This window comes from Nelumbo lutea, chromosome 5 (genome assembly GCF_056320005.1).
Source record: "Nelumbo lutea isolate HS-2025 chromosome 5, American lotus-T2T, whole genome shotgun sequence".
Classification (NCBI taxonomy): Eukaryota; Viridiplantae; Streptophyta; class Magnoliopsida; order Proteales; family Nelumbonaceae; genus Nelumbo; species Nelumbo lutea.
This window is the reverse complement of record NC_142688.1, coordinates 79,602,693-79,674,781: the sequence shown is the minus strand read 5'-3', so window position 1 is coordinate 79,674,781 and position 72,089 is coordinate 79,602,693. Positions and strand designations below refer to the sequence as shown.

At 38.8% G+C, this 72,089-nt stretch overlaps 2 protein-coding genes across 9 annotated transcripts; both read left to right on the top strand.

Moving 5' to 3' along the window:
- The first annotated feature begins 19,232 nt into the window (after positions 1-19,232).
- On the top strand, positions 19,233-48,737 carry LOC148853043 (leucine-rich repeat receptor protein kinase HPCA1-like). 2 transcript variants are annotated; one of them, XM_088943153.1, is made up of 17 exons: positions 19,233-19,551; positions 20,474-20,603; positions 20,825-20,896; positions 21,100-21,174; positions 21,265-21,336; positions 28,777-28,941; positions 29,038-29,112; positions 29,838-29,909; positions 30,305-30,382; positions 30,456-30,527; positions 44,955-45,092; positions 45,212-45,675; positions 45,787-45,948; positions 46,109-46,245; positions 46,717-46,927; positions 47,337-47,572; positions 47,987-48,737. In XM_088943153.1, the coding sequence occupies exons 1-17, from the start codon at positions 19,473-19,475 to the stop codon at positions 48,464-48,466; spliced, it is 2,718 nt and encodes a 905-aa protein (XP_088799279.1). In that variant the 5' UTR covers positions 19,233-19,472; the 3' UTR covers positions 48,467-48,737. The 2 variants fall into 2 exon arrangements, with proteins under 2 accessions (XP_088799279.1, XP_088799280.1); XM_088943154.1 differs by lacking the exon at positions 44,955-45,092.
- A 6,419-nt stretch (positions 48,738-55,156) lies between these two features.
- Positions 55,157-66,097, top strand: LOC148853042 (leucine-rich repeat receptor protein kinase HPCA1-like). 7 transcript variants are annotated; one of them, XM_088946721.1, is made up of 19 exons: positions 55,157-55,510; positions 55,737-55,857; positions 55,970-56,041; positions 56,179-56,256; positions 56,361-56,432; positions 60,374-60,535; positions 60,615-60,689; positions 61,383-61,454; positions 61,553-61,624; positions 61,723-61,791; positions 62,295-62,369; positions 62,441-62,512; positions 62,636-62,767; positions 62,954-63,441; positions 63,560-63,721; positions 63,821-63,954; positions 64,702-64,921; positions 65,045-65,280; positions 65,448-66,097. In XM_088946721.1, exons 1-19 carry the CDS (start codon positions 55,408-55,410, stop codon positions 65,910-65,912), a joined length of 2,880 nt encoding a protein of 959 aa, XP_088802847.1. In that variant the 5' UTR covers positions 55,157-55,407; the 3' UTR covers positions 65,913-66,097. The 7 variants fall into 7 exon arrangements, with proteins under 7 accessions (XP_088802847.1, XP_088802851.1, XP_088802848.1 ...); XM_088946725.1 differs by lacking the exon at positions 60,374-60,535; XM_088946722.1 differs by lacking the exon at positions 61,723-61,791.
- The last annotated feature ends 5,992 nt before the right edge of the window (positions 66,098-72,089 follow it).

Sequence of the window (72,089 nt, the reverse complement as noted above, 5' to 3'; positions counted from 1 at the left end):
AAATATTCCAATCTATAACTATGATCAAAGATCCATCACTACCATTAGATTTAAGACATTCAAAAGTGCCTACCCACCAAATTTCATCCCAAAATTCCCCCGCTTAACCCTTCATCAAGAAAAGATTTTATTTTAACAAATCACATTGATCCGAACTTATCAGCTATTGATCTCCATCATCTTGACCCTATTTGGACAATCAAACCTCACCACTATGTTCAGAGACCCAAAAAACCCTATCACATCAAATTTCACATCTTAATTCACTCATTTGATCGTTAAACTAGGAAGACACAATTTCAATGTACTAGATTAAATCGCCACATTAGCTGTCCCAACCTGGGATCTCAAGAGGGTGGGGACTGCCAGCTCCTTACTTGACCCCATTAAAACAATTGGACCAATGAATTTGATCTTAATAGGCTTAAAATGTTCAAAATACCAAACAAACCCCACTTGAAATTAAGAAAGGACAAAACCACATTAAAAATTTCATCAAATTTATATTTTATGCCACTGTTAGCACCAAATACGGGGCTGCAAGCCCTCATTGGAAAAATGAAATCCATAAAAAGCCTTCCAAACTCGAGAAAATTTATTGCACAAATAAGGAAGGGTCAATTAAAGGTCATTTCTTCTAAAAAACCTTACCTATTTCGGTAAAAGAGTTATACTGAAACCCAAGCAGTGTAGTTGGACGAATTTCAGACCCATTTCCCTCATTTTTCCTCTATAAATTGAGGCCTAACTCAAGCTTGAGGGTGGAAGAGGAAAAAAGAAGAGAAGAGTGTTGCCCCAGCCTTTGTGATGCACCCATTTCACTTGAAATCCCAAAGTCCTTGAAATTCAAGCTCCAAATCTACTTCTCTTATTTTCCAAATTGAAGATTTAAAGCTATAAACAGTCATCCCAACTCGATATCTCGCCCAAAGTTCATTTGAAGTTTTTCTAGTTGTTGGAAAACCTTCCTCAAGGTTGCACACGAGAGGTAAGTCTCTCATTCTATCATCTTTTTTTCTATGTTTAAAGTCATAAAATCTCTATTTTCAGTGTTCAGGGTTACTTGAGGTCCCGAAACCATGGGAAACTTGCCTTCCTGATTTTATCCAAATTGAGAAAAAGAGGTAGAGAGGCGATGGTCTTAGGGAAATCATTATCTAAGACCTGATAACATCACCTCAAATCAACTTTGGGTAAAGTTGGAAGCGTTTTCACCTGATTTATAGAGTACTAAGCAACTCTTTTCATTGGTGTTTTGTTATAACTTGAAACTAAACTACACCCATTTTGGGCTGCTACAACAGCTTGGAGAGAGGGGTGCCTAACACCTTCCCTCTCCCAATTCTTCCGAATTTAGAATCTCTTGGTTGTGTTCTTTTTCCAGGGAGAACGAAGTCACTATCAAAGCTAGTAAATTGAATTTTCAAATCTAAAACGAGGGCCCATTTCCTCTAAGAAAATGGGTGGCAACTCCATTTGTTTGAACTGGCCATGAGCTTTTCACAGTTCACACCAAGTTTTGTTTTTTGAATGTTATTTATTTTTTTGGTTGTTGAAAACTTCATTTATCCGAATTACTTAGATTAGTTTCTTATGTGTGTTTGCATTTACATAAATACATTATAACCTGAAAATGTTAGATATTTTTGTTACTAAGAAAGCTAAAAAGCTTTTTCATGGCCTAAAAAAATGGTTGGCACCAAGCACACTGAAGTTTATCTATTCAATGCTATAGTGGATTGTGGATGAGCCCAAAGTCAACTTTCTCATGCTACCCTCAACTTTTACCAAATCAAAATGACTCCTTTCTTGCTTAGCCTTTAGGTATTTTGCTACACATTAAGTTGATTTTGTTGAGAATAATTCATTCTTAATTAACTTCCAACACAACTTATCTTTCCAGTTTCCTGAGGCCAAATGGATATTTAACATATTTTGAGGAATAAATATCTAAGTAGGTGTTTGGCATCAACGCCGTTTTCCTTAGAAAATACTGCCACATTAGAGCCACATCAGAAGTCTATCTTTTAGGAAAATGTTTTCTGTTTGGTTAGTCATTTTTTAGAAAAACATTTTCTTAGACCATACCTTGGAAATCGGGAAAGGTGTGGTATGAGAAAACACCTTTTTTGTTGTTTTCCCATTTTTTGTACTATTGCTAGATACAACATGCTGGCATGGCATTGATAAACACCTATGTGGCAGTAACAACAATGGTATGAAATAGAAAATCTGAAAACGCATTTTCTAAGAAAGCAACATGCTTATATAACACTGTTTACTGAAAAAAATGCCTCTCAAGAAATTGCATTGGTTCCAAACACCACCTAAGAAGTTTTCTTTGATTAGATTTTCATTCTACCCTCTCCTATTTCAAGGAATAAATCAGTGACCAAATTCAGATTTGTGAGATTTCGTTTTGTGCCTTGGGTTTTAAATCTTGGGATTTTTGGCAGCCAATGATCCTCCCAAATTTTATCCTCATCTCTAGAATTCACAGCCCAACAACACCCCTATTTCAAAATCTCTTGCAGCCAAATTGCTTTTCCAGCCCTATAATCCCCTCCTAGGAGATAAGGACTAAAAAAGCTTCTATTTTTTTTTTTTAATATTTATCTTTTAGGGCCTGTTCTTTTTTTTTTTTTTTTGGATTTTGAGAGGGGAAAGTTGGTCAATCGGATTTTGGTTGCCATTGATCAAGATATCCATGCTATTTTTTTAGATTTATGTGGGATCCACAGAAAATTTATTTTCCCTAGGTATCACTTACCCAGGTGAGTGATACCCATATAACTTTTCCACCTGAGGGGAAAGTTGCCAATATTTTGATGGGACAAAATTGCCCTTAATAATGGTTTTTTATGATTAAAATAGTCATTGTCTTATTTACTTGGAAAATAAAAGAACACGGGTCAATACATTTACCTAGGTAAATAACTTCCCAAAAAGCATCTGCGCTTGTCTAGCCAATAAGGCTAAGATTAAAGCAGTGAAGGGTCTCTAAACTCTAAACTACCATCCAACTTGTTCGACTAATGACTTGCCAATTAACCCAATGAATTTTCCTACCCTTTCCTAAGCTATTCCACCAAAACTTACTTTGAAGTTTGACCACGGATTCGTACACTTACAAAGGCAGAAAAAAATAAAAAGAAAATAAGACATTGCATATTTGATAGATGTACAATGATTCTCTAAAATTGAAATGTATTTATATGGTTTTAGCCTGAGCACTTATAAAACCATTTTTGACAGTTGTCAGAATATTTTTCTAGTCATTGTATGTGCTTACTGTATTATGCCTACCGGATCTGGTCCCGGTTGATTAAATACTGTTTGGCACTTGGTACATGATGATCGGCCTTCTGGATTTTTATCAAGTAAAGCTTGATATAGGTTCCAACTCGAAAAGGCACAAGACATATATGCTGCTGACTGACTGACAGATTTCACTTTCTTATCACTCTTTATCTATGAGTAGACTTGTTCATGGGCCCAACTGGGGTTTAACTTTTGTCAAAATTCTAATGGATTTAGCCCAAAGCCCGAACTTGAGACAGTGTAAAATTGGGCCCGAAGCCCGGCTGGTACACAGGTCTATCTATGAGTAAGCGTTGGGTTTCTTCAAGGAGAACCTTCATGTGCCGACTGACAACAGACCTATGAGACATATGAGTCCATCTGTGTCATGTGTCTGGACTATCCAATTGCGACTCATGGAAGGTGACATTAGCTCACAACACAACACTGCACCAATCAGCCTTAATTTTGTCAATTGTGGGATCAAAATGTCTGAAATGAGATATCAAAAGATTTAAAATTAGGGGAAATTTTATTTTTTTATTGATTAATATTTATTTTTATAGTATTTCTTATATTTATATAATTTTTTTAAGTTTTATGAAAATATAAAATTATTTTCAACACTAAATATATAATAGAAATTCCGAAAAATTCTAAAAGTTGGCTGTAAAACAAATTCATCCAAAAGATTTGAGATTTCCAGCAGAAACCAAAAGTTTGCTGTTATAGGGAATGTCTCTCCTTTGGAAATAAAATCTTATTCTTGTTGATTCTAATTTTCATTCTGATTTCTGTCTGAATTAAACAAATATGGGAATGAACCATTCTGATTCTGATTCCGAATGCAAATTAAAATGAAAACAGACCCTAAATTTAGAACAATGCATGCAACAACCAGTAAGTGAGGAGCGAGGACTCCAAATCCTTATCAGATAGTTAAATAGAAGCACGCCTTTATTGAAAACATAGAGTCTTAGAGGAATTCTACTGGAAGCATCATAGGAAGATTTGACTTTTCTTCTAGTGTGGACTTCACTAAAAGAATTTATGTCTACAGCTAGTGGTAGACTTAACGTATAGAATGTGTAATGGGTATCACAGAAGTGGCCGAAATTAGATGATTTCTTTATTTTTGTCTGGTAGAATAAACTATTGAAAATGACTGATAAAGAATATAAGAAATAAAAAGAAAAACTCAAGAAAAGTATGCATATATAGATTTACGTTCAATTTATTCCAAATCCATGGATGAAGGAGCTGAAATCCATTATGAGAATGATAGTGAAGAAATTCAGTGTCATGTAAGGTTTAATTTTCATTCTTTTTCTTCCTTATCTAAGACGAAATTTTAAAATGGACAAGAATGGAGAAAAATAGGTAGAATGAGAAAATATTGCTATGAACCAAATGTTTTTTTTTTTCTAGAAATAAATTATTTTCAGATTGACAAGCATCCTATATAAAAGTACTTTCGTAAAAATGCTTTTGTAAAGTTGCTTTTATAAAAATATTTATGTAAAGGTTCTTTTGTGTAAAAGTTCTTTTATAAAAGTATTTTCGTAAAAATGCTTTCATAAAAGTGCTCTCGTGTAAAAGTTCTTTTGTAAAAGTGTTTTCATAAAAGTGCTTTCACAAAAGTGCTTCCACGGTAGTCCGCTAGTAAACATCTATGGTAGAAGTTTTGTAGGTAGGGTTTCCTTAAAGAATGAAAGTGACCAAGATGGGGCATGATTATTTTTCATGCTAAAGGCAAAGGTTCAAAATATCGGTATAGGGTGATATTCCAGTAGGGTGTATCAGCCTGTATCGATATTGTTTTTTATATGTTTGTTTTTTTTTTTAATTTTTTTTGAAAATGGTTCGAGGGGCCGGTCTACCCTTTGAACCACTTGTCGACCCAAAACACCCTCTATAGGGGCTTATTGGGAAGGCTCTAATACAATACGCATTGGTCGATATGGACCAATACTCGATGAAATTTTGATCATTGTTGAAGGCTACCTCAATTTTTGTGCTATGGGCTGATTTTTCATTCTAAAAAGAATATGGTCCATGGCAAGAACTTTGTAACCAAACACTCTAATGTTATTCATTTTTGCTCATTCTTGCCCAGAATGATCAAGAATTAAAATAATGAAGCCTAGAGCAGTGAACCAAACATGGTCTAAACATTTTTATCCTCATAGAAACCCTAGCTAAACTCCAATACACCCAAGTTCTCACTTTCAACCATGGCTTTCGAACCACCGTTGACCCAGATGGTCGGACCATTTGGCTTGGGAACCGTCCAGACAATCGGTTCCATTTTACCCTAAACCCGGTCCCTAGCCAAAAGCTGTTAAATCGGTCAATGACCCATTGACCCAAGCAGTCAAAACACCGACTCATTCAACGGTTTTTGGTCATTTTTTATTTTTAATTTTTATTGTTAAAATGAACTATCTATTCGAACTGAACGATCAAACCGTCAATCAAAAAACTGGTGGCCAGAACGATTCCATTTCCGGAGTGTTTTCTAAAATCCTTGCTTTCAACTTGTTATCTTTCTTTTGTCGCAAGTCAAGGCTACAAAATAGGTAAAAGCCCCAATAACATATCATAATGGATTCAGGTCGGACCCATACTCTGAAAATGAATCGGGTTCCTACCACCCTAAGCCATCCTCTTTCACTATAACTTACTAAGTTACTATGGAATTTTATCTTCGAGTTTTTTTTTTTTGATATATGTTAGCCAGCACATGGATTGGGCCATAATATGAATTCAAGGCACAACACTACAGGCTTAATTTGAAAGAGTACAAATGCAAATATATAAAATACGAATAAACATTGAAGGTCTGTTTGATTTATAGTTGGAATCGGAATGAGAATTAGAATTGATTGAAATGGATTTTTATTTCTGAAGGAAGGGGAGGTAACGACCATTCTCTCATGAGAATATAGGAATGGAATTCCAATTCGATCAACCAAATAGTTTGAATCGTCATCCTATTCCAAACCCTATTCCTACAAACCAAACAGGCCCTGAAAAATACATAGTTTGTATTGACAGGAATATTAGCAATGGAAAAGGTTTGGCACAGGTGAGATTGGGATCAAGTAGTACTTGACCCAACATCCTAACACCCTTATTAGGAGCATGGCCCAGGCTCAACAGGATAAGACTGGACCAAGTCTCAGTGGATATGAAGATGCTATTAATTAATAAGGGGTGGGGAGGTTGGAATTATATCCACTCCTTTTCTTGTTTGATGGGTCCCACTTTAGAGATCTATTAGAAAATTGGTCTATCTGTTTCATGCAATTGAAAGGTGGAGAGAGGTTGTACATTAAGTGTTTTAGCACCAACTATCAGACTTGATGGCGATTTGTAAAAATTTTTCCAAACTCGAATGGAATCACTTGATCTGTTTGGATTCCCGGTCTGTTATCTAAGCTTTACAAAACACTACTGATAGCCTTCCGTATAGGGTGCATGCTGGTCGGGTTGGGCCGGGTTTAATCTCAACCCAGGCCCAGTGTAAGAATTGGGTGTAAAACCCAAGCCCAAGATTAAGCTCGAACTGTTCAATTCAGATCCAGTTTACACTGAAATTTGATGCATTTGGATTGAGTTCAGGTGGATATAAACAGATGCATTTATATCAAATTTTAGTATGCAAACCAAATGCATTCACATAGTCACCGAAGAATGAAACCAGAACCGGAATACCTAAAGGCACTTGGGCCTGGCCCAAAAAATAAAAAAAGTACGGATTTTTAGACCTAGACTCAGCCTGAGGATCAAAAATCTAAATTAAACCATATAAAATTGCGGGTTCAACCGGTCTAAGTTCAGATTTGCTCCACCCAAATTGCACCCCTACTTCCGTGTGGCAATGTTTATATCTTCTTACTCAAGTTGGGGCTTTAATATCCACAACCACAAGTGTGGGCCTTTCCATTTTTCTGTTGTTAATTGGTCTTATGCTAAACAGATGCTAGATCCTGATGTGTGGTTTGATCAGCCCCCGGACAGATCGGACGGTGTATCAAGCTCTATTTCCTTTTTTTTTGTGGCTAATAGTTTAGTTATTTTATCTATCAAAAAAAAAAAAAATAAATAGAAACACCTTAAGTCTATAGAGAAGGTCAACAAACAAAAAGAAACACCTTAAGCGAAACGACAAACAGATATTATAAGTGATTGTTTTTGAGCTAGCGTACATCCATGGGAGAGGTCAAACGCATTCATGACAAATTTTCCCATGCTCGATTTTTTTGACCCAATGGGGTCGGGGATGGGGATTATTTTGGTGGAGTGGGAACGGGGATATGGATTAATAAGAATCCTTGATCGATGATGGGGATTGAGGTCCCCGTCATGTCCTGACCCTGATTATATATATTAAATATATTATTATATTATTTCTATATATCAAAACATATTTAAAACATTATTTATAATTTAAGTTTTTTATTTATTTTAAATAAATTTATTTAAAAAAACTATTGTTATCTAAAAATATTTCGGGAATTCGGGTCCCTGTACGGAATTCATCCCCATCGGGAGTCGGGAATGAAGGACACATTTTATCCTCGATAGGGATCGAGGATGGGGTTGGAGTTAATTTCAGAATCGGCTATTAGGGATGGGGAATATGATCCCCACCCCAATCCTGCTCCATTGCCATTCCTATCCATTCTTAATTATGAAAAAGACTAAAAAGGTTGTGAAACTCCATATGATTTATACCTTAAACTAGTCCAAATTAAGCCATTCATTAATATACTAACTAGTGTTGGACTTGGAATCTGTGAAGGCAAATAATAATTTATTAAAGTTATATAGGAAAACAAGAAAGGATTAATAAGAATACAACAGCTGTTTGAATAGGCTGTGGAATCAATCGTAAAGCATCCAATCAGTAATAAAGTATATGGGAACCACAACCATTTAACTTCTCATTATGGTCAGTATATGTTTTATCACTGACATAAAAAATATCATGGGTGTTCACGTAGGCGTCATATCAGAGAAAATATTGTTTCAAATAATGTCCTCTTGTTTGGTATCGTTTTTTCAGAAAAAGTTTTGTTTCAGACCACGTCTTGGAAATTGGAAAAATGTGGTTTGGAGCAATGCTAAATTCAATATTTTCTAAGAAAACAATGTATTACTGCCAACAGTGCAATAATGTGGCATCAGCTTGGATATTGATAATGTAGATCAATGTTGAAAATGTTGCTACCAGCATTGGTACCAAACAAAACCAATGCTGTTTTCTCAAAACACGCTTATATGGAAGCATCAGTTCCAAACTAAAAATAAGTACTTACAACTCCACATACCCAACACTGATGCCTAACACCTACATCATTGAACAACTATCATTTTCATCTAATCCAATGACGCAGCGTGGAAGCAATGAGAACCGGAGCTGGATATGCAAGCACCGGGCATTCGCTAGCACCTAGCGAAAAACACTGATTTCTCTAGGAGAGAGAAAAGGTAGCGAAAATAGGAAGAAGAGAACTTGAAGAAATTCTGAAAATCTGAAGTATGAATTGATGAATAACTTTGGGAAAATAGTAGTATTTATAATACATTTGGAAATTGTAAAAGGACTAGGAAAGAACATGAATCTTGATCTTGATCTTGATCCTCTTGGGCTGTCTTGATAAGGTCGAACCCTCTTGGATTTCTTGGGCTTGATCTGAAGGGTTGAGAGATCCATCAGATGGACGCCCAAAGATTGCAGAATAAGGGGCGAAATTCAAAAATTTTTCTCTCCCTTCAACTGGGAATCACATTCCCTATTTAGAAAATCATATTTTCAAGGATAAATCTTGAACCTTAAACTGAACCAGATCTGAACCAAAAGGAATGGGAGAGAATGATACCTGATACGGAGAAGCAATATCTCCCAACGAAGGTGTTCACACCCAAGGAAGGATCCAAAGACTGCTCCCACTGAAGATGGCGCAGTGCAGGATGGAGCAGAATCAGCAGTGTTCTTCCCCAATAACTCTGTCCTTCGCAAGAAACAGTAGGATAGAACGTGAGTACAACTCCCTTTTCAATCCTTTCTCAAAGAATTGATGTCAAGATCCAATCTTGACTTCTCCCACTGCTGGAGATCGAACTGGAAAACAAGGCGGCAAGAGCAGGGAGGCGACAAGAGAGTATTCGCAGGGTGCAGAATTCTCTCTTCTTGATTTCAGCACTAAAGAGGATCTTATGTGTTTCTTGGTCTCTCTCAAGGCTGCCGCCCCCTCCTTCTTTTTGTTAACTTGAAAAGATCAGCTCCTAATTCCATTAGGAGGTGCTTATCCAAATCATATTTGGATCAGCCTTCTCTTCTAATGATAAGGATAAACCCTTATCTTATCTACAGATTAAATTAACTTTATCCTAATCTTATTAGGAGGTTTCTAGATCTGAATCACATTCAGATCTGGACTCTCAGAGTGGATAGGATCAAGACCCTATCCTAACTGCTAATCCATCTCAGAATTCGCCCCTTTAATTAATTAAATTAATAGCCCAGTTCGAAATGGGCTTTAGGCCCATTAAACTTATGTGCTCACTTAACCTTCCTAACTGCTGCCCAGTTGGGCTTCCTTGTATGGCGTGGGACCCAAGCATTGATCTACACATCAGCCACATGGATTCGGCCCAGCCTTTGTTACAAGACCTGGTCGAATACACTGTTAAAGACAATGCACCCCCTGAAACCCATCAAATGGGCTCTATGGGCCCAACACTTACCCTGAGTGGTCCCTGGGCCAAGCCACCTTGTAACACCCAGGGACTGTGGGCAGATGCAAGATTAGCCCATCAGGTATTATCCTCAATAGTCTTACACTTAACCTCTCAGCCCATAATGATCATACACTACCCGACAAGAGAGGACCTCTCCCTCGGCTGCAAGGAACAGTGTTGCACTCTCGACTTATATGGATCCCGGGAATTAAAACCCTTTTGCAAACATTTTAGAAACCATAGTATATACTTTTATATCTCATATAAAATATATTTTGCAAAACAAATTTCAACGGTTGAAATCGGCTGCCGGCAGTCTTGGTTTCCAACAGTGAGAGTGCATCCCCGATCATTACCTTTGTCCGACAAAGGGGCTGATCCTGTCACTATGATCACCCACTCAGATGAATTCTCGGATTGTCCCAACATACCCAGGTTTTGACCCCCGCTAAGGATCTCACTGATTGGTACATCAAAGACAGCCCGATCCGACACCTAGTGCAGTATCATAATCGAGTCTAGGGGTCGGGTGTAACTTTTCAGTTTTGCCCATCAATCTCCAAGGTCCAGGGCAATACTGGAAATCTGGTCCAGTTCAAAGATTTAATTAATCCCACACTGTATGTGCCTAGGGTCTCACCCCGGTAGTTGAGACAAGCCACCCCAACCGACTTGGTGGCACTACAGTGTCAGCCTTGTCAGGATAGGTCTCCCCAGACCGACCCACTGGCTGTGAACATTCAAAACTAACACGAGTCTCAATAAGTGTCCAGTTTAAGGGTAATACACAGAAACATACCAAGGGAACATGAATCAAATATGTACTTTTATTCATTTACAATAAACTCATAAAGTACATCAATTTTGATTGACGCTAAGGGCATACAAAACTGTCTAACATGATCTTCCACCGTCCGATCTCCCTGGCTCTCCTTATGCATGAATCTGGGAGTCTTAGATTTCTTGATGCTTCTTGGAGTCTTTGTTGGATCTTGATTGGAGTCTTGTGTTCTTGCTAATCTTGGAAGAGTCTTGATAATCTTGGATTCTTGATAAGTCTTGGAGTCTTGGATTAAGTCTTGATGGATCTTGAATTATCCTTTCTTGACTTATCTTGGACTCTTGACCTTATCCTAGGAGCTGCCGCCCCTAGGGGTGAGATGGGCCTTGGGATGGGCCTCCATCATTCTCCCCCACTTGGAGAGAACTCGACCCCGAGTCGTGACGAGGATAGGCAAGTGTTATCTATGGCAGGTACCGGTGAAGGTCAGCAACGTTGAAGGTCTTGGATATACCCATATGATCTGGTAGGTCCACTATATAGGCATTGTCATTAATCTTCTTCACGATCTTGTATGGACCATATTTCCGAGGCTTCAACTTGTTGTAGGTACCTACGGGAATTCTTTCCTTCCTTAAGAAGACCATAACCTCATCACCTACATCAAACACTTGAGGTCGGCGGTGTTTGTCTGCGACCATCTTGTACTTGGCGTTGGATTGCTCTAGCTTCTGCTTCACGGCGTTTTGGATGGACTGGATTTGTTCTGCCATCTACTCTACTGAGATACTGGCGCTGGGTACCTTCGGTAGTTTCACTAGATCCAGCGCATGGTTAGGGACTTTCATGTACACGATGGAGAATGGGGATCTGCCTGTAGAACTATGCACTGCATTGTTATAGGCGAACTCAGCATGGGCTATGGCGAAGTCCCACTGTTTCGGCCGTTCCCGGCATATGCTGTGAATTAAATTCCCTAAGGTTCGATTTACCACTTCTGTTTGTCCATCTGTCTGCGGATGGGCTGTACTGCTGAAATTAAGTGATGAATCAAACAACCTCCACAGGGTCATTCAAAAGTGACTGAGGAACCGTGTGTCACGATCTGAAGTGATGGTCTTGGGTACCCCATGTAAGCGAACAATCTCCCTGAAAAATAATTTGGCTGTTGCGGATGCATCTGCTGTTTTCTTGCATGGGAGGAAGTGAGCCATTTTTGAGAACCTACCAACCACCACGAAAACGGAGTCCATGTTCCTCTGGGTCTTTGGCAAGCCTAGCACAAAATCCATGGACAAGTCTTCCCATATAGCAGTAGGAACGGGTAGGGGTATGTAGAGACCTGTGTTCTGGGTTTGTTTCTTAGTTGTCTGACAAACATAGCACCTGCTTACGATGGTAGACACGTCCCTTCTCAATTTCGGTCAGTAATATCGCCCCTTAACAGCTTCTATTGTTTTGTCCCTTCCCAAGCATCCTGCTAGTCCACCCCCATGCAAATCCCTGATGATCTTTTCACGGAGAGAGGTGCAAGGGATACACAGCTGTTCCCCTTTCATAAGGAACCCGTCATAAATAAAGAAGTCTTCTACAGACTGCTTATTCATACATTTCTCTCATACCTGTTGGAAGTCTTCATCTTGGGCATATAAGTCTTTTAGGCACTCAAAACCCACAATCTCAACGTTGAGGGTCTTGATGAGAGCTACACGCCTACTAAGTGCATCAACCACTTTATTTTGCTGTATTGTCTTATACACAATTTTATATGGGAACTTGTCTAGGAAAGCAGACCATCTGGCATGTAAATCACTTCTTAATTGCTTTTGCCCACTAAGATATTTTAGGGCCTGATGGTCAATATAGAGAACAAATTCTTTTGCAATTAAATAGTGTTCCCATGTTTTCAAGGCTCTTATCACAGCATAAAACTCATTGTCATAAGTAGACCACTTTCTCCTAGCTTCACATAATTTTTCACTAAAGAAGGCAATGGGACTTTTCTCTTGGGACAATACAGCCCCTATGCCAATTCCACCGGCGTCACATTCCACTTCAAATAATTTATTGAAATCAGGTAAGGCAAGAACAGGAGCAGTACATAACTTTTCTTTTATAAGAGCAAAACTTTGCTCTTGTTCTTCTCCCCATTGAAATTTCCCCTTTTTCAAGCATTTAGTAATGGGAGCCATGGTACTACTAAAATTCTTAATAAAACTCCTATAGAAGGTTGCCAACCCATGAAATCGCCTGACATCTGTGACAGTGGATGGGGTCGGCCACTCCCTAATGGCTTTCACCTTTTCCTCATCTACTTTCACACCATCCTTGCTTATAATACATGCCAGGAATAATAAATTATCGTTCATAAAGATGCATTTCTTCAAATTAGCATATAATTTATTTTCCCTCAATGTTTTCAGGACCTCCCTAATATGTTCCACATGCTCAGTGATAGATTTGCTATATATCAAAATATTATCAAAATAGACTACCACAAATTTACCAATGAAGGGGCGCAATACCTGGTTCATCAGCCTCCTGAAAGTGCTAGGTGCGTTGGTTAGTCCAAAGGGCATGACCAACCACTCGAACAAGCCATCTCTAGTCTTGAAGGCTGTCTTCCATTCATCTTCGAGACGGATCCTAATTTGATGATATCCACTCCTGAGATCTATTTTTGAGAAAACTACAGCTCCGCTTAGTTGGTCCAGCATGTCGTCCAGCCTAGGAATGGGAAATTTGTACCCAATGGTGATCTTGTTAATGGCCCTGCTGTCGACACACATTCTCCAACTGCCATCCTTCTTAGGTGTTAATAAGGCAGGTACTGCACAAGGACTCATGTTGATTTGAATGTGTCCCTTTTTCAATAATTCTTCTACCTTTTCTCGTAAAATTTCATTCTCCTTAGGACTCATCCTGTAATGTGGGAGGTTAGGTAGACTAGCACCTAGAACAAAATCAATATGGTGTTGTATATCTCTCATGGGAGGGAGTTCATTTGGTAACTCCTCTGGAACTACATCATTAAATTCATCCAGTAGTCCCTGTATTTCAGCTAGAATTGTATTTTCATCATTAACATCTTCTTCTTTTACTACTAACAAATGTATCTCTTGAGTATCTTTACATTCTTTAACAAATTTAGCATGATGATGGGTGATGGTAAGGAAATTTTTCTCATGTGCCTTTGGAGTATTTGTAATACTTTTTTCTGCTATGGGTAACAAAGTATAACGTGCACCTTCTTTTTCAAGTTGGTAGGTATTCTTCCTACCCATGTGCCTTGCATCTGTATCAAATTACCAAGGCCTCCCTAACAAAATATGGCAAGCATTCATATCTACAATATCACAATATGCTTCATCATGGTACTTACCAATTGAAAAAGGTACCTTGCAGTGTTCTTCCACTTGTACGCCGCCTCCTTCCTTGATCCACCCAATTGTGTATGGGTTGGGATGTTTTTCAGGAATCAGCTATAATTGTTGGATGACATCCCTGCAAATAATATTTTCCTGACTACCACTGTCAATAATTAAATTAAATAATTTTCCCTTGACAGTACATCTAGTACGAAATAATCTGTGCCTTTGAGAAGTATCCTTATTTTTTTGGGACAACATTAATTTTCTTACCACACAAGTATACTCCTCATGTTCATATGGACCCTCTTCATCCTCCCCATCAGGTCCACAATATACTTCTTCCTCAATATCTTCTTCCTCTTCCCTACCATATTAATTGCCTTCCTCTTGGGACAGTCACTGGATCTATGTCCAACCTCATTACATTTAAAACATTTAATAGGAGCAGGCCTTGCATAAGGGTTACTGGGTTTAGGAGGGTTGGAAGGATTACCTCGAGTATGTCCTCCTGTAGTAGCCTTACCGGCGTTGCTTGTACTTTCCGGGTGAGAAGGTTGTACTGCCGGAACTGATTTGTTCCTGTTGATAGTTGCCAGTCTGTTGTCGCTCCCGTTTTACCGGCGATAATTATCACTGCGTGCCTTGTCCTGGAACATTAATTCTGCTTTCAAGGCTAGGTTCCTTGCTTCCTGCACACTAAGAACCATCTGTACACCAATTTTTTCTCTGATAGACGGTCTTAAACCGCTTAGATAACGGGCTGCTTGCTGGTTATCACTTTCAGATAATTGATTTCTTTCAGCTAATCTCAAAAATTCAGATGTATATTCATTAACACTACGGGAACCCTGCGCGCACCTTTGATAAGATTCAAACATATATTGTTCATAGTCAGGAGGTAAAAATCTACCTCTGATTAATTGTTTCATGCGCCTCTAGGTTCGAATAGGACCCCTTCCTTCTCTCATCCGGGTCTCTCTCATCCGTTCCCACCAAACAGATGCGCCTCCCTTTAATCGGAAAGCTACTAATTTTACCCTTCGTTCCTCTGGTATTTCCATGTAATCAAAGAACCTATTGACTTCTGTGATCCAATCCAGAAGTCCCTCTATACCAAGATTTCCACTAAAAGTAGGAATATCTACCTTGAGTTTAAATTCATCATTATTCTTACGGGGGTTGAAATTACCTTGATTGTGCCAATTTCTACCGTTTCTGTCATTGCCGGGAAGAACTGGAGCACCACCAAATTCGAAATCATCATCACTGTCGTCGTCAAGAACTGGACGTCGGGACGCAGTAGCGACGGGTGGTCCGCCGTGGTCGTCTCCTGCGATCTGCTGTGGATTTTCCCGGATTCGTGGGACAACCTCCCGTAACAAGGTTTGCAGTTGTTCAGTCACCTCTACCAACTGCTGTTCGATGTTACGTGTGGCTGTACACTGCTCTTCGATTGCTCTCCAAACAGTTGGGAACCCCTGATCTCCGTCACGGGGTGGGTTGCGACTGCTACCGTCTGGGTTGGACATGACTGGGCGAATTCCCTGCTCTAATACCACTTGACGCAGCGTGGAAGCAATGAGAACCGGAGCTGGCTATGCTATCACCGGGCGTTCGCTAGCACCTAGCGAAAAACACCGATTTCTCTAGGAGAGAGAAAAGGTAGCGAAAATAAGAAGAAGAGAACTTGAAGAAATTCTGAAAATCTGAAGTATGAATTGATGAATAACTTTGGGAAAATAGCAGTATTTATAATACATTTGGAAATTGTAAAAGGACTAGGAAAGAACATGAATCTTGATCTTGATCTTGATCCTCTTGGGCTGTCTTGATAAGATCGAACCCTCTTGGATTTCTTGGGCTTGATCTTCCACCGTCCGATCTCCCTGGCTCTCCTTATGCATGAATCTGGGAGTCTTGGATTTTTTGATGCTTCTTGAAGTTTTTGTTGGATCTTGATTGGAGTCTTGAGTTCTTGCTAATCTTGGAAGAGTCTTGATAATCTTGGATTCTTGATAAGTCTTGGAGTCTTGGATTAAGTCTTGATGAATCTTGAATTATCCTTTCTTAACTTATCTTGGATTCTTGACCTTATCCTAGGAGCTGCCGCCCCTAGGGGTGAGATGGGCCTTGGGATGGGCCTCCATCATCCAATTTCCATTTTATATTCTTTTAAGCCATTCATTTTAAAAATTCGAAGTCAAGATTATCTTTTGGCTTTTATGTACTGTATTTTCCAATTCAAATTTGATTTTGGTATTTTAGAAATGGAAAAGAGACTGAATTTCTTTTGATTGATGTTAAATGAGGATACATATGTAAAAGGAAACTTATCTTTTTCAAAACAGTTATTTTTCTTGGTAATATTTACAAATAGAATATATATATTTCTATCTCTGTATATATATAATGCTTATTGATGCTGATTGAATTTGCTTATAAATAATTAGATTTCCTTCAAATCAACCATGATCATTTGTAAGCACTTAGAAGGCCAACATGTTTTGTACAGCTAGCCCACGTTTCTAAAGCCAAAGGGAAAACCACTTTTGGAAATAAGTTACTCTAGAGAAATATCAATACTCAAATTAGGTGTATATTGCATGATAATTGTTAATAATATAGGGTAAATTAAGCTTGAAACTTCCCTTCTTTTTTAAATTGGACTAAGACTTCCATTATTGGATGATGTCATTAAACAAAAACCTCCCCTCTATTAACAGTCCAGCATTAAGGATTCATTTGCAGTTAAAATTCTATAAAAACCCAATTTTTCCCTTACTATAAAATGAAACTCCAGTCATATGGTTTTTAAAATTGGACCAGACCAGATGGTCAGATCGGAAAAATTGGAAACTGGTCAGCTGTTTTATCCCATAATCGTTATTTCCCTAAAAACCGTTGATTTGGTCAATAAATCACTGATCCGGATGTTCAAACTGTTTAAACTGTTCAACGGTTTGGCCAGTTTTTATTTTTAAGTTTTTTTGTCAAAACCATCCATCCATTCAGTTCGAATGATCAAACTGTTTGACCCAGAAACCGGACCCTTGATTGGTTCATTGTCCAATTTGATTTTAAACACCTTGCCCGGTCATAATCAGTTAGCAGTCTCGTGTGACCCGGATAAAATTTCAATTAGATTAGTAATATTTAATCTGAGTTTCATTGAAGACCTTAGAATATTCTTCACGAGTCAAGATATGCATAGAACTACAGAAGATTTGATAATTCTGGTTTCAGATGAAAGATTGGTTATGAGGCCTCTGGTCTTTGCAAAACAGAAGAGAGCAACCCCAAGTTGTGTCAATCCACTTCATGACCGAAGAGTTATCAAGAAGTAGTTTTCAAGGATTTACTTCTCTCCGTTAAACCAATGGTTAGACGTTGAAATCTGGAAGTTGAAGAATCAAGATTCTTGTGTTGTCTTTTGCAAATCAAGCAGGACTTAAATGGAATAACCTGAATCCGACCCGACCTGACCCATAAGGCTACAGGTTGGGCCTCGGCGAGAAATTTGGGACCTGACATAAACTTGGGTTGCCTGAATTCATCCAAATGTTTATTCATAGATTGGGCCATAAATCCTAAAAATATATATAAATTCTTTCAAATCCGACCAATTTGCTAGGACTGTTCACGGGTTGGATTACTTTATTGATGTTTTTTCAACTGACCCGACCTGGTCAGGTCACCTGAAATCGAAATCAAAATCGACCATGTGTTAAGCAAAACCGACCTGATCGGTTTGAATCAGTTTGGGTCGGTTCGGATTGGTTTCGGTTCTACTTAGTAGCGACTTAGTTGTTGTTCAAGTGTTCATACAAAATTGAAGTTTTTTGTGCAAATATATCATAATTAACCGGATTTTTTTCAAAGCTTAAACTTAAACAAAACACAAATAAAATATATCAACTTGTAACATGCATTAAATTAAAAAAATTAAATAAAAAAAATACTAACCTTTGAATGACTGAATGTGATGCTTGTTAGTTGTTGCTTGAGTCTTAAGAAGTTGAGAGTTGAGACTTGAGCTTGAGTTGAGAGAATGAGAAGATGGGAGTTGGGAGAGCCAAGTTGGAGTGATTTCTTGATGTTGAGAACTTGAAATTTTAAGTTTTTGATTCTTGAGAGTCAAATTGTATTAGAGATTGTGCTTGAGTTGAGGGGCTAAGGAGGGTGGACCAAGTTAGAAGTTATCAAGAAAATAGAAAGTCAAATTGTATTAGAGAATGAAGACTGAAATTTGTATATTCCAAGAAGCCTTTTAATCTAACTAAAAAAGAACACCTAATTCTAATTGTAATTGGTTGCCTATTTGGTATAAAAGACCTTAGAAACTAACACCATTTGATTCTTTTCTTTAAACTTTTCCAATAAAATGCAAGAAGCTATTATCTAAAGGTCCTTGTCTTATAATACTTGCCATTAATGTCATTCCTAACTAGAAGACTAAAAATTAAGTTTGGTTGTAATTAGGATAGAGACAACTTAGTTAAGTAGGAACTAAGTAAATTGTGACTACTAACTAAGAACTAACTACTAAGTCGGTTCGGTTCGGGTCAGTTTCGGTTTTTATGTAAAAACCAAAACCGAACCGAATCATCAGTTTATGATTTTTTATAACCCGAAATGGACCGGTGCCAAAGAAAACCCAACCGACTCGGATTGAATCTGTCCGAATTGGTCGGTTTGATCGGGTTGGGTATTCTTATGAACAGCCCTACAACTTGCTTAAGCATGTCTAATCCATCTTGTTTTGACTCCAACCCAATTCCAAGTGTAGGTGCATAATGATGGTTTAGACCATTAAAATATAGAGGATACCTAATTAATAGCACATGGAGACTTACGACGAATACACAACTCTTTTAATGGATTCTGTCAAATATAAAGGAATATTTTCTAACAGGGGAGGTTTTAGTATTTATCACAAGTCTTATGGACTTTAATATAACAATCATAATAAATGCTTTTACAAAAAAAATCATATTAAATGAAAAAATAAAAGCAAGTCTTTCTTTTCGACAGGGAAATAAATTGAAATCTTTTCAAAATGTCTTTAAAATAAAATACTGGGTGAAGAAGAAGAAGAAGGAGAGAGTAGCTTATTTTGGTTTCCAATTTCCATGCAGCTTTGAATGAATCAATAGATGGGAGAGATTCATGACAAATACTAACGCATCTGTCGCTTGAACTAATAATCTGGAAGGAGTTCCGAGTTGCTCCAACTTGTGAATCTTTGGCTTTTGGATTATAGTACATAAGCAATGGTTCAAAAAATCCAGGCGTTTCTGCTCATTCTAATTCAAATTCCATTTGCAGCTGCCCTAACAACTACTCAGGAAGGTTTGTTTGATTATTTTTCTTTCTTCTGTTTTAAGGGGATGGGTTACAGAGTTGCTTTCTACTGATCAGAAACCAGTCTTTTAGCTATTTAAATGACCTGAATTTCAGGTTTAATATCTGTGTCTCTGTACTATATAATAAGCGTATGATCTCTTTTAGTATTTAGCCCAACATATATATATAATGTCTTTTAGACGGTTTGTAGAGGAATTCAAAAGATCTATTTTGAATTATTGTGTTCTCCAATTCAGTGTTTGTAACTTAAGCTCAGTTTGGAAGGAGTATAAATACAAATATGTAGAGTGTAAATACATTTAAAATAATACAAAATACAAGGTTTTGCATTCTACATATTTGCATTTATACTCCTTCCAAACTGATCTTTACAGAATAGATAGAATAGCCATAAAATCTCCAAATAAATACATTACTGCTTTATCCCACACTGATTCTGTTCTTTCCTTTGTCATCTTACTTCAACCATGATGCTTCTGACGCTTACTGATTCTGTTCTTTCCTTTGCTTCTGATACTGATTCTGTTCTTAATTTCCTTTATCATCTTACTTCAACCATGATGCTTCTGACGCTTACTAATTCTGTTCTTTCCTTTGCTTCTGATACTGATTCTGTTCTTAATTTCCTTTATCATCTTACTTCAACCATGATGCTTCTGACGCTTACTAATTCTGTTCTTTCCTTTGCCTCTGATACTGATTCTGTTCTTAATTTCCTTTATCATCTTACTTCAACCATGATGCTTCTGACGCTTACTGATTCTGTTCTTAATTTCCTTTGTCATCTTACTTCAAGTGAACTGGAATGTTTCTCTGCTAAAAGTTGTTTTCCAAGTAGGAGGAGCACCACAAAATAGTGGTGTGGCATGGCTTGATGCTACTTTTCTTTTTTCTGTTCCTGATGCAGCTGCTGCTCTAAACTCGTTGAAGGATACCTGGAAAAATAAGCCACCTGATTGGGAAAAACCTGATCCTTGCGATGACGGTTGGACCGGAATTTACTGTGATATTGAAACTAGGTCACATGTGATCTACATGTAAGTTCATCACCATCATCATCATTAATACCTTATCCTAACTATATGGGTTAGTTACATGAATCCTATTTGTCAATTCATTCTATTTAAAACATATCTACTAATAAATTATTAATGTTTAAATCATTTCTTACCATTACCGTTCAAAGAATATCAATTCATTCTGACTTTATCAATTAACTCCTCTCACTATTTGTCTATAAAACCAATTTGAATGCTAGAAAATTGGGAAACACCGGATTGATGGGTCAACTGTCCAATGACATCGGGTCCCTCTCGGAGCTACAAATTTTGTAAGTAGTAATCAATTTTCACACCTCCCTTGGTTTTATAAAAGGAAAAATCTATGATACCGGAAAGAGTTTTGACCAATCAATGAAAATCCACCCATGAATATGAATTTATTGTTCAGTTGTTTTTCCGATATCATAGTGGAACCCTTTCTCCTTTCAAAGAAATTGGCGTAAATATATAATTGAGTAATTGACTCATGCAGGGATCTGTCTAACAACCCGGATTTGAATGGGCTCCTTCCGGATGCTATTGGTAACTTGAAGAATCTTTCACAACTGTAAGAAATTCTTGTGATTTTCAAATTAGAATAATCATGCATGTGTAAATGAACGAATGGGCTTGAATTTCTTCATATAAATATTGTCAGGATCCTAACCGGGTGCAACTTCTCTGGCCGGATCCCAGACAGCATAGGATCTCTGAAGCAGCTAGTCCAATTGTAAGACTTTGTATTTCTTTAGTGATGTGGAAAATGAGATATATGATATAATAACCACATAACTCATATTTTCTAGGATTACGATGAGGATGGGATTCTTTACTGAAGTTTCTTCAGGCTTTTAATTAATTTTCAGTAAAATACTTTAGAAATCCCCTTATTAACTTTAATTTACTCCCACCAGAGACATTGTCAGTAGCCGATGGCATTGGGAGACAATTGCCATTCTTATGTAGTTGAGACATTAGGACGATGGGTCCCTTAAGGAATTGTTGGCGAGGTTTAATGTTTGAGTCTGTCCAGGACCAACGCCTTGACCAATCCATAGCAGTGGCCGCCTTGATGCACAGCCTTCAGACCTCCCGCTTTAGCTTTCCTCTAGAGAATAGAGCTCCACAAGACATGATTAATCTCCTTGCCTGACCTTTAAAATATATCATTTCTCACAGTCCCACGCCATAGGGAGGTCGAGGAAGGAAGGTGTGATTTGAAGCACAAAGAGCGTAATGATCACCACTCTCGCTGGGACAAGAAGAGGTTGGATTGGCATTGGGACTGCAGATTGAGGAGTACTCCACCAAACTTTAGGAACTTAATGCCGTTCAACATGCCACGGGTTGAGATCCTCATGTAGATCGATCCACAACCGGTGCTTCATTAGGTGGCCCAAAAAGTTGAAGTCCCAAGGCAACAAGAAAATAAGGGACAAGTATTTTGAATTCCACAAGGACCATGGCTACGATACAAAGGACATTAGAGACCTCCGCAACCACATTGAGGACCTTATCAGATGAAGCTACCTCAACAGATATGTTGCTAACCGCTAAGCTCCATGAAAGAGCAATCGATGCCACGTTGGTGCGCTTGAAAACTGAGACCCTCCTCTCACCGAAGTCAAAGTAGTCATCTCTCAAGGAATTACGGTGGAAATGGAGAGCTCTTTTACTAGGCCTATGATTGGTTGAATCAAAGTGAAAACCCGAGCTCCAAAGAAGTCAAAGATGGACACCCGATCACATTCGCTGAAGATGACTTTAAAGGGGTCCAAATGCCTCATGACAATGCATTCCTAATTTTAGTCAACATCACCAACTATAAATTATGTCAAATCCTTGTTGACACAAGAAGTTTGGTTGACATCATGTTCAGTGAGGCATTTCCTAAAATGAAGATCGAACGTGAGCGTCTTTCTTGTTTCCAGTTTTTATGAACTCAAAGACTGTGCAGGAAGTTGATGGTCAGTAGACTAAGCAGCTCTACCAACTTTATTTGAATTCAGATAAAGCCTCATCAGTCCTCTTCGCGAGGTATCCTCTACAAAGATGAGCTTTTCATGGCTTCCATGGGAGTAGGCAGACAACAGACTGCATGGACGCCCCTGCCAGTCGAGCCTTCTGAGGCTGCCGTGTGAGCTGGTGACCTAAAGTCAGTAGTGCTGCCCACGTAGGTCAAGCTCCTAGTAGCTTCTTGTAGGAGTGGGTAACCGATGTCACTAACAAGGTTGATGCAACGCAGGGCGCGACCTGGCGAGCTAATAAAAGACCTCGGCACCACATAAGTCCCAGCCGCCTCCTCGGCATGGGCACATAAGACCTAGTTGCCTTTTAGTTATGGGCAAAATCAGGGGTAAGGAGAGTGGACTGTGAGTCACTCCCAGGGCCTAAGGAATTGAATCGACGCTTACGATCTCATCGAATTAGTCATTTTAGGCCAAAACGAGCAATCTACTCCCTTCGCCAAGTTACTTTCGGCTGGGGAGTGGGGGGCAAATGATGAGGGCGGATTTGACCCTCCAATGATATTGTGACACATGGCATCTCAGAACAACTAGGTGACACCTGAAACCACTTTGGCAACAACTTGCCTTAGCCAAGTTGATGGTGTCCCACCTGGCGGCTTGGCCCTGGCGCGAATTGGCAGCCTGGCACAAGCGTGAGCTGGCTGCCTGGCGGCCTGGCACAGGTGCCAACCTAGCGACCTGCAAGACATGCTCGGCAAAAAATTCGACATGCATATCCTAACACTCCCACAATCCTTGGAAGTTGGCCCACGTGCTGAACAATCCGGAGGGTGGTCATTGTGCATGGCGGTTGCCTCAGGGAATCTCAGACCACTTAGATGACTTCTCGGAAATCTCGGATATGGTGCGTGAAGCCCACGCCAAACAAGGCCTATATAAAGGCACCAACCCCAATGACATGAGGGGGAGCAAGTAAGCATATTCTAGATCTCATACTTTGTGATTTTTAGCTCGCTATCTACTATGAGAGTACTGACTTAAGCATCGGAGCGACCTCGCCAAGTTAACCACCTCGGGTCCTCTGACATTGATTCCTTGCAGGTCTCTAAAGAACTACGAAGCTCAACAATCAATCCAGCTCGCCACTAGGCAACTCGACACTCTGGTCAGCTCGCCTATCTCGGCCCAATCAGTTCAGCACCTAACCTGCCCAGTTCGACCCAGTTAACTCGGCACCTAATCTACCCCTAGCTCGGCCTGGTCAGCTCGACATCCAGGTCCTCATCCAGTAAAAGTTCACTTCGGCCTCTAAGTCATCAGCCACTTGGAAGCAGACCAAATGACGAGGTACTTGACAAAAAATTGATACATAACAAAAAATGGACTCATCACCTTCTCCCGGATGATGCTAATTATGTACACAAGGAAATACATGAAAGGATTTGCAGTGATCATTCTGGTGCCTGAACCCTTGCCTACAAGGCTCTCTGATAGGGTTATTTGTAGCTCACCATAAAATAGGATGCAACATAGCTTATGCAGAAATGTGACAGTTGCCAAAGACATTCTAATTTGCTTTATTAGCCAGCACTCCCCCTAACACTAATTTGTAGTCCTTGGCCTTTCACTCAGTGGGGCATGGACATCCTTGGTAACTTCCTTCCTATGGCATGTCAGAGGAAGTTCCTCTTCATCGCCATGGACTACTTCACAAAATGGGTCAAGGCTGAACCCCTAGCATGAATCATAGCTCAGAATGCCCAAGGCTTCCTATGGACAAACATCATCTATTGCTTTAGTATTCCACAGGTGTTGATTGAAAGTTTGAAGAGTACTGCATCAAGCTTAAAATAGATCATCGTATAACCACAATGCATCGACCTCAAAGCAACAACCAGACCGAAGTCATGAATCACACCTTGTTGAATTGACTAAAGACAAGGTTGAACAAAGCCAGGGGTAGATGGGTAGAAAATCTACTAAGCATCCTCTGGGCCTATTGATCTACTCTATGAATATCAATCAGAGAGATACTGTTCAACCTAGTGTTCGGATTAGAAGTAGTGATCCCCATAGAGATTGGATCCCCTATACTCTGAACCAAACTCTACAACGAGGAAACCAATAATGAGGACCTCCTCATTGATGCCAAGGTCTACTGAAGACAATTTAAGATGGGGGACTTTATCTTATGTAGAGTCATCGTACTAGAGTTTGGAGTAGGGAATCGCGGACCAAACTGGAGCGACAACAACTTAAGGATGTATTATCAGTAAGCGACATTGAACCTAATGATGGCCGAACCTACTGTAACTTCAAAAGTCAAAGCAATAAAGCATATCTTTTTCCCAAAGCTAAAGTCTACTGCACCACGCTGCATAGACATACACAAACTTGGATGAACACTAATGGTTGAGGCCCAACACCTAATCTATCTTAGAATGGACATCACAGGAAGGACACCCCTACCACTCATGGCTAGAGGGTGACAACTGAACACTATACCCTAGAATCAGCATAGCTTCGGCAGGCTGAAGACTCTTGGACCCTTCTCTCCAACTGGGTGTCAAAACAGTGTTGGTCGAGGATCACATTTGGTCCATTAGAGAGCTCTAAGCTTCTTATGACATGGTAACACCGATCTCCCCATGAAAACACTTGAGAACTCGGAAGTACCTCGACCACTGAGCACCCCAAGCTTCAACCACCTAAAGACCAAAGCTAATTCACAAAATGAAAGCTTCAACCATCCAAAGAACGAGGCCAATTCCTAATCAATTGAAGTAGTTGAAATGAAGGCTTTGGCCAGCAAGATATTGAAGCTAGATCATAACCAATTGGAGTCTAAGGCAAGCATAGGACCTTAGCCTAGTTGAAGGCTTCAATCACCCAATGGATTCAGGGCATCCTCAATGTGATAGCTTGGTTAGCTGTGTCACAAAACAAATGGATAGACTAGTAAAGGTTGGAATATGAAACTAAAGGATTTTCATTCATTTCACAAAATTTTACAAGTATGAAAGAGCAACATTTTGAATAGAAAGGAAAAAAGTAGAAATCACTCCTCAATAGGGGGGCCATCAATACAGTTCCGGTACTTCGGATGCACGTTGGCCTTGGTCGATTGGGCAGATTACTCCTTGGATGTCTCCTCATGGATCCAAGGGCCTAACTTCTCAACCGCGGATGCAACTTCAGGAAACAGGTGCATGACCTTCCTCTTGTAACAGGCAAACTCGGCCAGCCAAGAGTTGGTGGCATAGTTGTCGAGCTCAGTCTAGAACTCTGCGAATGCCTTATACTCCATGACCACCTCCTCCCTGGCCTAGTTCAGCCTCGCCTCGGCATCCTCCGCTGCCTTCTTCGCCTTGTCCTTGGCCTCCTTCACGTCTTGCAAGCGGCTCTTCATCTTCTTAAATCCGTTGTCCTTATCTGCTATAGCCTTCTTCACCTTGACAAGCTTGGCCTTCAACTATGCATTCTCTATCTCCTTCACCTGAGTCATCTTGCGGAGACCATGCATGCAATTGACCAGGTCATGATGGCACAAACAGCCTGCATGACAAGGAAGAGGTCAATCTCTTGGATAGCCAAACTCTCTAGAACATTACATGTGTGGTTGGAATCCTCCCTCTGGATAACTGTGTCACCAAAGACCTCAGAGAGAAGTGGAGTCCCGCATAGACAAAGATAAGCATTGCCTCCTAAGGATAAGCACCCTCATCAGGGAAGGTGGAGCCTACTGAAAACCTTTATAAGAAGCTTCATCTCGTTAACCCTGCAAGGAGTCCATCCGACTACAACATGCACACTCACCTATATTAAAGGCATCTCCACTTCTCCTCTCACAATAAAGGATTTTTAACTCTCTAGATTCTCTAGCCCTCTTGCTCTCCTATTGTTCTCCTTGGCTCGGATTAGCTCACTTTTTACAGCTTAACCCGACCGACTTCTCCTTATTACTGACTTGAGCATCAGAGTACCTTCTCGGGGACCTCATCCTTAGGCCTCTGACATTCTCTTTGCTTGCAAATCCTCAGTACATGACTCTATCATTCCACCTCGGCTCTATCCAATTGGTAGGACTATTATCTACTGCGTGTTTGGATCATGTTGGATCACACAACATCATCCACCTTGAATTGTAATATTCATTATCTAGACTTTAAGGCTTTATGGATGTCCTTGTTGTATTTGATGGTGAGAACTGGACTTTCAAGGCATCCCTAACATGTCTGTTGTATAGTGATAGCCGAGACACCATTAGGCATATATGTTGTTTTACTCTGCTCCTATGTAAGCTTCCTTGTTTGGATTTGATTTCTTTTCTAGAACCATTCTTTACCCAAACAGATCATTGTTGGATAGGCTGGTGTTATGATAGGACATAGGTCCACCTAAGTCAACTGATACACTCATCACTTCCATTTAATAATAAGCTAGATCCAAATAGAATTATTCACTTGCCATTGGACATATATATATATTTGGAAACTCAACTATCATTTACCAATACTCCCAATCTTGTTTTCAATATCAATGTACATCGAACTCCAAACAACAAATAATGCTCCAGTATTGATGTGGTTGACTGAATCACTATTTGGAGATTGGAGTGCCATTAAAGCTGAAAATGAAACATTTAGAGAGGGCTTAGCCATGGGCCCATGGCCACCTAACTTGACCTTGTTAACATATTCTTAAAGATAATGCCCAATAAGTTAACAAACTTCAGTTGGGTGGTGGTTTATATCCTCCATGGCACATCTACAACATTACCAAAGACGACAGAAAATTGAAGGCATTTTCATCTTCTTGTGGCATCAAATATTGCCCCCACTTGTGCAACTTTGTCTTTGATATTTTGATAAAATTTGTTATTTTCATAGGCAATATTTTCCTTAGGCTGAATTTAGAAACGATGCAAATAAATGTGAATGCAAATATGTAGAGTGTAAAACGGTTCATATAAATTACAAAGTTGGGTTAGTTTTGCACTGACAAATTTACCTTCTTACCAGACTTTTAGTTGTAATGGATGCAAACATGAATTTCAATAAATCATATGCTTTTTCTTATCAAAAGCCCACTTGAATGCAAATTTACTTCTTTTTTGTTGATGTCTATCTTTTGTCAATGCATAAATGTAATGTTGCCAAATACAGGCAAAAGTGAACCATAGTGCAAATTTACCCTGAACCGGGGTTTACACTCCATTTGCATCGTTTCCAAACGTAGCCTTAGGTGCATCACTTAGCTATAGTGCTTGGTATTGTTAATGTTGAAATGTACTCCTGAGAACAAGTGGAACACCCACTCTAAGAAACATGAAAAATCTACATCATTTTATAAAATAATAAATCAAACAAGTGTATGATAAATGTACACATAATACAAGTTTAACGTTCCATATAGAAAATGTCTAATGTTTATTCTGCATATAATAGTAGAAAATTGATCTGCAAAAAGAAAAGCATAAAAATATGGATTTATTATATTAAATCTAGCCATAGATTCATATATTCCAACAAAAATAAAAGTAGTTTCGAACATCATCACAGAAAAAAATTAACACCTTACTTTGTTTGATGTTAACAGGAAAAAGAAAAAAGAAAAAAAAAAAAAACAAAGTATTGATCATATCGTAAAGGGAAAATTCCTGATCAGTACTTTGTACTTTGGCTTGAGTGACAATTTGGTCCCCGAACTTTAAAATGTGACAGTCCATACCCGAACTTTCAAAATGTGACAATCCAGTACCTATTGTTAAACAATTCGTTAATCAGCCGTTATGTGACATTTGAAAAGTAAAAAAATGCCTTAAGAATGCCATCTAATTCTCTTTATCAACTGTCCAAACATTGACAATAAAATGAATAGTCCCAAATATTAGATTTTTCTAAACAGTTACCAACTTTTTTGAATAGAAGAGGGTAGGATTTGGGACTGTTCAGTTTTTTATCAACGTTTGGATGATTGATAAAGAGAATTAGATGACACTCGAAGGATATTTTTAAATTTTCAAATGTCACTTAACGGCTGATTAACGACAGGTACTGAATTATCACATTTTGAAAAATAAAATGTAACCATAATATGGTTTTCATCAAGGATAATGTTATACTTGAGAGTTCATTGTAAAGGGGTTGAATCATTACAAAGTTAGCAGTTTCTAACTACTTTATTGTCATTCTTTGTAGATCTATAAATTTTAACAACTTCATTGGAGAAATACCGCATTCCATCGGTAACTTAGCCCAACTTATTCTGCTTGATCTAGCTGACAACAAACTCAGTGGAACCATTCCTATATCTGATGGAGATAAAACTTCTGGACTGGATAAGTTAACTGCTTGCCAACACTTGTATGTCCAGCTTATCTGAATTTGAATTTATTGTTCTGTTTTTCACATGGAATCACTTCAAATCTAAATAATATAAGATATATTCGTGATCTACAGTCATCTTGGCAATAATCTGCTCTCAGGCACCATTCCGGATCAACTTTTCCGTTCAGATATGCAAATTATACATTTGTAAGTTGTTTAAAAATAGGATCATTAAAATTGTGATTCATTCCTCAAATATATATTTAGTTTTCCTATCTACATTCTTATAATTAAGTCTATATATCGAACTAACATTTCAGACTTTGGGTAGAAACGAAGCACAAATTCCTAATGTGCCCTTGGAATACACAACTTAAATCAAGGTTTTTAAAATCGAATCGGACAAAGAACCGGTCAGGGGTCCGGTTCCCGGGTCAAACGATCTGACCATTCGAACCAAATGGATAACATGTTTTGACAAAAAAATAAAAATAAAAAATAGCCAAACCATTGAAAGGTTCAACCACCTGGGTCAGCGGTTTTTTGACCAAATCAATGGTTTTTGGGAAAATGTTTCTGGTTTTTCCGGTTCAACTGTCTGGTCCAGTCTGATTTTGAAAACCATGCTAAAAGCTATATTCAAGTTGGCTTTATTCATCTATAATGATTTGTAATAAATGTTAATCCTTTTATATTTTGCAATACTTTCTTATTTTAAATGCATTAAAAAAATATGAAGATTTATTCATTACTAAAATTTATCATGTTAAAGGATACTAGTAAATAGACAATATACTAGCTTGCCTAGTTTGCTAACTTCCTAGATGGTACCGGATGGAATTTGCATTAGAACTTTCACGAAAGAAAATGATATAACAAAAGTGGTTTCAAATATTTTTGTCCTATATACTAAATTTTATTTTTTCTGACAGGATTTTGAATGGTAACCAACTCACTGGAGCCATCCCTTCCTCAATGGGAATCGTGAAGAATCTTCAAGTTGTGTGAGTGTCTAGCTTTGATAATTTAATTTTGGGTAAAAGACTTAAATATACCTTGAGTTTTCATAAATTGACTTAAACATATCTTGCGGGGCCAGTGGTTGATCCATGGCCTAGCAGAGAAATGGTAGAAGGAGAGGGGTGCTGATGTAAAACCTAATCGCTTTATAATATAGTATAGATAGATCAAAATCATCCGTTTTAATAAATTTCCAAAAATTGAAACCTAGAATCATCCTATCATTTTCTCAAAGTCATTTTAATTTAATTGACTCCAGTTTTGGAAACAAGCATATTCTTGTTATACTAATGAAAAAACGCAAATGTTATTACTAACACATATTTGACCATTAATATGTTGATATTTGCTGATCCATTATTATGTGTGCATCTTATAGGGACTTGAGCTACAATAAATTTGATCCATCGGAGATCGCCAAATTGTTTACTACCGTATTACGAAATTTGTCCACAATGTAAACTCTCTCTCTCATATCTACACATAAATGTGTCAAAATTTGATCATATTCATCAAATTTGCTTCCGCAGAAAAATGGAGAACACAAACCTTGATGGACAAATCGCCCCATATCTTCTCGCTCTTCCTGATCTTGAAAATGTGTGAGTATCAATGGAACCTCTACTTTGTCAAATTTAGCAGTAAGACTCCTAGAAAAAAGAGAAAAACATATGTTATACCATGTGGTTTGATCTATGATGGATTCAGATCTTCCAACCCCCCAAAACAGTTGAGTTTGGGTTGTAAAATCATAACCATTTTTTTATAATTATATAGGCCCAACTCAAACCATATGTTATACCATGTGGTTTGCATGTATGTTATGTAATATTTTTGCCATGTGGTAGCATATTATAGCATGCCAATTGGAACCGTTCGGGAGGTAAGGATCCTTGGCTAGTATTCATTATCATCATCTAAGTCTTATCCCAACCATACGAAGTCAGCTATGTAAATCAGGGGGTTTTTAGATCATTTATTTCTAGGAAAAATTTCCAATTAGTTTTGGGTCTAGTGCCACTTTGATTCCCGAACATTACAATGCGATAATTAAGCATCTAAACTTTCAAAACGTGTGCCATTAATCAGTCATTAAGTGGCATTTGAAAAGGCACAAGTGTCCTTCGAATGCCATCTACTTTTCTTTATTAACCATCCAAACATTGACAAAAAATGAACAGTCCCAAATCATTTTCTCTTCTATTCAAAAAAGTTGAGGTCACATCTCAGTGGACATTCTCATGACCCCAATTTTCTTGAATAGAAGAGGCAAGGATTTTGGACTGTTCATTTTTTGTCAACACTTGGATGATTGATAAAGAAATTAGATGACACTTGAAGGGTATTTGTGTCTTTTCAAATTCCACTTAACAACTGATTAAATGGAAAATATTGGATTGGCACGTTTTGAAAATTTGGTTACTGAATTGTCATGTTTTAAAGTTTGGGGACCAAACCGACACCAAGCCCAAAATACAGGGTATTAATCGGGAATTTTCCCTTATTTCTATTTCAACCGTTTGTTCCTAGCCCTTTTAGCCCCTTTAATTTGTAGTAGATTGTTTTAATATTTTTTACCCCACCTTTTATTAAAATATTTATGAATAAGATTAGCTATTGAAAATTTTAATACAAAAAAAAAATGATATTGAGAAAACTTATAATCAATCAACTGATATTATAAAAGAGAAAACCAATCAGGTGATATTCATTAAAATTCATGGGTGATGCTTTTGATTGGTCAAAACTCTTTCAGATACCATATCTTTCCGGTATCATAGATTTTCCCTTTTAATATTAAACTTATCCCAAAAAAAGCCTATATTCTAACCACATAAAGCTTTCAGGGGTTAAATTTGACCCATTAGTAGGGTATGTGATGTTGCACGATCTGGGCACTCCTCGACTGACTGTAAGCTAGCTTCTGGCTGGGATGAACGACACCTGAGAGGAGAAAGAAGAGAGAGGTTCCCGGGGGGTTGTCCCAGTGGGAACTCCGATGATTAATATCTCAGAGAGAAAAGTCAGGACATGAGAGTGCTGAAAGTGCTCAAACCTTGATACCCCTTCCTCGTAAGAGATAGAACCCTTTTATGCTGGGATCTGGCCGTACCTGACACAACCGCCACTGCTCTAGACGCTATTGCTGGGGCAGGAATGGCAGGCACAAGTAACTGTTGCAAGCTGCCATTGTCGAGTATGAAACTATCAGTCGTGCCAAGCCTTTTAGAGACGGCAAAGAGAGCGCTGCCTGGAAGGGAGGAACGCTGCCTGGCAAGGGATCAGAGCCCTGCCATCGGGTCTGTCAAACACAGGTGTTAAGCCGGTCCACTTCCTCGTAGCTTACTGAGCTGTCGATTGTCGGGCTGCTTGGGATAGGATTGTCCTGACACCGAAGTGTCGGGATGCCCGGGCTAGAGGCAATGCTACTCCGACTGTCCCTCCCCTAGGGTACTTAGCCGAAATGTCAGGTCATTCCCTCCCTAGGAAAGGAAAGTTCAAGGCCTTTCAAGGGGAGCTCGGGCCCTTTGTGCTAGGCGGGAACCCGGGTTACCAAGGTGTTGGTCCCCGGCGAGTCACTTAACTCGCCGAGTGGCCAGTGCTGGGCTCGGTGAGTCTCTCCCGTTGAGTCATGGTTGCGCTGGCGGGCTGAGTCGTTCATCAAGCTAGGTCATGCACACGTGACCTCGGGCTACGGGGTCGGGCCAAATCGTCCTCCATCAATTGGGCAGTTCACGGTTCGTCGGGTGGACTTGGCCCGGTACTCACGCCATGACGTTGGGCAGTTCAGTGGCAGAACCGGTCAGGTGTTCGGTTTGCTCGGATGGAAAACCCATGTCGCGTGCAACTTATGTACGAACGTCATGCATTTTAGGCTTTGCGGATGCCAAAAAATGTGCTAAATCAATTTCGCCTTGACAGTCCCGCAGCTGGTCTTCTTGAGGGCCGTCGGATTGCTCCAATCTTGAGCATTGGCTATCGGGCCCCGCGGCTATAAATATCAAGGTTTTGGCCATTTTCTTTCACCGCTAAGTGTTTTCCGTCTTGAGCTCGCATCTGAGGTCTCTAGCTTGGTTTCGTCTTTCTCCGGTGAGTCCCCGAGTTCCCCCTCTTTTCTTTTCTTCTCAATTCGTTCCTCCCTATGTCCAGGGGGGATAGTTTCTTGGACGAACCCGAAGTGGGCACCTCGGGTCAGGGCGATCCTGCTATCGTCCAGCCTTCCCACGAGGCACGGGCAACCTCGGGTAAACTGGCATCCACCTCTCGTCGAGGTCAAGCACCAGACCAGTTCGGTCCTTCTACCATGACACTGGAGACGCTTCAGGACCTCATTCAGCAATTTAACCTTCCCTCAGAGTACTGTTACAGCCTTCCTACCAGCAATTTCCCTTGGGAGCACGGTCCAGGTGAGATCATGATCTTCAAGGAACAACTCATTGGTGGGCTTCGTCTCCCTCTTCACCACCTTATCCCCGAGGTGTTGGGGCATTTCAGCATCACGCTGGATCAGCTCCACCCGAATTCCATTTGGAACTTGGTTGGAACCATTTCCCTTTGTCATAAACGCCAATTCTCTTTGGACGCAGACATACTCTGCTCCATACTGTTAATAAAAAAGAACGCCTCTAGCGCTCCTCCCGAGCATGGGCAGGTCTACTACTTGTCTCCTCGCCCAGGCTTCAAGATGCTACATGAATTCCCGAGCAAGGTTTTGGCCTAGAAACGAGACTATTTTGTAGTCCGGTCCAGCGCAGGGTGGCCATTCCTCACTAACTGGAGGGTGGCCACCCAGGCTACCAGCATTGCCCTTAATCAACAGACGTGGGAGACCTTCCACTCATGGGCTCAGGCTAAGTTCAATCATCGGGACTACATCACCGAAGAGAAGCTTGTTCAGGTCGGTTTGAGCCCAGGTAAGTCTATTTCTATCTTTTGTTTTGCTTTATCTGCCTGGTGCCTTTGAGTTTATTGACGCTAGCTTTGTTGCAGGTCCTATGGATGAAGAAGAGAGGATTATTGGTCCTATGCTCCTCCACCACATGAGGAAGAGGAAGAAGCGGGATGCCAAGAAGGTTGCCAAGAAGGCTTGTGTGGAGTCGCCGAGGGCCCCCACCCTCAAGCCCAACCACCCCTGGGCCACCACCCCTGAGCTCGAATCCTCCAAGAGCCTGAGGTTGTGGAGGGTTGGTTACCGAGCTAGCTAGGGCTGCCACCGAAGCTCCGAGCTCTGCTGGGGTGGCTGCCAAAGTCTCCGAAGATTCGGCCCATCGCGCTGTAGATGCGGCGGCATCCAGCTCGGGGACTGGAGAGGAGGAGGAGTCCATCTTGGATCCCCAGGTCAGCCTTGACAGAAGTAAGAGGAGTTATCACTATGGAGGTTGTGAGTTGGGCTAAGCTCTCCTCGGGCCAGCTCGGGGCCCACGCTGCAACCCACGCTATGGTGGTGAGTCCATTTTCCGAGAACCACTGTTTTGCCTCCTTCTCCCCCTTTTTTTTTTGGTACTGACTATCTTCCTTCTGTCAGGCGAACACTGTCGTGCATGCCTTGACCTTCCAATCTAACAAACACCTGAGGCATGCTTTGGCCGCTGAAGAGTCATCCCGCGTGGCTCACACCGAGCTGAAGGTAGCTCGGGACAAGATTCATCAGTTGGAGAGTGCTACCGCTGCTCAGAGGAGCTTGAATGACACCCTGGCGTTAGAGAAAGAGGAGCTGGCCCGTTAACGAGATAGGCTGAAGGCCGAGGTGATCGGGCTCCGAGTTGGTCAAGAAGCCCTGAAGCTCGAGGTGGAAAGCCTCAAGGTGGCCCAGGGGGCTTCGTAGCTCAAGATACAAGGGCTCAAGGAAGTTAAGGGGGCCTTGGAGCATGAGGTGGAGTTTCTTAAGGCTGATATCAAGGAGAAGACGGAGATCTTCGACGACGCTCTAGAGCAGGACAAGGTTCAGGCCATCATCGACTACGTCAAGTCATCAAGGTTCAATAATATAATGTCAAAGGCCTACCGTAGGGGATTCAAGCTCGGCCAGGCCGTAGATGACATGGCACGCCAGGCCGCGGTTGATCCAGACTCCAAAGATGATGGAGGCAATGGGGAGGTTGACTCTACCGACCTGACCAATTCTTCTGAGGAGACCCCTAAAGAGGCCCCGAGTAAGGTTGATGATCCTCCCAAGTAGTTAGGCGCTCCATGTATTCTGGGCCTGCGAGCTCGGTCTCTCTCTCTTTTTTGTTTTGGTGGTTTTGGAGATGAGAATTTGTAAATTACCTTGAGGCATTCTGTAATAAAATGTATATTTTGCCAAGTGTCCGTGTGACATGTTTTCTTGCCGAAGTAGTTGTCCTATCTCAAGCTATTTAGGCTGCTAAGCCAGACCCCATATGCGGATTTTCTCTCACTACTGTCACTCCGAACTGTTCCTCGGTACTTAGTAGGGGTGATTCCGTAGTGGGAGTACGTATTTAGTTAAGTATATGTATAGTGAAATTGGCTTATGAGGTGGGCGTCTCCTCACCACCACCACCCCAAACTATTTTTTTATGCTTAATAGGGGTGATCATAAGATTTCAGCAACGTGCGCCGAGGTATGTGAAATAAGGCATGTACCCGACCTGTCTCTTTGGCTGTTTAGGCTAGTGTTTACCTATAGCCACTTATGCCGAAGTAGGCTAGGGGTTGGGAGGTCCGTACCCGAGGCGGCTTCGGTTATCGATATGCTAAGCTTTCGCAGATGAGGTGGTAGGGTTATTCATAGCGCCGAGGTCGTTGTCAACCCGGCTTGCTAGCCCTTAGGTTATAGGGAGTAACCCGTGATCTGCTTCGGTTGGTGGTCTATGGGTAATATTGTCTTAGGTTGATAATATTCCATGCCCGAGGTATACATTTCCCCTCTAGAGTTTTGAGCTCATATGTCCCTTCTCCGAGTGTTTGCTGTATTCGGTAGGGTCCTTCCCAGTTTAGACCGAGCTTGTCGATGCCGGGCTCAGGTACCATAATCTTACAGAACACCAGGTCGCCAACACGAAGATTTCATTTTTTACCCTGGCATTATAATACCGAGCTATCCTTTGTTGATAGGCCGCGGTCCTGATGTAGGCGAGGTCCCGTACTTCATCTATCAGGTCGAGGTTGGTGTGTAGCTCTTCCTCGTATGCCTTTTCTTCATACGCTTTGAGTCTTAGTGAAGGGACTTCAATATCGGCTGGGATAACTGCTTTGGTGCCGTATGTAAGGTTGAAGGGAGTCTCTCCCATGGCAGCCCTTTCTATGGTTCAGTAAGCCCAAAGCACACTGGGTAGCTCATCCGTTCACAGTCTCTTAGCTCGGTCCAAGCGTGCCTTCAGTCCCCTAAGGATAGCCCTATTCGTGACTTCTATTTGGCCATTTGCCTGAGGGTGCACCACTAAGATGAAGTTCTGCTGGATATAGTGCCAGGCAACCAAATACATTGTAATAGACGAGTGGTTGTACCGAAGGTCCTACACGCTCCCCTACCTACGCTACTTGCATCCTTCGGAAGCCGAACTCGTCCTCTATGACACTCACGAAGGACTGTGTAGCGGACACTTGGGGGGCAGGACCCTCGCTCATAAAGCACATCGACAAGGGTATTACTGGCCAACCATGAAAGCAGATGCGACCGAAGTCATCAAAAAATGCGATAAGTGCTAGAAGCACGCTAATATTTGCCATCGGCCTACTGCCGACCTGAAATGCCTCACTAGTCCACGACCATTTGCGCAATGGGGGATTGACCTACTCGGACCATTCCCACCAGCAATAGGCCAAAGAAGATTCCTGGTGGTGGCAGTAGACTATTTCACGAAATGGGTCGAAGCTGAACCCCTCACAACAATCACATCTCGGAATGTGCAGAACTTCTTCTAGAAGAACATAGTGTGTCGTTTTGGATTACCTTGGGTACTAATCTCCGATAATGGTAAACAGTTTGAAGGCCTCAACCTTCTCTAATCTTAGGATTTGTTGGATGAGGTGTGATCGGAAGTCGAGTAGAATCTTTCTCACTTTGGCAAGGTATACTACCATAGTTGGTTCGCAGGCTTCATATTCACCTCGGACTTGGTTTACCAGTAGTTGGAGTCACTGCAGACGATGATGTGTTTGGCTGTCATTTCCTTTGTGATGTCCAGCTCGGCCAGCAGCGCCTCGTATTCTGGCCCCACTTCCCTACCGATTTGATGAGCCATCTACGTGAATGATCCAGGGATCATCATCCCAGTTCGGACTCTGCTTGACTAGAAGAGATGCCTCGTTGGTTGCTACTTCACGGTGCTCGGATTTGGCTGGTCCGGGGCTCTATGTTCTCCCGGTCTAGGGACTTCGGAGCTAAAAGTGCATTCTGCAACGAAGTCCGCAAAGGCCTGGGCTTTGATAGCAGTTCATGGTTTATACTGGAGGTCATACTCGCTGAGCTCGATGGCCCGCTTTGTCAACCTCCCCGAGACCTCGGGCTTGAGTAAAACTTGCCTTAGAGATTCATTGGTAAAGACAATGATGGTGTGGACCTGGAAGTAGGGGCGGAGCTTTCGGGCTGCTATAACCAGTGTATAGGCTAACTTCTCTATCTCTGGGTACCTCGTCTCTACTCCCTACAACACTTTACTAACATAATAGACGGGTCATTAGACTCGATCTACTTCTATTATTAGTACCGAGCTAACTACCTCGTCACTCGTCGAGAGGTATAGTTCCAGCACGTCACCCACTTCGGGTCGGGTCAAGACCGAGATGCTGGTGAGGTGCTCTTTGAGATCATCGAACGCGAGCCAGCACTCTTCGGTCCATTCAAAGCCCTTGCTTTTCATGGCCTTAAAGAAGGGCAAACAGCGATGCGGCTCAGGGCGGCCAACCGGCCGTTCACTCTGAATCTCTTTTAACTTTCGGGGCAGTTTCATTTCTAGGATGGCCTTGATTTTGTCCGGGTTGGCCTCAATGCCTCGTTGGTTGACGATGTACCCTAGGAATTTGCCCGAGGTGACATCGAAGACACACTTGTTCGGATTTAGTTTCATATTAAATCTACGTAAGATTTCGAAAACTGATTGTAAATCTTGTATTAATTCATGTGAGAGTTGGATTTTGATGACCATGTCGTCTATATAACATTCTACTTTTGTGACAACGAGGGGCTCGAACAACTTATTTACAAGCCTCTAAAAAGTAGCCCCAGCGTTCTTCAGCCCGAAGGGCATGACCTTGTAGCAGTACAGGCCAAACTCGGTTATGAAGGCGGTCTTCTCTTCGTTAGCTGGGTCCATTTTTATTTGGTTATAGCCTGAATAGACGTCCAGGAAACTTAGAAACTCGTGCCCCGAGGTCGCGTCCACTAGGCGGTCGATCCTAGGAAGTGGGAAGCAGTCCTTCGGACAAGCCCGATTCAGGTCAGTGTAGCCGACGCACATGCGCCACTTGCCATTAGCCTTTTCACTAGAACGGGGTTTGCCACCCAGCTCGGGTAATGGACTTCCCTGATAAAATCGGCCGCAAGGAGCTTGCCGACCTCCTCATCAATTGCCTTCCATCGCTCTGGGGCTAGGTTGCGTTTCTTTTGTCTAACGAGCCTAACTGAAGAATCGGTATTAAGCCTGTGAGTGATAATGTCGGGGTCTATGCCGGGCATTTCTACTGCAGATCATGCAAAAATGTCTAAATTTCTAAGTAAGAAGCTTACTAGTTGGGACCGCAGGGGCTCGTCTATAGAAGTGTTGATTTGGAGTACCCGCACCGGATCATCTGTCGAGGTCAGGATGGGGGTGGTCTCCTCAGTTGGTGTGGCCCGCTCCGCGAACTACTCTGCGGGGCGCCCTAGCTCGAGGTCATCAACTACCTTGGCTTTTCCTTTGAGAGCAGCTACATAGCATTTGCGGGACTCAAGCTGATCGCCTCGCACCACTCCGATTCCAATGTCCATAGGGAACTTCATTGCTAGGTGGTAGGTGAAGACTACCGCTCGCAGGACGTATGTGATTGGCCGGCCCACTATCGTGTTGTAGGGGGAGGGGATCGCGACCACCAGGAACTCATGGTCGAGCCTTACCACACTGGACCAGGTACTGACCTCCATCGGCACAGCGACTCTTCCCAAAGGCCTGACCTCTTCGCCGCTAAATCCTACTAGTGGGGTGTTTGCGGGCTTCAGGTCTCCTTTTGTGATCTGAAGCTGATCGAAGGCTACTTTGAAGAGGATGTCTGCCGAACTGCTCGAATCCACCAGGACACGCTTGACTTCGAAGTCACTAATCTTGACCTTGATGATGAGCACGTTATCATAGGGGTAATGCACCCCTCGTGTATCATCCTCGGTGAAGAAGACCGGCTCCCCTGCCTTCAGCTGCTTTGAGGGTTTTAGCTCTTCTCTAGCAGCCTCGCGAGCCGATGACCGAGCCGCTACCAAAGTGCAACCCGCGACAATGGATCCTCCAACAATTACATGGATGGTCCCTCGGACAGGTCTCTCGTCCGGGGGCTGTCTCTGCGATTGCTCTGCCTGTCTGCTAGACTCGGGGGTGTCTTTGCTCTGCTCCCCGTGCTGACCTGCTTTATTATTATTACTTCCATTTCGTACAAAATTTCTTAAATATCTACAATGGATGAGTTCTTCTATCTCGCCGCGGAGGTTATTACAATTCTTGGTGCTATGATCATGGTCTCTATGGAAACTGCAATACAAGTTTTTGTTCCTAACATTGGGGTCAGCCTTGAGCCGAGGTGGCTACTTTACATATGGGGCATCCTTGATCACCATGAGGATCTCGGCCCGTTTCATGTTGAGGGGTGTAAACACCCTTTCTGCTGTCGGAGCTCGGAAAGGCTGAGTTGGTTGTGTCCCTCGAGCTTGATCCCTCCTTTTCATGTGGCGGTTGGGAGCCAGGGGTTACGACTCCCTTTTTCTCTTTTCGATAGCATGCTTGTCTTTTGGGTTAATCTCCTCTGTTCCTATGAACCGATCCACGAGCTTGGGGAACTTGGTCACTGTCTTGGGTTGGTTGATGACCACGTGCCATCTGAACTCTTTGTGAGTGATACCTCATTTGGCCATGGTAAGCCGAACTGTGGGGGTCCAAGTCAAGTATTTGTAGGCAAGCGGCGTTAAACCGCTTGATGTAGTTCCGGATGGGCTCCCCATCCCTTTGGATTATGCTGAGGAGGCTTTCTTGGGTCCTTGGACATCTCTTACTGGTGACGAAGTGGGATGTGAACACCTTCACGAACTGTGCCCAGCTCCTTATTGAGCCCAGCAAGAGGTTTCGGTACTAGTGCGGGCCACTCCTTTGAAGGTAGTGGAGAAGGCCACGCACATGCAAGATTCACTTTCCCTGGCTAGGTGCATCTGGTTGGGTCAGTTTATTGGGGTTTTCCCAACAGACCCGACCTGGTCGGGTTACCTGAGGTGGAAACCGAAACCGACCCACTGATAGGCCAAACTGACCAGGTTGGGTTGAGTCGGGTTGGGTCAGTTTGGGTCGGTTTTGGTTTTGCTACTGTACAAAAGCACACCTAATTGAATTCTAATTGTAATTGCCTAATGGGTTGCCTATTTGGTGTAAAAGATTATAGAAAGTTAGAAACTATGATAGATTGCCTATTCTAATTGTAATTGCCTAATGGGCCTTCTAGTTCTAGTAGAAGACTAGTTATAGTTAAGTAGGAAACCACTCAAACTAGGAACTACCGAACTAGTAGAAGACTAGTTCGGTTCGAGTCGGGTTGGTTTCAGTTTTCACACAAGAAAACCAAAACCAACCCGATATATCGGTTTATATATTTTCCCAACCCAAAACCGACCGGTACTGATGAAAACCCGGTCGACTCGGGTTGGGTTGGTCCGTGTTGGTTGGTTTGGTTGGGTTGGGCATTCTTATGAACAACCCTAGCATTTGGGATTGGAAGGCATCGACATGGTCATTGGGGTCAAAGGACCCGTCATACTTATCCAATGGCGGGAGCTTGAAGTCCCTGGGCATGGGGACTGCGAGGAGATCCGCAGACAGGGGGGAGGGGACTGAGAGAAGCGGTTTGGCTTTCACTTCTCCCGAGTTTATTTCTATCCTGTCCTTGGGCTCATGTAGATCGCAGGAGGTGGTAGTTCGGCAATCCCGACGGCGTCTCCACTGTTTCTTGGTTGGCCCGGTGTTGGTGCTGCTGGCCTCTGTGTTAATGAGCTCGATGGGCTTGGAGTGGGGCAGGGCCAACTGTCGGTAGCCACTGACAGAAGGGCCTTGCTCCAGGCCGTCGGCTAGCATCTCGAGCCCACTCTCCGCGAGTGGAGGCTTGGACTGTGAGTGCTGGGGTGATGCTAGCCTAACTGGCTGGGAAGCCCTCGACCTAACCGTGGGCCGCACGGTGGGGGTAGGGAGTCTTTCCTTCCCTCCTTGGGATGATGTCGACACCTCTCCATGGAGGGGGAAAAATTCATCGGGGCACTGAGGCTTGGTCGGCCGTGTAGTTGGAGGTCGAGGAGGGAGTGTAGGGAACTGCTACTAGTACTGGTACTAGGATACTTGGTGCAGCACCTGCTATTGCTGAAACTAGAGCTGCTGGAATTGTTGCATCTGGGCCTGCATGGCCCTCATGCACTGCACCAAGTTCTCAAATCAGTCCTAGCAGGCCACCAGATGGAGAGCGATGGGTTCAGCAGGGGTCATCTCGACCGTAGGGGGCAACAGGACAGTCACGGGTGTCATTGTGGTGGGCACGTTCAGGCTGGGGACCCCGTCCACAGTGAGGGGGATGGTGAATTGCCCGACGCGAATAGTGGATAGTTGGAGTTGCTCTTCCGGGGTGTTTCGGCGTTTGGAGTTGCTAGAGGGAGCCTTGGGTAATGGTGGGTAAAAGGAAGGAGTTTTTGCAGAGATTAAAGGGAGGCCTTTTGAAGTGTTTCCCACAGACGGCACCAAATGATGCTACACGATCTAGGCACTCCTCGACTGACTGTAAGCTGGCTTCTAGCTGGGGTGAATGGCACCTAAGAGGAGAAAGAAGAGAGAGGTTCCTGGGGGGTTGTCCCGGTGGGAACACTCTGATGATTAAGTCAGAACTAGAGTGGATCTTAGAAAGAAAAGTCAGGACATGAGAGTGCTGAAACTGCTCAAACCTTGATACCCCTTCCTCGTAAGAGCTAGAACCCTTTTATGCTGGGATCTGGCCATACCTGACACAACCGTCATTGCTCTAGACGCTATTGTTGAGGCAAGAATGGCAGGCACAAGTAACCGTTGCAAGCTGCCATTGCTGGGTACAGAACTATTAGTCGTGCCAAGCCTTTTAGAGACGGCAAAGAGAACGCCGCCTGGCAGGGAGGAATGCCACCTAGCAAGGGATCAGAGCCCTACCACCGGGTCTGTCAAACACGGGTGTCAGGCCGGTCCTCCTCCTCGCAGCTTACCGAGCTGCTGATTGCCGAGCTGCTTGGGATAGGATTGTCTCGACACCAAAGTGTCGGGATGCCTAGACTGGAGGCAGCATTGCTCCGGTTGTCCCTCCCCTGGGGTACTTAGCCGAAGTGTCAGGTCATTCCCTCCTTGGGAAAGGAAAGCTTAGGGCCTTTCGAGGGGAGCTCAGGCCCTTTGTGCTAGGCGGGAACCCGGGTTACCCAGGTGTTGGTCCCCGGCGAGTCACTTAACTCGCCGAGTGGCCAGCGTTGGGCTCGGCGAGTCTCTCTTGTCAAGTCGTGGTTGCGCTGGCGGGCTGAATCGTTCATCGAACCAGGTCATGCACACGTCTCCTCGGGCTGCGGGGTCGGGCCAAATTGTCCTCGATCAGTATGTATTATTAAATGTGATTTGGGCCACAAACCAATTTTCCACACGGAAGAATCTTATGGTCAAGCGTTCATGTTCTGGAGGGCCCTTTGGAGTTTAGACTGGGTCATATTTTAAATTCTACTTTAGCTATGTAGAGGAACCTTATGGTCGAACAAGTAGGGATTATCATGGGCTGGGCTGGGCTGGGCTGGGCTGGGCCACTAATGACCTGTCCTCCGTTGGTTTATGGTTGGACCAATTAACCTCCTATTTGGATTTTGGGTAATCATTTGGGGCTATTATTTTGCTGACACTTGTCCCTTAGACTCAGTTTGGGTGGAGTATTAATACAAATATGTGGAGTTATTATTGTGTTATTTTATATGTATTTGTATCGTATATATTTGTATTCGTATTCTATAAATTCAGTTTGGAAGGAGTACAAATGCAAATATATATTATGCAAAACCTTATGTTTTGTATTATTTTGTATGTATTTATACTATACATATTTGAATTTGTACTTTTTCTAATTTGAGTCTTAAATTTGAAATTGGCTTCAATGCTCACACCATTCGCACAGTCCCTTGTAATCTTGCATTGGGAATATTTCCCCATAAAAAAGACATACAAGTATAGAGATATTCCCAATGCCCAACTTTAACGGTATTGTGAGCACTGAAGTCGATCTCCTTAAATGCCTCCTATCCCACTTTAAATACATTTATTCAAGAGGTATCAGCGAAATGATACATGATTACTATTATGCTAATCAGATCGACACGGTTTCTTCATAAAAAATATAAAAAAAAACAGAAAAATCGAGATTGTTGTTTTAGGTTTGTAGTTGTAGATTGAGTAGTTGACTGTTGAGTATATTTTTTAATTAACAACCAATTTGCTAATTTTTAACAATCCTTAAAGTTATGTTTGGTTTGAAGGAAAAGGTAGGGAAATGATGGGAAAACCCATACAAGGTTTATGAAGGTTACCCTACATTTCCTTTCCTTTCCCTACGTTTTCCTCCAAACCAAACACAGCCTAAAGAATAGTCATGAGAGTAAACATGTAGGGTGTGGGATCCTTGAAACACCTAAGAACTATGCTCATCGGATTTTTGAGCCTAATATAATATTTGCTTTAAATTTCTTCTACCATTAAAACTCAACACTAAGATTATGGGAAGGACTTGTTTCCACTTGTACAATGTCAATATATTATGTTTTCTACCATGATGAATCCCAATAAATCACTAATCCCAAACTAATTTGAAATTTTACTACGAACAGATTTTAGGTACATATCCAGAAGAAAAAAAACATAAATAAGGGGTTTTCTCTTTGAGCTAATAGAGTGGAAGATTCTATTGTAATGGTCACTTGTCATAGTTCATCACTAACCGTTCCGACATATCCAAGTATTAACCGCAAAAAGATCTCACTAGTTGGGATATCAAAAAGTAGAGAGACCAAAAGCTTGACACAACACTATTACCAAATCAAAAGACTTGAAGAGCAACAATCTGGAACATTTCATCAATCATAAAGTCTAAAAATGCATTGAAAGTTGTCCCCTTCAGCATTTCATAAATGCCCACATTAATAATTTAGGTTTTACCCTAACAATTGAGACAAACTGTTACTTCACATAAAAGACAGTTTGGGTGTATCAACCTTAATTAGATAAATTGCCGATTAATCCACTAGCTGTAAACATTTAGATTGCATACTGTTCATTAAAGTTTTAGGTACATTATCATAATCTTAAAATGTAGATGAGGGCCAGAAACACACCAAATGACAGATACATATACTAATAATATTATTTAGTAGTAAATTTACAATGATGTTAGACTATGAGGGGGATACTTGATATTACTTACTGTTGATATTACTTGTCCAAACACAAAAGAAGTGGATCATTTGGATGATGGTGATGCAAAAGAGAGAATTGAATATGTAACTGGTGGAAAATCCAAAGCTCCTCATGGATGGCTTAGATTGGCCACATCAACTCTTTACATGGCAAACATAAATCAAGTTGTGTAGGGGAAGCTCCTGCCTGACCCACCTAGGAGATGGATAGTGATGCCCAAGAAAATAATTTTTCCTTCCTTCCTACATAAATTTGAAAAAAGAACATGGGATTCTTGATCAATGAGAACCAAAATTCTATTGACCAACTTTCCCCTTCTCAAAATCCAAAAAAAGAACGCCCCCAAAATGTCAAACTCGTCTAATGGTATTAAAATGTGGTGAATGGTAGGTATTTGAAGAACAATAATATCAATGGAACCTTAGATCTAAGCAAAATTGTGCCAAGTAAGAAGCTGAAATTCGTTGACTTGAGGAATAACGGCATTTCTTCTCTTGTGGAGGGAGCAAAACTTAATTATTACTTATTGTAAGTTTCTTTACTATATTACCTACAATTAATCAATTGTCAATTTACTGTTATATTATCTCAGCTTTATCATTAGTTTCTCAAAACTGGTATCGTTTTTTTTTTTCACTGGATTACAGTCTAGAGGGTAATCCATGTTGCTACGAATTAGGAAGCAATTGCAAAGAATACTGCAACCCCCCAGAAGAGGAATACCCCCCACATTCCATAAACACAGTAACATGTTTGAACCACTGTCCTTCAGATCAAAAGATCAGCCATAACTGTAAATGTTCATACCCGTACAACAGCACCATATATCTCAGAGCGGCTTCAGACTTTGGCAATGTTTACTTGGAGTATATGGAAGATGTACTCTTGAATTCATTTCGGAAGGATTTTCACCTTCCAGTTGATTCAATTACTCTAAGTAATCCTAAAATTTCACACCGTTACCTTACCTTGGATCTCGAAGTGTTTCCTTCTGGAACAGACCGTTTCAATCGATCAGGGATTTCGAACTTGGTGTATGTGCTCAACAACCAGGCCTTAGGGCTCATACAGTCATACTTCCTCATCGGTTCACAGTATCGGACTTTTTCAGGTAATCAAAATTAAGCTTCTGTTACTATATATAAGAAGAGTCTGGTGTGTAATGAAGTAGAATAATTTGCTCTCTCTAATGAATCTTATACCAAATTTGTCATGGATTCAGAGATGTCCTCAAATTCGAAGGTGTTAGTGAGCCTAGGAGTGATAATTGGAGTGACAGTTAGTGGAGTTGTAGCTGTACTAGCACTACTACTATGTGCAGGATATTATGTCTTACATCAAAGGAGAAGAGCTGATAGAATGAGTGAGCAAAGCAAGGCTTTTTGTAAGACCCTAGCTCATTATTGAATGATCTTAACTGACAGAGCTTTTTATATTTTGCGTTATAATTAATTAAACACTGTGCAGTCTATTTCTAGCTGTTCTTTCTTTCCTTCAATTCATAGGCATTATAAGCATGCTGTGATCTTATATCAATCATGCAGCTTTTTGGGACCTCAACAGTTGTAGCAACAACATTCCTAAACTGAATGTAGCGCGATGGTTCTCATTCGATGAGCTGAAGAAATGCACCAACAATTTCTCGGAAGCCAATGCAATTGGATCCGGGGGTTATGGGAAGGTAAAAACCATGGTTCTATATATATACTAGTAAACGTGTATGTGCATTTGCACGTGGCAGTGCCTTTGATGAAGTTAGATTTGTTTTGTTTCATACTTTCATGCAGTTTCTGTGTTTATTTAAGCCTTATCTATCTACTGATCATAAAGTGTGGGGGCTGTATGTGTTATTTCTCTTTTTGGTCCCCACAACACTCTCGTCATAAAGACTCTTTAGTAGACCTTTTCTTATATGGTTACAAGTGGGCAGTTTCTGAAAGTGAGAGAAAATGACATATATGTCCTCTTTATGCCCACTGTATGCTTACATAAAGGGGGTAGAAAGCATCCAGTGAAAATTCCATTGGCTCTTTTATAAGTAGTATAAGAGAGAGAGAGATTGTTTTAATTGATTTTCAGTAAGTATTCATATATATGCATGGTTCAATTATCTTCTATGTTCTGTTGATGCTGATGACAAATTTATGCACAGGTCTACAGAGGAACACTCTCCACTGGCCAATTGGTTGCCATCAAAAGAGCTCAACAACGAGGTGGCATTCAGTTCAAAACAGAGGTCGAGATGCTATCTCGGGTTCATCATAAGAACCTTGTTAGCCTTGTTGGATATTGCTTTGAGCGAGATGAACAAATGTTGGTCTATGAATATATTGCAAATGGTACTCTAAAGGAAAGCCTTTCAGGTACTTGATCTGATCATATGTTCTATATATATAGTAGTACCCTTGTTTCTTTTCAAATGAATTCCCCTCGCAGAATGGACACCCAAAATTAAAGAACCACAGACTCACTCCCCTACTCCATATATATCAGAATTTGCTCATCACCAACTTGTTTTGGAGCTTTCCCCAGACTAGCCTGTGTAGTAGGTTTTGCCTTCAAAAATTGCCCATAGAAAACAGCTTAGTTTTAGATATGTTACCAAGCGCTGAATTTCTCCTCATGTTGAATAGATGGTAGCAAGAGAACTGTCATTGAGATGATTTTTCTGTATAGGATTTGCAGATTTGTCCCAATAAATTAATACCTGTGTATTCCCTTTATATGTAAGTTATGAAAATTTATTCAACATTATGTAAATGACTTGTGCAGGAAAGTCAGGAATCAAGTTGGATTGGACAAGGAGACTTAGATTAGCCGTGGGTTCAGCCAGAGGGGTGGCTTATCTACATGAGCATGTCAACCCACCCATAATACATAGAGATATTAAGTCAACCAACATTCTCTTGGACAATCACTTAAATGCCAAAGTTTCGGATTTTGGTCTGTCCAAGCTCATGGATGACGATGAAAAGGGCCATGTCTCTACTCAAGTAAAGGGGACAATGGTGAGTAATTAATAAACCCACTATCCTGCTATATATCATGCAAAAGACAATACTCAAATTCTATGGTATAGATACATCAAATTTGTTTTGTGATGTTGTAATATATATGTATAATGCATGCTCTAAGGGTGCAAGTTCGACTTCAGTCAGTGCAATGCCCGCTCGAACAGCCTTTACAGCCTTGCATTGGGAATATCTCCATTTTATTTCATGGGGAGATATTCCCAATACAAGGTTGCAAATGTTGTTCAAACATTGCCAGAACGGGCTTGCACTGATTGAAGCCGAACTTGATCTAAGGGTGCAATTTTACAACCTAAGTCTGTGGTATTTACTGAATACTGAATATATTTTTCACAGAAAGTATTGGGCATTGTTTTAGTCTAAGTTTTTAAGCATGTTATTTTGGTGCAGGGCTATTTGGATCCTGAATACTACATGACCCAGCAGTTGACAGAGAAGAGTGATGTGTATAGCTTTGGAGTGATAATGCTAGAGCTGATTACTGCTAGGAAACCAATAGAGCATGGGAAATATATAGTGAGAGAGGTGAAAGCAATAATGGACAAGACCAAAGACCTATATGGCCTTCATGAGCTTCTTGACCCGGTCCTTGGTTCAATAAGCACCAGCCTCAAAGGATTTGAGGAATTTGTGGATCTTGCAATGAGATGTTTACAAGAATCAACAGCCGATCGTCCATTGATGAGCGAAGTAGTCAAAGAGATTGAGGGCATTATGAAGTTTTCTGGTCTAAATACAATTGATGATTTTGCATCAACTTCAGAAAGTTATGGGGAAACTAGTAGAGGGCATTCTGGGAATCCTTATAGTACTGAAATCATTGATTACAGCAGTGAGAATACACATCATCACAAGGTGGAATCTCAATGAAGCAAAGAGCTAGTGCTTATCTGGCTAAAAGATCTAAATACTGTATCAAAGATGTATAAATAAGGATTAGAAGTGTATTGGAACTATTGGAATAGGAAACAAAGTAGATGAAAATGGTAATAAATGAACTACAATGCATATTAGCATCTTGTTAGAAATAGGTTGGAACAATTATCCATTCTTAAACTGAATGGTTTACTATGAAGTAGTTAAAGAGGTTGATTATGCATCCACCTACTTAAAAATAAACAAAGAATGATTAACTATTTAAGATGAATGAAAATGGTTAGGGTTGTTCAGTACTGGTTAATGTCAACCAGAGAACAATATGTACTTATATTAATTAATAAGGTATGAGTACAATTACAAAAGAAAAAAAGGTATGATTTTTCATGTCTGCAATGAAAATTAAGGAAACTTGATGACCTATAATTAGATGTTAGTAGGTACCAAACAAAGCAATCTCACGACTTTCCCCTGTATATGTGCTCAAGATACAACCAAGATTGGAGTTTCTCACACTTTATGGGCTTAAGTCCCTACTTATACTTGCTAATGTACTTGAACATTGGGCTAAGTAATTGACCCCACTGTCTCTTGGCTTAATCTAATTCCTCTGCGAGGTTCCAACCAGCTGGTTGGTAAGCACTTTGACTCCATTTGGGTCAGTTGCCCTAATGATAGATGCTCTCATGGAAGCAATTGCATCTACTTTAGCCTGGACTTAGGGGCCATTTGGCAAGCCTTTTTTGAAAGATCTTTTGGAAGCTCTGACAGTCAAAAGACGATGTGAGCTTTTGCATCAAGATCTTAACAGCCCGAAGACTGTTTGGTTAAGGTGCACCTTTCTGCGTGAAGATAATTTGAAAAAAAGGCAAAAAGCTCCACTTACAGCTTTCCAAATATATCCCGAAATAGTCTTCCCCCGTCTTTTCAGGGATGTGACTTTCGGCGATTAGATTTTTTCTCAACCAAACAACAGGAAATGACCAAAATGCGGGTTGCCAGGCTTTTAAAAAGCCGATAGTCTGCATGAAAAAACATGCCAAACAGGGTCTTAGTCTCTTGGTCATTCAAGAAGTATCCAACTGTTTCCAAATCCAATTTATGTTGTTGCATTAGAGGTAGTTTGGCTTTAATCTCTACTTCATGAGCTCCACATTCCTTTGTCTTGTGGTGTAACAATTTAGGAGTACCATTTAAAATGCCCGAATGAAGTATATGGCACTTGATGAGTACCATTATATCTGGGAAAAGGCCACTTAGGGTCTCCATACTATTCGATATTTCACTTCCACCAAAGACCAGATCGTAGATATTTTCACTGGTACCACTTCTCAATTCAACTACTTTCATCAAAAGTTGAATACCACCCTACTCAACCTGAGAGGAGATGATAAGGATAAGATTCATGAACAACCGAGTTATTATGAAGACTTACCCTAGTCAAACTCTATATGTTGTATATCTTAACAGTTCCATCTGTAACACACTCTCTAATACTCATTATAAATAAAAGACAATCAATCAATCAATTCATTCCAATGATTCATTTATTTTATAAATCCCTTTATTCAATACTAAATGATGAACCAATAGATGTAGATGGTTTTTGATGGTGTGTGATCTGGTGCTCCCTACTAGCAGACAGTTCGGATGTCGAACTGAGTAAGTCACTTAGTTAAGCTGCAAAGAAAGAGATTAGAGCGTCCAGGTTGCTTTACTCGGTATGGGCACTCCAGTGCTTAAGTCAACGAAGAGCTTTTAGAGAGCTAAAGAGTTGTGAGAGTTAAATCGCGAGTACCTTTTCTGAGGAAGGAGACGCCTTTATATAGGCAAGCTACCATGCAGCTCATGAAGTGCTTCTGAGATCTTCGGCCAGCCTAGTTCGGAGGTGGTTTCACGCCCATAGGTGGACTCCACGTAAGTGGGTAGTGCTTATCCGGTCGTGCCCAAAATGGGCAGGGTGATAACTGGCTCTTCCAACGTGATGTTGTGATCCTAGGGAAGTTAGAGACGATAACCCACTTAATGAGGAGGTCGCCTAGCATGTCAAGCAGGTCACTAACCAAACTCAGGTCAGGTCAGTAGAAGCGGGTCGCCTCTCATGCTGACCTGTTGACTTGCTGAGCCGGTTCTTAGTTCGGCTGCCGAGAAGGTGCCGAGGTCATCAGGCGATTTCAAGGTGTTCGGGGTGCTTTCGTGGCTTGCTTGTGTGGTGCTAAGATGTCACTTGACTATGTCATGACGCCATATGTCCTCATATCATTAGAGGGCCAAATCGTCCCTCATCAGTTTTGATGCTTAGAGGGTTTCAAAGCTTACAACAATAGAGAGTTAAGTTACTTTTACCTCTACATATTGGCAAGGGTTCATAGTATATACTTGGATTTTGTGGGATTTGGGCTGAGAGGTGGGAGTGTCACCAAGCATGAGAGTTGCCACTTAAATTTTGCACAACAATTAGGAAAAAGAAGAGAAAAAGAGTAGAAAATGGGTAGGGATGATTTTGGAAAACGACTTTGGTCTAAAGTAAAATTTTGGTCCAAAATCATCTAATTGACTTCACAATCAATCTCTTCTCATGCTAAGTAAGGATTAAGGTACCATCATGGAAGGTGATAGGTGAAGGAATAGGAAATCCATCACATGGACACCCAAAGATTGCGGAATAAGGGGGCGAATTTCAAAAATTTTTCTCTCCCTTCAACTGGGAATCGAATTCCCTATTTAGAAAATCATATTTTCAATGATCATTCTTGAACCATAAATTGAACCAGATCTGAACCAAAAGTAGTAGGGAGGGATAATACCTGATACAGAGAAGTAGTATCTCCCAATGGAGGTGTTCATGCCCAAGGAAGGATCCAAAATTTGCTCCCACTGAAGATGGAGCAGTGCAGGGTGGAGCAGAATCAGTAGTGTTCTTCCAAAAGACTTGACCCTTCGCAAGAATCAACTGGACGGCTTGTGAAAACAACTCCCACCAATCTTTTCTCCAAAAGATTGGTATCAAGATCAAATCTTGATTTCTCCCAAGAATTGGAGATCGAACTGCTAGAGGCGGCGGCTGTAGGAAGGAGGCGGCAAGAGAGTAATTGCAGGGTGCAGAATTCTCTCTTCTAGTAATCTTAGCTCTGAAGACAAGGATCTGTGGATTGCATGTCTAAAGGCTGCCGCCCCCTCCTCCTTTTATAATCTCAAAGGGATAAGCTCCTAATCCCATTAGGAGTTGCTAACCCAAATCATATTTGGATTAGAAGTCCCTTTAAGTGATAAGGGATAACCCTTATCTTATCTGCAGATTAGATCAACCATCTCCTAATTTAATTAGGAGGCTTCCATATCTAAATCTTATTTAGATCTTGGGCTCTCTAAGTGGATAGGGTCTAGGCCCAATCCTATCAGCTGATCCATCTCAGAATTCGCCCCTTAAGTGACTAATCAAATTAGCCTAGTTTGAAATGGGCTTAAGGCCCATTTAAGGTTATGTATTCACTTAGCCTCCAAACTGCTACCCAATTGGGCTTCCTTGTATGGCATGGGACCCTAACATTGATCTACATATCAGCCACATGAGTTCGGCCCAGCCTTTGTTACAAGGCCTGGTCGAATACACTGTTATGGATAGTGCACCCCCTAAAACCCATCTCATGGGCTCTATGGGCCCAACGCTTACCCTAAGTGGTCCCTGGGCCAAGCCACCTTGTAACACCCAGGGACTGTGGGCAGATGCAAGATTAGCCCATCAGGTATTATCCTCAATGGTCTTACACTTAACCTCTCAGCACATAATGATCATACACTGCCCGACAAGAGATGACCTCTGCCTCAACTGCAAGGAACAGTGTTGCACTCTCTGCTTATATGGATCCCGGGAATTAAAACCTTCTTGCAAACATTTCGAAACCATTATATATATATATATATATATATATATATATATATATATATATATATATATATATATACTTTTATATCTCATATAGAATATATTTTGTAAAACAAATCTCAACGATTGAAATCGGTTGCCAACAGTCTTGGTTTCCATTAGTGAGAGTGCATTCCCGATCATTACCTTTGTTCGACAAAGGGGCTGATCCTGTCACTATGATCACCCACTCAGATAAATTCTCAGACTATCCCAACATACCCAGGTTTTGACCCCCACTAAGGATCTCACTGAATGGTATATCAAAGACAGCCTAATCCGACACCTAGTGTAGTATCATAATTGAGTCTAGGGATCGGGTGTAACTTTCTAGTTTTGCCCATCAATCTCCAAAGTCCAGGGCAATACTAAAAATCTGGTACAGTTCAAAGATTCAATTAATCCTACACTGTATGTGCCTAGGGTCTCACCCTGATAGCTGAGACAGGCCACCCCAACCGACTTGGTGGCACCACAGTGTCAGCCTTGTCAGGATAGGTCTCCCCAGACCGACCCACTGGCTGTGAACATTTAAACTAACACGACTCTCATTAAGTGTCCAGTTTAAGGGTATTATACAGAAACATACGAAGGGAACATGAATCAAATATGCACTTTTATTCATTTACAATAAATTCATAAAGTATATCATCTTGATTGAAACTAAGGGCATACAAAACTGTCTAACAATAAGCACCACACTCATCCGAAATCGAAATTCCAACCTCTACTTTATCCTTTGATTCCTTGGGATATAAAAATCACTAATTTTGTTGCTAATTACACTCTATAATTGGGGTATTCTTTAGTTTGTTCTTATCAACCCATCCTTTAGAGAGGATTAAAGGGGATGAAGAATTTACTCATAGGATCCCAACAATTAGTTTGTTTCATAGTCTACAAGACATATTAAAATGCAAAGTAGGGCAAACAAGTTTCGCTTTCTTCAATTAATTTTTAAAACATTTTCATCTATAAATGATGCATGAATACGTGAGATGCAGGTAACATTACTTTTTTCACAGTAATTTAATTTGGTAAATCTTTATGCCAGTAAAGTTTTTATGAACAAAAATGGGATTTTTAAAACTTTAAGGCATTATGTCATCAAATCACCAACCCAAGGAGTTGTTAGACTCGGATAGGACCACAGATGGTCAGAGTGTGAAAACCGGGAAGGGATTAATGACCTTTCTGATAAGGGTGTCAATAGATCGGTTTTAGATTGGACCCTGTCCACTCTAAAATCAATTTGGATGGATTGGATGAACCAATAAGACATATTGGATTGGATCAATCTGATCCAAAATATTTATTGGATTGGATTGGACCTGGTCCATCCATAATAAATTTGTATTAGATTGGGTTGGAATTGGATAAGCCAATATCTGGTCCATTAATATAAGATTAGAATATATGTATCAATGGGCTGGGTTTAGGTTGAAAAGAAACCAATCTAAATTAAAACAAATTTGAACAGGTTGGACGGTCCAGACAATGAACTGGACCAATCCAAAATGGTTCAAAATATTTATTAGATTAGATTGGACCTGGTCCACCCATTTGTAATGGACTCACATTGGACTGGATCGGATTGAACCAAATCCAGTCCAATTGACATTCCTACTTTCTGGTCCTGGTTAAATGACAGTTTTTATGAATTGAATGGACCAAATCGTTTAGTTAACCAAAAAAACATGATCTTACAGAGCATTCCAATTTTTGTCCGGTCGTATTATTTGTATACATCTAATGTTCAAGATAATCATATATAGATAGATAGATAGATAAATTGATAATTGAGAGCAACAATATAGGTTATTCGAAAATTTATTGCAATCCCTATTAAAATTAATGATATTCATACTCTACACCACCATGCATGTAGACCATATTGACATTCATCGCAATCTTCATCTACATCCAGCATTTCCTTTAATTAGATAGATAGTACGCCTATCTGGAAGAAATTTTATTTTATATGAAGAGACAAAACACGCAATATAGATGGAGTGTTGCTCTCAATTAATTGAGGTCCATGATGTAAGTCTTTAATTATCTCACCTACACCATTAAATTTCAACTTTTCAGCATCTCTATATGGATTTTGATCAGGAAAAAGCCATCCTTGTTCCAACCTAGCTAGATGATATAATTGCATGCAAGGTGCCAATCAGCTGGTTGATATAATTACATGCAAGGTGCCAATCAGCTGGTTGATAAGTCTTCTGCCATCGTAATGGAGACTTGGAACCAAATTCTGCCTATACCTAAGTTGAGGAACAGGCTACTCTTATATATCATTTACAAGCTATATATTGAAAAAATATGATATAATTGCATAAACATGTGGGACATATTCCCATCTGTCATTCATAGAGCTTTTAAACATTTCCCATAAATAATAATACATAAGTAGAGGAGATGTTGTGAGGACTAGATACAGTCTCAATCAGAACTATCCAAATGCTATAGGTTGAAGGTAAGAGACCCGATCTTCTCCTCACACATGGATCCTCATACCGACCTCACACACAAATCCTACCATGCATTGAGAACATCTCCCATACTTATAAGTTATTATTCACGAGACCTAATCAAACGGGAAAAAGAAAAAGAAAAAAAAATCTGACAATGTGACAGTGAAATTAAAATGACTTAAAAGAGATTGAGAATGGGTGCATGTATTTGAACATGCATGAATTCTCTTGAAGAGGGGAGTTAATTATAAGTAGGACTGCATTAATAAATGACAGAAAGAACCGAATCAGGTCATAGAGATGTTATGAGATTGTCAACCAACTTCAACTCTTCTACTTGCAGATATTTTTCTTGGTTCAAATCAAAATTGCTAAACAAGACTTCAGAGTTGACTCCTCGTGGCCAATTATCTCCAGGGCCGCTTAATTAATATATACCAACTTCAACTCTTCTAAATGAATGTTCTGTTACAGAGAAATTTTGTCACCGGAGAGTTGCATCACAACTTGTCATCGATCAGTCGTCACCAATGGATGAAATAAGGATCAAATTCAAGGCCTGTCTGCTGCTGGTTGTGCTCATTCAAATTTCGTCTGCAGCTGCACAGCAGGCACCAACAGACCCTAACGATGGTATGTGTTCATTTTCCTGATCGATTTCATTATGAATGGACTATGATATAGATTAGCTAGCCATCCGGAAAAATCAGAACAGATGGAAATCTGTAGTTTGATCAAAACAGTCATAGTCTCTGCCCTATTTTTATTGGGCAAATTTGATGAGCATCGAAACATTCAATTCATTATATATATTCCTTCAGAGTTGAGAATGGATCACAGCTTTTCTGCATTCATGCAGCTGCTGCTCTAATTTCATTCAAGTCAATGTGGAAAAACAGACCTTCCAATTGGGAAAATTCAGACCCTTGCGTTGGTGGTTGGGTAGGAGTTACTTGCAACAACTCACGGGTGATATCCATGTAAGTTTTTAGTAGCTAGAGTTGTTTTATATATAGAGTTTAATAACTAGTTTCTTATGTTTCCTACTTCTATCATTCTTCTCACTTACGACCAATTTCATCAATATTTTAGAAAATTGTCAAGCATGGGACTCGAGGGTAAATTGTCTGGAGACATCGGTGCTCTAACTGAGTTACAGACATTGTAAGACTTTTTTAATTAATCACCTTCTTATATCAACTTTCAGACATTCTGAAATAAGAAGCATCTCTCTCTCTCTCTTCTCTCTCTCTCTATAAAACACTTCAACTTCCTGATTAGTACGTAGTTGATTCATGTAGGGATCTGTCTTACAACCGGGGTTTGAATGGTCCCCTGCCGGCCGAAGCAATTGGGAGCTTGAAAAAGCTTTCAAACCTGTAAGGAAATCCTGATGATTTGCAAAGCGATATATAGCTTCTGTTGACCAACTGGTTTTGCTGGAATCGTTCAACTTAATTTAGTTTCCTTTTCTATATATCAGGATCCTGGTTGGGTGTAGTTTCTCTGGACGAATACCAAGCACAATCGGAGATCTGGAAGAGCTAGTCTTTTTGTAAGAGCTTGGAGTTTGGAATAGATTCTTCTGTTATAATTAATGATGGTTAACTAACATTTTCACTCGTAAAGTTTCATTCATTTATGATGCCAATAATGACAAAGCGTTCTTAAAAGATAAGAGACGAGGACAGTTGGGTTCATTAATTATCGGGGAAACTTTCCGATTAGTACCCTGTAATTTGGGTTTATTGCCACTTTCGTCATCGAAATTCGGATATGGAATTTTCAAAATGTGTCAATTTAGAATTTATTGTTAAACAATTCATTTACCGGCTGTTAAGTGACATTTGAAAAGACATAAATGCCCTTTGACTGTCATCTAATTCTCTTTATCAAATATCCAAACATCAATAAAAGATGAATAGTCTCAAATTCTTGCCTCTTCTATTCAAGAAAGTTGAAGTCATGCCTCAGTGGATATTCAAGAAGAGGCAAGTATTTGGGACTATTCATCTTTTATCAATGTTTGAATGGTTGATAAAGAGAATTAGATGACACTCGAAGGACATTTGTGCCTTTTCAAATGCCACTTAATGGCTGGTAAACCGACTAGTTAAAGGCAAGTATTGAATTGGCACATTTTTGAAAGTTCGGGTACTGAATTGTCTCATTTTTGAAAGATCTATTATATAGGTTCTTTTTTTTTCAACTCAATTAGTTATTTCATATAATTTGTTAAACTATAATCTTCATCCCATCTAAGTTGTTCTTTTCTATCAACTATTGTATTCAAATAAAATGGTTACTTTAATATTTGTTCTACCAAAAACTGAAATTTAGAGAAAATTGTCAACAAATTACATGGGGAACGAAACAATCAGAAAGTATATATGGGACTAATAAACCCATAAAATCAAGCTCTCATTGTAAAATCTTTGAAATGGGTTCATCTTGAAAATTATATGATTAGGCCAACTAGTTATTGATCAGTGAAAGACGTAAAACTCATTGATAATTACATTAGGCAACAATATTAAAATGTAGTACACATTATTAAAAATACCATAAATAAGAGACATGTATATATACATGTATTACCCTATCATGAAAACTTAACATTCACATTATATTTTCTAAACATTTATTTTATAGAATTATGAAATCTATAGTTTAGGATTCGATACATTTTGTCATTTTATGGCTTATTTAAAACTATTTAATTTAGGGATATTATCTAAAAGTCATCATGACTTTTGCGCATTTCTCTTAAACTTATCATAACTTTTCAAACTTCCAAAGAGACCCTTGTCAATAAGTTTTATCGTTCAAAATCACATTAATATATAGATGTTGTTCACATAAACATTTGAATATTTTATATGACCAAACTACCCTTGAATAGCCAGTCAAACTTATTAAATATTTTTGTGACAAAATTACCCCAGATTGTTGAGAGCCTAGTATGGGTCTGGGCTTTGGTTAGGGGTAATTTTGTCCTAAAAACATTTAATAAGCTTGACTGACCACTGTGGTCATGTAAAATACTCAAATGCTTACATGGATAACACCTATTAATGATCATTAATGGTGATCTAAGAGAAATCTTAACCAACTCATTTGCATAAGGCTGTCAAGAGGTTCGACAAGTGATGTGATTTTAAGAGAAACTGGTTGGCCTAGTCCTTTTTTTTTTTTGTTTTTTTTGCGTATACTTGATTTCCTCCTTTTCTTAATAAAATTTTTATTTACTACCAAAAAGTAGAAGATCCAGCATAATAATGATGGTGGTGCGGGTACTGGTAGTAGTATACTATTTAAAATTTTATTATTTGATGAAAATAATTTTAATTAATTTAATGAAAAACATATTATATAAACTAGACATTTCTACAAGCCATTTTTCCTTGATAACATCAACAACAATAACAGTAATAACAAAACCCTAAAATTTAAAACTCTAATAAAAATTACATCAAACATTTAGAAAAAAACTATGCATATTAAACAATTAATGTTTTTAGCTCATTGTTGAATCGAACAGTTTAATCATTCAAACCATGGTTTTGAAAATCAGACCGAACTAGATGATTGGACTGTTTGACCCAGGAACTGGTCATTACCCTAGGTCCAGTTTTGGACCCAAAAACTGTTTGATCGGGGTTCAGACTAGATGATCAGACCATTTAACCCCGAGAAACAATTCTCAAAGCGGCTTTGGTTCTAGCCTGGTTTTCAAAACCATGATTCAAACTCTATTTTTGGTTCCAATATTTCTAAAACCCACTATTTTGCCAAAAAAAAAAACAACATTGACTTGGTAAAATACCTATCAGCTTGGATGGTTGAACTATTGTCCTAGGGGATGTTTGGAACCATGGCCGTTTTTCAAAAAAATGGTGCCATATCGGATCCACAAAGGCGTTTCAACAAACGCCCATGTATCTCATTGTTTGGTTCAGTCGATTATTAAAAATCCAGGCATGCCTCGAAAATCGGGACCCCACCGATGCATAAAACACCAAATTTGGTGCTTACCTATCAATGAACTATTTCCCCCAATGGTTGACTGATTTGTATCCTATGTGGTGCTTACCTGTCAGCACGTACATGAAAAACGGTGATGAAAATCACCTTACCAAACAGCATAGTATTGCTCACTGCCTACGTGGCAGAAGCGTTTTTTTTTTTTTTTTTTTTTTTTGTGAAAAGCATGTCTTGGAAGCATGTGCGTTTTTTCTTGAAAATCGATCCCAAAAAGTGCCCACGCTTCCAAACACCATGTTAGTCACTAGGTCACAGATTACAAATTACAATGGATTGAAAACTTCCAAAGGATATAACTTTGCGCTCTTTGATATTAAGATTATAATTGTTTTTGAATTATCAGTTAATAGATATTAGAGAAATATAAAATCATGGATCCAAGCTACTTCCTTCAAATTATGTTAAATTTTAGGAGCTATTTATTATTAATTATGAATCCAACTATGGTGCATTTCAAAATTTTTACAGCATGTTACATCAAAATTTCAACCAATTATATTAAAAATGTTAAATGGTCTACTAACTCTTCATTGGTTTACATTTCACAAGGTGTATATATCATTAAAGATTTTAACAACATTAAAATGTCATTGTGATGTGCCACTTTATCAATATTTCATTCCCCTTTGAGTTATGTTACGTTGCAACAATATCCATAGAATGAAGAATCGAAAATCGATTTTTCCATCAATTATCACTTCCAAGAAGGCATGTGTTAACTTAATATAAGCCAGATCTAGAAATGCTAGCAAATAAGGAATAAAACCTGATAAAATGTAAAGAATAAATTGCTAAAACCTCCCTTAAAGTTTCAGGTTGTTGCTGATCAAACCTCCCCTGAAGCTTGGTAATTGCAATCATCTCTCCTAAACTTTTTAACATAGTTGCAAGTAGATCCTTTTTTTTTTTTTTAAATCCTCTAAAAGGAAGCATGAGTATGTCCAAAATACCCATACTACTTTTGAGTTTTGACCACAATATTTATTTTCCAAATATTTCCTCATATGAATGATTAGCCCAAATTTATTTTCCAATTTTTTTTCTTTTGTTGTTTATAAAGTTTGTATTGTTTTCACTGTAGAAACCAATCTCAATAGTAATTGCATAGGTATTTTAGGTATTTTCATACCTTTTCTTAGAATATTATAACAGAGGGGGCCTACTTGCAAGTGTATCAAAAAGTTCAAGGGAGGTGGTTGCAATTACCAAACTTTAAAGGAGATTTCAGGAACAATCAAAAACTTCAAGGGAGGTTTCAACCTCTTGTGATATCAAATAAATGCTAATAAGAATTGGGTATCATTTGAATCCAAAAGAAATGTATTCTACTTAGTTTGAAAAGTATCGAAATATGTCAATTTTCTAAACCATAAAACTTCAAATTCTATATATTTAGCTGACTATTATTTTGACAAAATGCTTTATTATTATTATTATTATTATTATCTGCAGATCTCTAAATTCTAACAGCTTCACTGGTGAAATACCTCCTTCCATTGGTAAATTATCTAAACTTTATTGGCTGGACATAGCTGACAACAAACTTAGTGGAACGATTCCAGTCTCCAGTAGCAGCACGCCTGGCCTAGATATGCTACTTCATGCCAAACACTTGTATGGCCTAGAAGCTATTTTATTTAAGAGTTTTCCTAGACGAAAATCATATGGAACTTTTTTTTTTTTCTATTTTCAGTCATTTCGGAAAGAATCAGCTATCCGGCACCATCCCTCCTCAACTTTTCAGCTCAAATATGTCTCTCATACATTTGTAAGCCTTCAAGCAATCTCTCTCTCTTTCTCTCTCATATCTCTCATAGATATGAATAAGGGTGTAAATAATGGATCGGTTTTGGATTGGACCCAGTCCTGTCCAAAATCAATTTGGACAGATTGGACGGACCAACAAGACATATTAGATTGGACCAATCCAGTCCAAAATATTTATTAGATTGGATTGAACTTGGTCCGTCCATAACAAATTTATATTGGGTTGGGTTGGATTAAGCTAATATCTAGTCCACTGATATAAGATAAGAATATATATGTCAATGGACCGGGTTTGGATTGAAACCCATTTAAATCAAAATGAATTTGAAGAGATTGGACGGTCCAGACATTGAATTTGACCGGTCCAAATTGATCGAAAACACTCATTGAATTGGATTGGACATGGTCCATTTATAATGGACTCACATTAGACTGGACCGGATTGGACCAAATCCAGTCCAATTGACACCCCTAGATATGGGTTTGAATATAGAATAGTGATAGAGGAAATTACATATAAAACTAAAAAGGAAGAAGGAGCTAGAGCATGGAATTCTGGGAGGTAATTAATCTAGGATAGATACTAGTAAGTAAACATACACTAATATCTATCAATTACAACTTCCATGAAATAACCACAACTTTTCAAAATATATACTTCTTTCACATGCTAATGATCTAATGTGTTTGACAGGCTTTTTGATAACAATCGACTCAGTGGAAGCATCCCTTCAACACTTGGACTCCTGGAGAAGTTGGAGGTTTTGTGAGTTGTTCTCTGGCTACCAAAAACTTAATTCATGCTGATATTTTTACTTCTAGTACTGAATGTTCTGTGTACTTATTTGTACAATTTTGTGATAGGCGCCTTGATGGGAATTTGTTAAGTGGATCTGTTCCTTCTGAGCTCAACAACCTTAAAAACATCGGTGACCTGTGAGCAAATTAAAATTACCTTCTTTATTAACTTTTTTTAAACATCTTTTGCAATTTGTTGCTTACATGAGATCAGATATTTGGCTTTCTATTTTCAGGTATTTGTCCAATAATCTACTCAAGGGTCCAATGCCTAACCTAACTGGCGTGGACTCAATTAGTTATTTGTAAGTAGAAACTTATGTTAAACCCATTACAATAAGAGGGTGGTCTTTTTTTGGATTCTGAGAGGAGGAAAGCTGGTCAATGGGATTTTGGCTCCCATTGACCAAGAATCCCATGTTTTTTTTTTTCAAATTTATGTGGGGACCAGGGAATGTCTATTTTCCTAGGTATCACTTACCCCAATAAATAATATTCATCTCCTAGGTGGGTATCAGCACTTGAATGAGACAAGACTAGCACTTTTAATAATGGACTTTTATGGCTAAAATGGTCATTGCCTTGTTTATCTGGAAAATAAAAGAACATAGGTATACACTTACTCAGGTAAGTGTTTCCTAGGAAAAACTTACATAGATAATTGCATTTACCGGGGTAAGTAACTTACCTAAAAACAAATGGGGCCCAAGTATTTAAACATGGATAGGCAAAGCAAAGGATTTTCATTTATGAATTTTGCTAGCTGTTATGTTGTTGTTCACGGATCCAATATAATCTGTACCTGTAGGGACTTGAGCAATAATAGTTTCACTACATCAGATATTCCTCAATGGATTTCAACATTACAAAGCTTGACAACACTGTATTCCTCTCTCTCTCTCTCTCTCTCTCTCTCAGAAGAGTTTTCCATCTATAACTAACTTTGTACTGCAGAGTGATGGAGAATACCCAACTGGAAGGACCCTTGCCCCAAGCCCTATTTGGCATTCCTCAGCTACAGACATTGTAAGTATTAGCTGAATCTGAAGTATAAGGTTGTGAGATCATCAAAAGCAAAAGAGCTACAGCAGACACTCATAATATAGATTCTTAGAGGCTGATGATTAAGAAAGGTGATATTGGCCGCAGGAACATGAAGAATAATCGTATCAATGGGACCTTAGAACTTAATAGCTATAGTGGGCATCTTCGACTCATTGATTTGGAAATAAATTCCATTGAAAATATTAAGGGAGACAACGGATATCATAATCAGTTAATGTAAGCTCTACATTCATTGGTTCTTTATGGCTTTATCAACTCCATGGGAGAGATCAATTTAGCTTCTTTTTTCCTTATGATCAGTTGCTCCTTTTTACAGGAATTAGTCCATCTCTCATTACAGATAACAGCTCTCATAACAGCTTCTTTTTTTTTAATTCCTTTGTTGTTATTACTTCGTTGCAGATTAAAGGATAATCCCATCTGTCGTGAATCAGTATATGACCAACCCCCAGCACCATACTGCACCCCACAAAGATACACATCTTCATACTCTACAAGCACAGAAAACTGTAATGCTGTTTCATGTCCCCTTAATCAGAAGTTTAGCCCCACCTGTAAATGCTCATACCCATACAAGGGCATCCTATATTTCAGATCTCCATTCTTCTCTGACTTGTCTAACACATCCTATTATGTCTCTCTGGAAAACAAACTTAAGGAAACATTTCAAAATTGTGCCCTTCCAGTTGACTCAGTTTCTCTGAGTAGCCCTAGAAAGGACTCAGATAACTACCTCGACTTGGATCTGGAAGTCTTTCCTTATGGAGCTGAACGTTTCAATCAATCAGGTGTTCTACATATTGGATTTGTCCTGAGCAATCAAACCTTTAAGCCCCCACAGATTTTTGGGCCATTCTTTTTTATGGGTTCACCTTATGAATTCTTTCTAGGTAATCAAAAGCTTCCCTTAGTAAGTACTAACAACAGTGGAATTGAATCTAGTGCACTCTTTTCATTTTGTTTTTCATCACTCATTCTAAAGGATTCCTTTTGTGTATTTCTCATTAGAATCATCCTCCAGTTCCAAGAATTCAGTGAGCCTTGGAGTTGTAATTGGGGCAGCAGTTGGAGGACTTGTTCTCCTACTGACACTACTGTTTGCAGGATATCTTGCCTTTTATCAAAAGAGAAGAGCTGATAGAGTTATTGAACAAAACAATAAGTCATTCTGTAAGGCCATGATTTAACCTGCTATGATCTTGTTCCTACATTTATTTACTCTTTTTGGAGAATATTGTGGTGATTGTTGTAATGTCACACCTAATGCAGCTTCTTGGGACCACAATAGTAGTGGCAGCATTCCTCAGCTTAAAGGAGCAAGATGGTTCTCATTTGAGGAACTCAATAAATGCACAAACAATTTCTCTGAGGCAAATGCCATTGGATCAGGGGGTTATGGCAAGGTAATGGTTCTAGATGTTGGGAAAAAAACAAACTTATTATTAGCCATCTCTATATTAATTTCTTCACCCAAAGAAGGCATATTAAGAAGAAGGAGAAAATTTGGTTGGGTAAAGGACAAAACGAGAAGCCATCTGTTGTGGCCATGCTTGTTTTAATATATACTAATAGATGCGGAGACCAAAAGTTATAGTGCCTTAAAATGTCTTAGGCCATTTTAAAGTTTGGCTCACTTTCCCTTCTAACCCAATTTCTTTTGGTTCACCCACTCTAGAGAGTCCTTAGAAACCCTTTTACATCAGTTTACTCCACTCAGAAAACTCAACACTAACTTTGGCTCCATTGGAGAATGATACATGTACAAGTCAACAACATTAAAGGTTGAAAAGAACAGTAATATCACAAAGAAGAAAAGCTACATAAGCATTATCATTAATTTTCTTAAAAATACTAAAGTCATCCAAACTTATACTTCAATTTTTTCTAAGTCTCAGTCCGGTTTCAGGTAATTTAGAAGGACCAACTTTCCCATATTCTTTTTCAGATAAATGTGGGGTCCATGGTAATGGAATTCTATTTTCTTTTTTGGAAAAAAAGGAAAAAGAGGAAAAAGGAAGAAAGAAGTAAAAGATTTAACAAAAACCTAAATAATAAATAAACAATAAAAGATTTAAAACCTCAAACAGCAGCATTCTCTTCTTGGAGTATATGAATAGCTCAATTACTATATGATGACTATATGTTCACAGGTTTACAGAGGAATACTTTCCAGTGGCCAGTTAGTTGCAATTAAAAGGGCTCAACAGGGATCCATGCAGGGTGGTGTTGAATTCAAAACTGAGATCGAGCTACTATCTCGCGTTCATCACAGGAACCTTGTCGGTCTTGTAGGATTTTGTTTTCAACAAGGTGAACAAATGTTGGTCTATGAATATATTCCAAATGGCACCCTCAAGGAAAGCCTTTCAGGTATCCAAACAATAATGGGTGTGATTAATATATTTTTAAGTTATTTTCACATGCTTTCCCTAATTGATTGCTAAAGCCCATCTTCAGAATTGGACCCTGTTTGTTGACACAAAATTTATACAGGAAAATCAGGTGTTCGGTTGGACTGGGCAAGGAGACTCAGAGTAGCCTTGGGTTCAGCCAGAGGGCTAGCTTATCTGCATGAACATGCCAACCCTCCCATAATTCACAGGGATATTAAATCAACCAACATTCTCCTGGATGATCGATTAAATGCAAAGGTTGCTGATTTTGGTCTATCCAAGCTCATGGGTGACACAGAAAAAGACCATATCACCACTCAAGTCAAGGGGACAATGGTTAGTGATTGAATCAACAGAACCTCTCTTCTTCATATAAAAGATCTCTCCCTATGGTTGTGACCATAAAGGGAGTAAAACTAAGAAAGCATTTTGTCAGAAAAGGTTCAAATCAATGTTTATTCTTCGGTTTCTTAATTACAGCCATGAATCTTATTTCTGTGCAGGGATATTTGGACCCAGAATATTATATGTCTCAGATGTTGACAGAGAAGAGTGATGTCTACAGTTTTGGGGTGCTGTTGTTAGAGCTGATAACTGCAAAGAAACCATTAGAGCGGGGGAAGCATATTGTGAGAGAGGTAAGAATGAGTATTGATAAAACAAAGGATCTATATGGCCTTCATCAGCTTCTTGACCCAGCCATTGGGTTAGGGACCAGCCTCAAAGGATTTGAGAAATATGTTGATCTGGCAATGAGTTGCACTGAAGAAACAGGAGCTGATCGCCCAATAATGAGTGAAGTAGTGAAAGAGATTGAGAGCATCATGCAGTTCGCTGGTCTAAATCCAAATGCTGATTCTGCATCCACATCAGGAAGCCATAGTGGAGGGCATTCCAAACATCCTTACAACAACGAGTCATTTGATTTTAGTGGCACATGCCCACCTCACAAGGTGGAGCCACAATGAGTGAAAAGAATTTTTTTCAAACTCTGGTTATTGTGAGCATTTGTTCTCTCTCAACTCTGGCAGTTAATTTGGGGGTGAGGGACTGGGTTTATTATTGGATTTGGAGCATTGCAAGTCATGATGCTTTTGCTTTCCTCTTTGATCAAATTAATATTCAAAACTCTTATTGTTATTGTTATGAAAAACCCAAGAAAATCCGGTTCAAATGGCACTCAAAATGAAAATAAAATAGAGATAAAGAGAAGTAAGCACAAAAAACACACAGATTTACGTGGTTCGGCTTATAGCCTATGCCCATGGACGAATGAGGAGCAGAAATCCACTATGTAGTCAGCAATGGAGAATAAATTCAGAGTTGTGTACTCACAATCTCACTCACAGAGTCAAGGAATAAACCCTAAACCCCAAAATACACCAATGTCTCACACACTCTCACAAGACAGTATAGAAGAGAGAACCCCCGAAAAATATATAACTGTTTGTAATTGATTCAGACCTATAAATTGAAAATGGATCGAGTCCATACCGCCACGGGGGCTTACGCTTCCGCCACAAACCACTATGAAATTTTGTCTTTAGGTTTTTCTCAAATTATTTTAGGACAAATTTATAAAACGGGTCGCCACAAAGAATTCAAAGCACAAATATAACAGTTATGTTTAAGCTTGGCTAGCTACAATTTGAACGGGCCCAAAGGATGTTTAGACCTCAGTACCCACCACCAGAAAAGCCTCACTGGTGAATTATTTCTTCTTTTACAAACTCATCCACCATTTGATATAGAAGTCTTTTTTTAACTATTTAATTTATTTCTAATAACCAACCAAATGTATGTTAGAATCGACAGATATATATGGTTGAGACCCCCAGCCCATACCTTTTGTTTATCCTGGATTCCTGATCATCCGCTCGACATCCAACGGGCACAACACACCATCCTTCAGTGTGGACTAGATCATAATGAAGGCATGTTAGGATCCATCCACCAAAAGACAAAGACCCATTTTGGCTTTTAAAACCAACAATCTTCTTAGATCATTGTCGACACAATTTAGTATATTGGATTAATACAAAATATGGAAATAAATTATAAAATAAATTTATAATAAGGAAAATATAAGGGAATTAATTCTCTATGATTTTGCTTAATGGCATGAGCAATCTCTTATTAATAGTTGAATTCATTGAAAACAAGGGCCGTTGGCATATTTCTCAAAGTTTTGATATAGATTTTCTTGATTTTGGTGTTTTGCATAGTTGTTTTACATGTGTTGACCCTAGGCTTCGTGCTTGATCTGTTGTGAAGAGTGCATCTCTAAGAAGATTCTATCTTGATTGCCTGATCTCTTTTGGAAGCTTGAATTCAAGTGTGAAGTAAAAAACTAAGAAGTTTTTTTCTTCTTTTTCTCTCTTTAAATTGAAGTAGAGTTGGAATTTGCAAGAGTTTGTGATTGATTGCAATTCTTAAATATCGGTGCGAGTAAATGAGAGCATCTCAATGTGTATGTGTGATTGTGAAAGAGACCCTCTTTCTTCCTATTTTAAAATGAGAGATAAAGGCAATTTTTAACAAACATGAAAAAGGTAGAAGTTTAGTGGCACCATTGTAAATAATTACAAGTTTAGTTAGTGGTGCTCATTATACAGTTCAAACCGCAAAACCAAACCAAACCAAATCAAATTTGCAGTTTGCTTTGGTTTATACCTATAAACATTTTGATTCGGTTTGAGAATTTTCTAAATTATGGTTTATGGTTTCGGTTTGATTTATTGAATTTTATAAGCCGAACCAAACCATAAATAGTAAATCAAAATTCTATATATAATATCTAAATGGAATACATAAAATTATAAATATATAATGAACTCTTTATTTTTAATAAAATAATAAATAAAATTTTAAGTTTTAATTTTTAGGGGAGCTATTTAGGCTCTCTAATTGGATTAAGCCCAAAAGAATCATAGAATAGTTCAAAGTCCCCAAACTGTATTAGAAACCACAACAAACCATAATAAAACGGTTTGGTTTGGTTTGATTTCCATACCAAAATGGTTTGGTTCTGTTTAGTTTAAAATTTTCTCAAACTGTAATTTACCAGTTTGTTCTGAGATCTTCTCCAAACTACACCAAATCTGACCATGAACACCCTCTATATTTACTATGAAATATGAAAGAAGAAAAGGAGAAAGGACAAGTTATGATTGTTGTTTAGTTTTATTCAATTGCATCATTATAATTAATTAAATTTGTAATGATAATAGTTAAAAGCATGAAAATAAAAAAAAAAAATTATAAGACTTTATTTAGATTATATAAAAAAATCAATTTGATAAATTTTCAATAATCCGGCATGCACAACCTTTTGTTTTTATTAGTAATTAAGAACATGCGTTGCACGTAAGAAATTTTTCTTCATATTAATTATTTGAATTTTAGTTATATCATAGTTAAAATAGAAATTGAAAATTAACAAAAGTAATAATACAATTAAAAATAAACTTAAATGCTTGTAGCAAATAATAATAATAATTATTATTATTATTAAATTTTGTATTACATTTTTACCATAAATAAGAATAACTTATTTTATAAATTATTTTATTTAATATGATGAATATATAACACCAGAAATGTTCTCAAATGTTTTCAACAAAATTTTGTACATTTTCATTTTTAGTGTTCTATCATTTTTTAAATATTTATTATTCAACTACGACATCATGGGTTTCTTAGAAAAGTTGGATCATTGACCCACCATCTAGATAAGAAAATAGTTTTACTTTTGGATTAGTTTTAAATTAAGGAAAAATATAGTTGGAGCCAGTTGTACATTTAAAATTAGGCTACAAGTTGATCCATAAACCAACAAGACTCTAACAACTAGCTCTACATTTCAAAATATAAAAACCTTCACCATGTCACCGGAGGCTTATGTGGTTTTTGCTAACATATAACTCTTAATCCATATTAGACACAACAAAAAGCTTATACTAAAATTGCCCTTTAATGTTGGGTGATTGGAAAAATAATAAAAGGGTTTTTAGTCTTTCTCTCTCTCTCTCTCTCTCCCTCTCTCTCTCTCAATCATCTTTATTTGCTCAATGACTGTGTGATTTGAAAATAAATAAAAATAGTTTTTGGTCAGTATTTACGTTTTCTATATCAATTTCTCTCATTTTCTCTCTCTACCTATCGTTCTTCCTCAATTTCTCTCATTCTCTTTTTCAATTAATCTCTCTTTCTTCCTTAATTTCTATCATTCTCTCTCAATTTCTCTCTCGCTCCCTCTTTTATTCTTTTTTTTTATTTTCTTACACTCTTATATGGTATTAATCATATTGTATAAAAGAACGCGAGACCAACTTGGTATGATTCAAAAATCATTACACCAATTTAAGGGAGAACGATAGAGAAAGAAAGAGAGAGAGGTTTTGATTTGGCTACAGACCAAAGTTAAAAGAGTGTGAAAAACAAAGGGAGAAGGAGATTGAGAGATGACTATGAGAGTAAGAGAGAAGGGAGGGAGATCCAAATACAGATGGAGTGGGAGAGATACTAAAAACATATTTTTGGTATAGGCTTTTTGTTGTGTCCAACATGGAGTAAGAGTCCCATGTTGGTAACAACCACATAAGCCTCTGGTGACTTGGCAGGGGTTTTTTATAATTTGAAATGTAGAGCTATTTGTCAAAGTTTTGTTGGTTTCTAGAACAACCTGCAACCTAATTTTAATTGTATAACTAATTTTGGCTATAATTTTCCCTTTAAATTATAGGGAAATTGTCTAAAACTCACCCTGAGTTTTTAGCATTTCTCTTTAACTCACAACTTTTCAAAATGTCTAAAAGTCACTGTGTCACTAACTTTATGTTAAACAAACTAACGGGTGTTAATATATTACCATTTTAACCTCCATAGAAACATATATAGTATATACATATATTTTAATAATTAATTAGACATGAAAATAGGAAAAAATTCAAACAAATATTTTCAAATATAAAATACATAAAAAAACAAAAATTTCAAAAATATAAAAAATTATAGAAATTGTGAAAAAGTAAAAACTTATTTTCAAATTATAGAAACTATGGAAATTGAAAAACAAAATCAAAAGATAAAAATTGTAGAAAAAACACCAAAAATAATAGACAAACACAAAAATTTCAAATAAATAACAAAAAATACAGAAAAAATTTATAGATTGTAGAAAATAGAAAATCATAAAAAGCAGAAATTATAACAAAACACTAAAAATCCAAAAAAAAAACATGAAAATCGAAAACTAAAAAAAGACCCTTTTCCTCTAACTTGCTATCCAAGGGTAATTTGGTCATGAAAAATGTTATTTATGCTGATGTGCATACCTCTATTAAGAAGCATTAACGGTGCATTAACGGAAGGTAAGTTTTGGAAAATAAAAACTCACTGACATGTTGAGTTTTAGACATTTTGAAAAGTTGTGGTGAGTTTAAGAGAAATGTTGAAAGCTCATGGTGGGTTTTAGAAAATTTCCCTAAATTATATATTTCATTAACATTATATAAAATATTTTTTGCTTATTGCACTTAATTTTTGTTTGTTTGTAGCATCATTTGACTTAATACACTAACCCACCATCTTAAAAGAAAAATAGTTTGATGTTTAGGTTGATACTAAATTTTGTATTACATTTCCATCATTGATAAAATTATTTCTTCTGTATAAAACTTATTTTTCATCAATATAATAAATGCATAATATTAGCGATGTACTCAATATTTGTTTTTTATAAATATATAACATTAAATATGTGTCCAAAATTTTATTATTTGATTATGACATCATTTCATTTCTAGGTATATTTTAAATTTAGCATTCAATTTTCATCTTTAATAAAAATACTTCTTACTTTTCATAATTATTAATTTTAACTTCTTTATTATTTAATTATGGAATTATTTATTAATCCATTTGACCCCAAATGGTCGAATTGCTTGCCCAGCACTATGAGAGAAGAAAACGGTTTTGTTTTCAAAATATTTATTTTTATACTACTAAAATTAATATTGTGAATTTAATTACATGAATTTAATGATATGAAAAATATATCTTAAATATAGGATTTAATTAGTAGAATAGGAAAATATTTTTATTTCTAATTGGTTTTAAATTTACATTCTATTTCCATCATTTATAAAAACATTTCTTATTTATCATACTTATTATTGTTTAATATACATGTTAAAAATGCTCCCAATTTTTTAATTTCTATTTTTTTATTTTATCTATTTTTGAATTTTATTATTTAATCGTGGCAACATGGATTGACCCATTTGACTCAAAATGATTTAATTTCTTACCATTACCTGAATGAAGACACTATTTTTGTTAGGTAGACTTTAAAAGTATAAGCTTTTATGTTATTGGAATTATTAATTTATGGGAAATTGTCTAAAGCTCACCATGAGTTTTCAACATTTCTCTTAAACTCACCACAACTTTTTAAAATGTCTAAAACTCACCATGTTAGTAAATTTTTTATTTTTCAATACTCACCTTCTATTTGTGCACCGTTAATGCTTCTTAATAGAGGTGTCCATGTCAGCATAAATAACAATTTTCATGACCAAATTACCCTTGAATGGTGAGTTAGAGGAAAATGGTCTTTTTCATTTTTCAATTTTCTTCTTTTTTTTTTTGAATTTTTTGTGTTTTGTTATAATTTCCAATGTTTTTTATAATTTCTGTTTTTTTACATTTTTCTATTTTCTTGTATTTTTTGTTATGTATTTGCAATTTCTGTGTTTTTCTATAATTTTTGGTGTTTTTTCTACAATTTTTATTTTCTAATTCTGTTTTTCAATTTCTATAGTTTCTATAATTTGAAAATAATTTTTTATTTTGTTTGCAATTCCTATAATTTTTTATATTTTTTGTAATTTCTATGTTTTTATGTATTTTATATATGAAAATATTTTTTGAACTTCTTCCATTTTTCATGTCTAAATTTTAAAATGGTAATATATTAATACTCGTTAATTTATTTTGTATATATTTTATATTTTTCTATGAAGGTTAAAATAGTAATATATTAACACCCGTTAGTCTGTTTAACATCAAGTTAGTGACATGGTGAGTTTTAGACATTTTGAAAAGTTGTGGTGAGTTTAAGAGAAATGTTGGAAATCCATTGT

Excerpts from the sequence above, each read along its gene's own strand:
- LOC148853042 (XM_088946721.1), top strand. The coding sequence starts at position 55,408 with ATGGATGAAATAAGGATCAAATTCAAGGCCTGTCTGCTGCTGGTTGTG. Across the intron at positions 62,513-62,635 it reads ATTCCTCAGCTACAGACATT|GAACATGAAGAATAATCGTA; the intron begins GTAAGTATTAGC and ends TATTGGCCGCAG. Across the intron at positions 63,955-64,701 it reads GATCAGGGGGTTATGGCAAG|GTTTACAGAGGAATACTTTC; the intron begins GTAATGGTTCTA and ends ATATGTTCACAG.
- LOC148853043 (XM_088943153.1), top strand. The coding sequence starts at position 19,473 with ATGGTTCAAAAAATCCAGGCGTTTCTGCTCATTCTAATTCAAATTCCA. Across the intron at positions 21,175-21,264 it reads TTGAAGAATCTTTCACAACT|GATCCTAACCGGGTGCAACT; the intron begins GTAAGAAATTCT and ends AAATATTGTCAG. Across the intron at positions 46,928-47,336 it reads TCTAAAGGAAAGCCTTTCAG|GAAAGTCAGGAATCAAGTTG; the intron begins GTACTTGATCTG and ends TGACTTGTGCAG.